At 38.8% G+C, this 56030-nt stretch overlaps 3 protein-coding genes across 11 annotated transcripts; 2 read left to right on the plus strand and 1 right to left on the minus strand.

Annotated features, from left to right (window-relative positions):
- The first annotated feature begins 967 nt into the window (after nt 1–967).
- E2F8 (E2F transcription factor 8) lies at nt 968–15340 on the plus strand. Of its 5 annotated transcripts, none has more exons than XM_068945369.1 (14): nt 968–986; nt 2411–2498; nt 3130–3405; nt 3696–3852; nt 5100–5405; nt 5754–5915; nt 7430–7567; nt 7911–8120; nt 9023–9107; nt 9389–9899; nt 11222–11440; nt 12289–12421; nt 12579–12895; nt 13596–15323. In XM_068945369.1, exons 2-14 carry the CDS (start codon nt 2466–2468, stop codon nt 13767–13769), a joined length of 2721 nt encoding a protein of 906 aa, XP_068801470.1. In that variant the 5' UTR covers nt 968–986; nt 2411–2465; the 3' UTR covers nt 13770–15323. The 5 variants fall into 5 exon arrangements, with proteins under 5 accessions (XP_068801470.1, XP_068801468.1, XP_068801472.1 ...); XM_068945367.1 differs by lacking the exon at nt 968–986 and adding an exon at nt 1958–2062; XM_068945371.1 differs by lacking the exon at nt 968–986 and adding an exon at nt 1963–2058 and having other exon boundaries at nt 13596–15340.
- A 3308-nt stretch (nt 15341–18648) lies between these two features.
- On the plus strand, nt 18649–35694 carry CSRP3 (cysteine and glycine rich protein 3). Of its 2 annotated transcripts, XM_068945376.1 has the most exons (7): nt 18773–18819; nt 22058–22236; nt 25469–25600; nt 31123–31291; nt 32671–32806; nt 33822–33915; nt 35012–35694. In XM_068945376.1, the coding sequence occupies exons 3-7, from the start codon at nt 25489–25491 to the stop codon at nt 35089–35091; spliced, it is 591 nt and encodes a 196-aa protein (XP_068801477.1). In that variant the 5' UTR covers nt 18773–18819; nt 22058–22236; nt 25469–25488; the 3' UTR covers nt 35092–35694. The 2 variants fall into 2 exon arrangements, with proteins under 2 accessions (XP_009686679.1, XP_068801477.1); XM_009688384.2 differs by lacking the exon at nt 22058–22236 and having other exon boundaries at nt 18649–18819.
- Nucleotides 30439–54335, minus strand: ZDHHC13 (zinc finger DHHC-type palmitoyltransferase 13). Of its 4 annotated transcripts, XR_011141425.1 has the most exons (18): nt 54213–54335; nt 53043–53185; nt 52502–52624; nt 51922–51999; nt 50582–50726; nt 49681–49745; nt 48959–49121; nt 47813–47938; nt 47392–47525; nt 46432–46532; nt 43569–43696; nt 42434–42496; nt 41889–41982; nt 40408–40491; nt 39083–39240; nt 37586–37683; nt 36166–36865; nt 30439–32777 (listed from the first exon to the last, which is right to left on the minus strand). XR_011141425.1 is itself a non-coding variant. In XM_068945373.1 (17 exons), the coding sequence occupies exons 1-17, from the start codon at nt 54237–54239 to the stop codon at nt 36730–36732; spliced, it is 1866 nt and encodes a 621-aa protein (XP_068801474.1). In that variant the 5' UTR covers nt 54240–54335; the 3' UTR covers nt 32553–36729. The 4 variants fall into 4 exon arrangements, 3 of the variants coding, with proteins under 3 accessions (XP_068801474.1, XP_068801476.1, XP_068801475.1); XM_068945373.1 differs by having other exon boundaries at nt 32553–36865; XM_068945375.1 differs by lacking the exon at nt 30439–32777 and having other exon boundaries at nt 33027–36865; nt 43569–43614; nt 46506–46532.
- Between the last annotated feature and the right edge of the window lie 1695 nt (nt 54336–56030).

The following is a 56030-nucleotide window of genomic DNA, read 5'->3' on the forward strand; positions in this document are numbered from 1 at the left end:
TAGTTAAGCAAGGAATACGTAGGGAAATGTGTAAGGAAAACCACAAAAGAGGCACACAAGTTACTGAAGCAGAATAATTATTTCAATAGCTGTTCTGTTAGGATTTTTTTAACTTTTACTTAAAAATACCTCATACAGTCAAAACGTACAGACCATAAGGCCAGCTTTGAGACTAATGCATAGATGTCCTCTGAACAAAGGGCATGAGAGATATTACCATATGTTTGAAAAGAGTTCATGGGTTCTTGATTAGGGGATAAGTATAATTTTCAAAGCTCAGCATAAATGAAAAAAAAATCAAGGATAGCTTTAGTGTAAAAGCCTTCCCCCCCCTAGTTTGTCTGACTTCTGAAACACAAGAACATGCTTATTATTCATCTAAGTAACTCCATATCCAGCAAAGATGGTGTTATGTGTCCTCATTTTCACAAAAAGCTCAGCATTTTTAAATATTTATAATTGCACTTGTTGTGAAGCATACACCCATTTTAGGTTACCAAAACATGTAAGAATTATACCTTCTAGTGCACCTTTAACAAAAGCAAACAAATATACCAGAAATGGATTACTATATACAATGGCTAAAGTACTTTTTAAAGTGAAGAAAATATGTATCATAAGATTTTGGCTCTTACATGGCTGGCAATACCAAAGGAGGACCATTACTTGGATAATTTTTCAAGCTGAATTTACCCTATTTCAAAGACTTACTTTGAGAAAATTACCAGGTTATGTTTAAAAGCTTTTCTCCTCACGGGATAGTCACCATCCTAGCTCTAGTAGAAAAGGGTGCCCCGTGTAGAGCATTTTATAAAGCTCAGATGCCTACTTGACAGATAAAAATGTTGCAATATCCATGTGATAAGTGGTATAGCTCATCTTAATACCAGACAGCTGCAGAACCTTATCTCCAGGGGCATTAAGAATGCCCTTTTCCTAGAGGGTAAACAGTCTGCGATCCCACCCCGCAATCAGCCATGCAATGAGTGAGTTATTAAGTTGTTTTTTTTTTTTGGGGGGGGGGGTGAAGGCAGCTAAGTGCTTTTTCTCGCAGTTAAGAAACCAGTCGCATAGGAGGGGTTTGAACCTCTTTTCAAGATCGGGCTCTGCCCGGGGTTATTGCGAGGCGCCTTCCCGGGCCGCGCAGGGTGCCCGGGAGCGTGACCCGGCGAGCAGCCGGCCGGGCGGCGGGGGACCGCCGCGGACGCGGGCCGGAGGGCGGTCGGAGGCAGGGATGCCGACGAGCAGGCTGCCGCTTTTCTGAAGGGAGCGCAAGGCAGAGGCCCCCTCCAAGCGGCCCCGAAACCGGCGCTGGGGGCGCAGCCGCACCGGCCAGGGCCCAGCTACCGGCCGCCCAGGGCAGCCGCTCCCCGGGGGGCTTCTCCCCCTTTCGGGGGCGGGGGGGGGGGGTGTCGCTCCCCCAAAGCGTGCGCGCGACGGGTTATGACCGGCCCGGGACGCTGCGGTGCCAAAAAGTGTCCCTAACGCTCGTTAACAACAACAACAAAAAAGGGCAGGAGATAATCGGCTTCACTAAACCAATTACGGCCTCTTCCCAGCCTTATCTCGCTAATCCCCTTCCACAGCCTCGTAACGCACCGCGATTTCACGTCGCTCTCCCGCAGGCGGCGGCGACGAGCGCGGCAAGCCCGGGGAGGCCCTTCCCGGCCGCGGCGGCCGTTGGGGCAGGGCTCCCTCCCCCCCCCCACCGTCCCGCCGGCGACCGTTGGGGCAGGAAGGCGCGCGCGGCGCTGCCCCCTCCCGCGCGCGCCCCGGTTCCCGCGCCGCGAGCCCGCCAACCCCCCCCGCCCCCGGCCCGGCCACAGCCCCACCTTCCCCCGTCCGGCGGCGGCGGGAGGGAGGGAGGGAACGCCGAGCTGACGCCGCTCGCCGATTGGCTGGGCCGCGGCGGGCACCGCGCGCCGATTGGCTGGGCGGCCCACGCCCTGCCGCGGCGGCTCAGCGGGTTAAATTCAAATCGGCACCGAGCGGCGCCGGGAGCGAGCGAGCGGGCGGGCGGTGGTGGCAGAGGCGCGCGCGCCAGCGGAGCCGCTGCCGGTCGGTCGGTCGGTCGTTGTCGGTGCCGCTGCCGGCCTCTCACGCGTATCGGCGGGGCGGCGAGCGGGCGAGGGCGGCAGGCCGCCGACCCCGACCCCGGCGGGCTGACCGGCCGACTAAGGCGTGGCGGTGGCGCCAAATGTTTAAACCGGATCCCGGAAGGGCCCCGCCCGGCGCTGGCGGCCAATGGGCGGCGCGGGGCGGGGCGGGGCCGTTGGGCGCGGGGCGCGCGGGCCGGGCCGGGCCGAGCCGAGCCGAGCCGGGCCGGGCCCAGAGGCGGCAGGCGGCCGAGGGGGCGACGAGGGGCTGCCGCGCCGCGCCGCTAACGCGCCTCTCTGCCATCCCCGCGCAGGGCCGGCGCGACCTGCGATGAGGAGCGCCGCCTGAGGCTCCCCGCCGGCGGCAGGATGCAGCGGGCGGAGATGGGCGCCGGCGATAAGGTATTCTCTGCGTTGGCCTGGCTGTTTTCGCCTGCCCTCAGGTGAAAGGCCGGGCCCGGCCGGCGCCTCCTGGCGCGTCCCGCCGGGCTTCGGCCGGGCAGGAGGCGCGGGCGGCCGCCGCCGCCCGGTGACCTCTGCGCGGGCAAAAGCGTTGAAAACGCCGGCTTTTGGTGAGCGAACGCGTCTTGGCGTCACTTTAATTCCTGTCCTCGATGGAGGTACCTAAAACTTTACCTGGTGACGTCTATCCACAAATTTTGTAATGTCTTTTTTCTTTTTTCTTTTTTCTTTTTTTAATAAAAGCTGTTTAGCTCGTTCTTTATAGCTTTTTGCTGCGGCTTAACATTCATTCTGACTTTTTTTCCCCTGGAGGGAAGTAAAAGGAAAAATATCTCCAAATACCATGTACTTCATGTAATAAGACAAAGGCGCAGTGTGCTAACTGGTTTCAGAGAAGGCTTCACTGGTTTAATGCAAGACTTAAGATCGCTGAAGACTGTAAACTGGCTTTGAGCTACTCAAAACATTAAACCGATCTTTATTCTGCTCAGACTATTATCGACCGATGGATTATGCCCAGTATTACCACTTTTGGTTTTTAACATCACAGTTTCCCTTTTTCTTGATGTAGGAAAATCACTCTTCTGAGCCATATAGAAGCATACTGAAAACCCCTCTGAAGCAATCAGCTACCTCACATTCGGTCTTGACAGAGATACAGCCTGACTGCCAGCCTCTAACAACACCCCCAAAACTTAAGGAAATCCCTCCTGCAGATCCATGGACACCCACTTCTAACCTTAAAATGCTGATTAGTGCAGCTAGTCCTGAGATTAGGAGCCGAGAACAGAGAAGGGGACTGTCAAACAACACGAGTGAGGTCCTACAGGCAAAACACTGTTTGCAGGTATGTTGTAAAGGTATCATCTTTCTTTACTTTTTACTTAGGTGAAGGCTATGTATTCAGTACACATTTACTTTAACGTAATGCAACTTTTTCTTCCAGTTGTGACTTTGAAGTTATTACCATAAAAATAAGGATGTTGTCTTGTTACATAGAGCAGGCAATGATTTGCTGGTTTTATTTCACAACTGTTGAGGACAAAGGCAGAGGGTAGGGCTGACAATACAGCTGTCAAATACATATAATTATGTATTTATTGTGTTAAAAAATATCTTTTTCTTATTTCTGTGTAGGAGCAGTTATCTGGAGATGAATATGAAAAATCTCAACCAAGCCGCAAAGAGAAAAGTCTAGGATTACTGTGTCATAAATTCTTAGCTCGATATCCTAATTATCCCAGCACTGCCGAGAATAATTACATTTGCCTTGATGAAGTAGCAGAAGAGCTTAGTAAGTCTGTATATATACTACTATATACTTATTCATACGAATATGCCAGTAAGCCTGACACTGGTGTTTAGGATGTTTTTGCTCAGTAAAATTTTGAATGTGTACTGCATACTCCCAAACTTTCATTTAAACCCAGCTCTAAGCTCTCCATTCTTACAGCAACTGTTTTAAAGAGCTGAAGTTTCTTCTGTGACCTGAGTTGAGAAGCTCTGGATTATGTTTAATATTAAACATTAAATTATTAGAGATACCACAAATAACCCATTGCAGTTTTTTGGACTTAGGAATGATGGCTAAGATTAGGGGTTGCATTTTGTGATAGGAGCTAGCGTTTCCCAAGCTGAACCCACAATTTCTGGTCCAATCATGACATCAGAGCAAGAAAACACTTTCTGCTGTCTATGATAATTTAACCAACTTTCTCATTTTATATCACTGTGTAATTACACCAATGATCTAATGAGAGTCTAACATGCCAACTTTAAGCTCAAGTTTATTTCATGTGTAAGAGCTATGAAATTACAGTAGTCTGCAGATTATGAAACTGTTAATAGTTATAAATCGTATTGCTATAAAATTTTTGCTGTCAGTATATCTTCAGATATTTTGGGGGACACAGAAGAGGAGTGAACTACAAATCAGAACAAAATGTCTATTCCATTTCATTGTCCATACAAGATAACATAGTCAAAAATGAGAATTTAACAGACACAAGAGAAAAGGCCATTGTGTGTTTATAGAATAATATAAAAACAGATTTTTACAAAACAGCTGTCTATGATGAGTTTCTAAAATATTCAGTGAAGCAATCTAGAATTAATGCAATGAATGATTAACACTAATTGTAAATAATTAATAATAAACTAATTGAAAATGAAGTTTTTTTAAAGCTATATTGCCATTTGAGACCTTTCTGTTGTCTCTACTGGCAGCAGTAAGTTTTCATTCTTAAGGTGTACTTTAAACAAGTATAACTGTGGAAAAGCAAGTCATTGCCATATCTAAAGCAAGGGTTGTTTACTTTTTCATGCTAGCAAGATCTATAAGAGCAATTTTCAGGAAAATTTTGTAACGAAGAATTGGTTAAAATGACTTAGAAGTATAGTAATGGGGGAAATACAAAAAACTGATCCCTTTTATACGTAAACCATTATTTCAGGTAATGAAATGCATAACAAAAGCTATTTTATGTAGTAGATGTCATGCTCATGTGGGTTTTTTTCTTTTTTTTTTTTTTTCTATTTCAGATGTTGAACGTAGACGCATATATGATATTGTGAACGTGCTAGAGAGCCTACACATGGTGAGCCGCCTTGCCAAAAACAGATATGCTTGGCATGGGCGACATAATCTCACCAAAACCCTGCAGACCTTGAAAAAAGTTGGAGAAGAGAACAAATATACACAACAAATACAGATGATCAAGAAAAGAGAGTATGAGCATGAATTTGATATAGATGGTGAAAGAAATGAAGAAATGGCAAGATCTTTTGGCTCAAATGAACATTCAGAAATGTGTTTTGTTGAGCTCCCAGGGATGGAATTTCGTGCTGGTAACATTTCTTTATAATATCAGGAGTAATATGTGCCTGTAGTTATCGCTATCTATGCACTTGGAAAGAACTCTTATTGGACTTTTTTCTTAAACACTACTGTCTGAAAAGTACTGTAACTATTCTTGGTGGGAGGGAGTCCCCTACTCTTTTTCAATTGTCTTAATCATTTTATTCTTATACGAGGTGCGTGAGGTTGTTTGTTTGTTTGTTTTTAAACAGTGCAAGAACAAGGGCGTTCAGGTGAAACTATCAAACAATAGCATTTTTAATATAACATACAATTAAATTGTGGGATTTGTTATTTGTATCGCCTAATGCTTCAGTCCTTTCCCCTGTGTGCTGCAGCATCAGTAAACAGCAGAAAAGACAAGTCTTTACGAGTGATGAGTCAGAAATTTGTGATGCTGTTTCTTGTATCAACGCCTCAAATAGTAAGCCTTGAAGTTGCTGCTAAAATCTTGATTGGAGAGGACCAGTTAGAAGACTTGGATAAAAGCAAGTTTAAAAGTAAGTAAAATGCTGCTGTTGCTGTCTGCTTTTTGATCTTCTTTTAAATAGATATGTCAGCTGTCAGTTAAATGCAGTATTCTAATACAAGATTATAGATTGTAAAATACAGTGATCTCTTTCCTCCCCTAAATGTTTGAGTTTCCAGAAACTCACTGAACTCCTTACACAGTTTTTAATCAGGACCAACTTGTGCATAGTCATTCATGCACGCCAAAGAGAAAGGAAAAGTCCTTTAAATCGTTTCACCATGAAGTCATGTCTAAAGGGTACATACTGGTAACAATTTCTATCTTTTTTTCCTCAAGTGATCTGTCAAAGATTTCAGCATCGTTTCAGCAAAGATGTCCCAGCATCATGCAAATCTATGTTCTGGTCATATAACTTACTGTTTGGAAATCTAAACATATTTTGTAGAAGTCCTGTTAATCACTTGCCCATGAGAGGAAGCGAAACCTAATGTTGTAACTGCCAATTATTTCTTCATTCTCTTACCCTGCTTTCAGTTCCCCGCACACTTCCTCCTCTCCATTCAAATGAAAAGGTACTTCTAGGTCTAGGTCTGTATACCCGTAATAATTTAAAAGGTGCCTGCTCTTGAGGGACTAAGAATGAATTTTGGGTTTCATTGCAAATTTCATCCTTCCTTGATTCTCAGACAGACTCTGTTTGTGTGTGTTTGTTTGTTTGTTTTGGTGAAACTATCTATGGAATAAGAAAACTGATCCTCAACGCTTTCAGTTCATAATTTCCTTTCCACTGCATCATGGCAACATAGAGTGGGTGGGTGGCAAGTCACTGGGGTTTTTATGTTCTTGTTCTTTCTTCTTTCTCTGTTAATGTCTGTGTCTCACAATAAAAGCATTTTCAGGGCATTCCTTCGCTGTGTTTGTATTTCAGCTATCATGTTTTTAATGTGTTTTTGGTTAACAAGTGTAGTCCCAAGTTCTTTGACTTTCTAGACATTAGATTTTTGGTAGCAAAAACATTGGGTTAAGCACATTCACTTTGTAGTCGAATAATTCAGTTGTAATTTGACTGCTGCCTAAAACTTGCCCCTAATAGCTCAGCCCGAACAGTTAAGAACATGCAGGGTGATTATCCTGTAGCGTGTTCCTTTCCCACAGCTCCGTATTTACCCTTGCATGTGTATACCTGCTTCTTAAGCTTCTTATTTTCACTATTGAACTTGTATAGGTTTGGTCACTGCACAGAGCCTAATTACCCAGAGACTTGTTTTGAAAATGTTTTTCTACGTCTAGAGTAATACCTTATCTTTTCTTATCAGTATATTCTTTTTAGATGTTTTCTGTGTAATTCCATTTAAAATAGTAAATTTACATTGTGATATATTATTTCATAGTATAAATACCTATTCCCCAAAAATTGTTAAAGAAACTTTACAGGTTTTTGCACTGCTGCTGAAAGAACATCATAATATTCTTAGTCTGATGGATGGTAACATGTTAAAGAAACATAAGTGCTATAGTTCACAGTTGTTTCTTCTATTTCAGCCAAAATTAGGAGACTTTATGACATAGCAAATGTTCTCAGTAGCCTTGAGCTTATCAAGAAAGTTCATGTTACAGAGGAGAGAGGTAGAAAACCGGCGTTCAAGTGGACAGGACCTGAGGTCTTGCCAAGTATTCGGGGTAGGTATATGTTTCATTTTCTGTCCTGCTGATAACCTTCATTGTTTCTTTCTTTTCGGCTCTAGAAAAAGTTTTTTGAGCAAAAGATAGGGTAAACTAATCAAAAGGTCTTTGATAGTCACATTGCTGCACTTGGTCCTTGATAGCATAGCATACTAGTATTTCAAGGAACATCAAATATGTATCTCCACACAGTGGATGTTCTCTTACTGAGACTTCCACGTTTCCGTTTTGCTGCTGCTAGTACTCCAGTGTTTATAAACCAGGTTCAAATAGCTCCTTTTAATTACTGATGCTTCACATTATAAATCTTTCTTTTTTTTTTTTTTGCTTCTGCTTTTAGATACAAAACTTGAAGCCACCGCTACAACCTGGGTCCCACATATTTCAGAATCCATCACTTCCAAAGAGCAGTGTTCAAAAAATCTTTTTCCTTCAAGAGTCAAGCAAAGCTTTACTCGGCATCCATCTCTAATAAAGTTAGTTAAAAGCATAGAAAATGACAGAAGGAAGATCCAGTCTGCTCCAACCAGCCCAGTTAAAATAAGCACAAGTATGTAGCAGAAAACTACATTTCTATATCATTTTCTGAATATGTTCTTAATTCAGATGTAGAGTCTTGCATTAAATAGTCGAGCTCACTATCCTCTCATGGGAGTTGCGGGTGTGTGGGTATGCATGCTTAAAACATAAGCGTGTTCTAAGAACTGTTAAAAATAAGACAAGATGGGGGAAACAGTGCCAGTAAATCTGGGGCCTGACAAGATTTATAATGAAAACAAATCTAAAATGATCCACGTTTAGTGAATAAGCTGTGCAATTAGTAGATGCTCTTTTCAGTTTGAGGGATCAAGCCCAGCCGCAGCTTGAACAGTTGCAACAATGTAAATACATTCATTTAGATCTGGCCCAAATTCAGCATACCGCAGGAAACTGCTGTCTCCTCTTTCACACTGAACAAACTGGGGGTGGCGTATTATTTATTTGCAGTTTAAGAAGAAAAACCCTTTTTTACATAGCACTATTCTGACTTTTTGAGATGTATTATTGGCTACAAACGTTCTGTTTGTGTAGCGTAGCTGATTCTCTGTGAACTGATCTGACCCTGGTTTCTTGTGGAAATTCTGCTTTTTCAGGTTTTCCTATCTAAACTGTTCTGTGTTCTGTAAAATTGTCAGAAAATTTCCTATCAGTGTTCATGTTCTTGTTGTTTATCCTATTTAAAACTAAACAAACAAACAAGAAAAAAACCTTTGACCTGGGGCTTTACAACTGTTTGATGTAAGTTACCATGTGATTGGTCAAATCAAGTTTGGGCTGCAGTTTGATAACACGGAGTCTTACTGTTTTCTCATTAAATGTGTGTGCTGCATTAAATAATGCAGTCTCAAGTCCAAATTTAACTTCCAAGTTTGATGTATTATGGGTTTTGTTTTATTTTCCCCCTCCAACCAGGTAGTGATCAAAATTTATCAGCTGTCCCAAGTGACATGGCTCAGCTTGCAGCGATCTCTAAACATCAGCTAGAAGGACAATCAAAGTAAGTTTACACAAGTGTTATGGTGAGAAGCTTTGTTTTGTCCCTGGCCATTAAGTTTAAGCTATGCTCAGCTTGAGTTGGGCAATAGTCTCAAAATCAGTAACCCCTGATACTACGTGGTTTTTTTATTTATTATTTTTTGTTTAGTGGATAGAGAAGTACAAATTCATGTTAAGTTCTGGTTTGGCAAAACAGAATTTGGCAGGGTATTTCTGCATGAAGATGTTAAAACGTGCGTTGGGGGGTTGGTTTATTTGTTATTTATTTGTATTTATATTTAGGAAAGCAAAAGAGATGAAAATGAAATTGGCTTTGGAATGTAATCAGTCCTCCCCGGAGGCAGTCCCCAAACCTGAACCTCGCACTGCACCACTCGCTCAGAAGTCAGCTCTCACTCAGCCACTAGGTGTCTTGCCTCCAAGCCACAGTTCAGTGTCACCAATAATGCTACCTCATACTCATTCGGGTGTTTCATATGCAATATATTTGCATCCTTCGCAAGCCCACACTGTGACAACATACAGCCCAAGTTTCATGTTGCAGCCTTTACCATGTGCTAATGTGACTGGAATTAAAAGTATGAATTCAAAAGTACTGAATAAAATAACCACTGAAGAAGGAAACAATCACATAGCTAAGGAAGATCCAAGAAAATCTTTGACAGCTAACGAAAAACAAACTGTAAAACCTGAATCTACATCACAGAAGTGCCTTAAAAGATCACAAGCATTACAAGAGAATAGTCTGATTAAAAGGTGTAGGAGTGATGACAAAAGCCTTGATACTTCTCCGGTAAGTTAAGTTATTTTTTTAAATCCCATTTTATAGCTTAATGATGGTGCCACCTACTCTTCAATGTCATTTAGGATCCTATCAGATGATCTAAAATTTGTAAATTCTTTGTAAAGCCTGACTAGGGAGTAATCTTGTAAACACTTAATACTTTAGTTGACTTTAAGAGCATTTGTGCTACAGACTTGCAGAAACTTTACAATATGAAACAACATTTCATGTTGGCATTTGAGAACACATGTTCTTGTACCTTGGAAGAACAATTTTGGATGGTATGAAAACAGATAAAAGACAAAACTGAACTGTCTGCTGTTGCTTGTTGATGCAAATGTTTTGGTATTTTGAATAACATTACACTTGAAGAGATGACTGATTTGTTGAGCTTGCTCATGCTTGTTGTTTTTGTTTATTTGGTTTTTTTATAGTGAACATCACATAATCTTTGCTGGTATTTGCAAAGCACCTGGCAGAATATACAGTATAATGCAAATCTTTGAAAGGCTAACCTAGAATCAGGCTGTATTTTTCTTCTTTCCCACTCCAAATTTTTATTTCAGAAAAGATGTCTCAGTGGGTTCTGAGGTTAGTCAAAACATAACAACCTCTCCCCAAAACATTATCACGAGACTTAGCTGGGTATCAGGATATTTATGCATTCATTCTGTGGTAGTTCAGGTACAGAGGGGCTAGCAGCCACTCTTAGCTTTAATGGTGTTCGGAGGGAAAGTGGACATATAGAAGTTGATGGATGCAACGTCCCAAAATTCTGGTACCTTCTGAATATTTTTATCCAGTGTTGTAGGCAGCCAGTGTTAGGCTGTCGTAGTCTTAATAATAAGGTGTAGGAAGAGAATAAGACTGGAGAAACTGGGCCTGGTTTACTTTCCACCCCTCCCTCTCAGCACTGGGCTCAGTTGCTGACTGTTTTGTTGTACCTGCAAATTATTAGGCCGCTTTAAATTGTGCGTGGCAAAACAACCATGACACGTTATCGGTGCGTGCTGTGACAATGTCAATGGCATTAAACATCCACTAGCTGCAAAGGAGCAAGAGGGGATAACATAGAAGCAGTTGTCTGTACTTGTAACTGCAAATCTTTATAGCACAAACTTGAGAATCAGGAGAAAAGAGAAAGTTTGTTTTCTAGATTGTGTGCACAGAGAATTGTCATAGAAATGTAGCTTTTCTGACAGCCAGAAGTATTTACCTTTGTAATCTTAACTTTTTAAATGTATAAATGTTATTGTAGACATGTAATTGAGGTTGTAAAGTCTGTCTTTTACAATATCTGCCTATGTTTTTATGTACTTTTTTTTTTAAAGGGAGAATCCATTAAAAAGGAAAAACCACCTTCTAGTGGTTTGCAGATGAATGATGAAATGGACAATTTCCAGGAAGAGAGACAAAACAAAGCTGAAAAATTAGATCAAAATGTAGCAAGTTGCTGTGACCAGTGTAAGAGAGAAGGTATTCCAGAAGATGAGGACAGAAGCAAAACTAAACAAGAAATACCTGTAGCATTTGCCATTCCTGCTCATGAGGTAAACTTTCTGTCAGCATATCCTACCATTGCCGGAAAAATGCCGCTTTTAAGAGAGCTCTTTGCCAAAGAAACAAAAGTATAAAAGCTACATGTCTATGGATTAATTTTGGTTGAATTATTTTTCAGTGTGCTTTTCAAATCTTACTTACTGGAGGACTCTTCTATTTTGCATTAAGTACACAAATAAGAGGAAATGAACTGACTGGAATGAAGACGGTAACCAAGACTCACTAGATAAAGGCAGTGTTGAGATTCCATACCTTCCCAGTCCTTTGTTTGCACATATATAGTTTCAAATACTTTCATTTTCAACAGAACCACATAAAGCTTTTTATATTTTAGTAAAATTTAGTATTCTGCAATTTGACTTACTGCTGTGAAGAACTTGATTAAAGAACATTTTTGCCGACAAATACAGAACTTGTAAATGCAAATGGGCTGTCTTCCAGGATTTCTCTCACGAAAACGCAATGCAAGATTGAGGTGACATGATGATTACTGGGTCCAGATGTTTCTTTTGTTAGAAAAAAGTATTCGGTATCGAGACTTCTCTTGTGTCTGGTCTAATTGTAACGTGTTAATCTGGGATGGATTTCCAGCCCCTTACTGAGGATGTCAGCTGGGAATAGAGCCAGCTGACTTCTGCAGTGTGTGGCAGTCTTATTTTAAGAAGTGCTGCTTTAAGTCATCTGTGTCTAACTTCAAGCAGAAGGTAGTACAGGGCATGGAATATAGGATCCTGCGGATACAGAGGATAAAGAATTAAGGGCAAGACAACAGAAATGCAACTCTGGGGAAGGTTGCTTATTACATCTTTGAGTACAAGTGGTTGTCTTTCTTTTCCAGACTTTTTTTCCATCTGGCTATCTTATTCCTCTTCCTCAATGCACCCACCATGGCAACAAGGCAGGCTTTTCTAACAAAGAGAAAGCTGGAATATGTTCATTACAGCACACCACCTACAGCTCACCCATTGCTGGTGAGTATTAAATGAAATATACATCTAATTCTCTGGCTTGAAGGACTGTGGGCTAGACTTACCCTACTGAGGTCAAGATATCACACTGCATTGGTTTGAGCCTGAATTTTTTAATTAAAAAAATAATTATTTTAATCTTTTAATTTTTCATCTTTAGGTGTGATTCCAGTGACAGCATCTGAACTGAAAGCAGTTAACATTCCTGCTTTTCATATAACACCCTTGAATATAATGGTATCACCAACTTCTATAGCTGCTGCGCCTGTACTGAGTAACTCCTGTCTCAATTCAAGCAACACAAATTCTGCCCAGAATCCAAGTTCTTCAGTTCTGAACTTTACACTGCAACATTTAGGACTAATACCTACTGGTGTGCAAGTTCCCACAAATCCTGTTCTTCAGCACACGCCCGTCTCTTCAAAACCAGAAAATGTTAGCCATAGCTCAGAAAACATGAATTTGAAAGAAGAGAAGGTAAGTAAAAATATATTGCAACTTCCTGACCATGAGTTAAGTGGGAAATACAGTGCGGTAACGCCTTCACAACAGGTAAAAACTCTCAAAATTGTTTCCATCTTACTTTTTATTTATAATTCAGCACTGCCCCCAAAAAGCTGGAGTAACAGGCAATGAAGGCTAGCTTATGTGGAAGTGGAGCCAGTTTGGAGGAGTTGAAGGATGATAGGATGTGAAGAGACAACTGTCTTAAAGGCAAAATTTTGTATAGATTTAAGATGACACTTATTTACAAATTCTCCATTTGTTACTTCATCTTTCTTTCTCGTTACTCTCCTAACTTATTCTCAAGGTCTTGCATTTCACGTTGTCTTTTTTAATAGAACAGACTTAGTAGAGGATTTAAAAAAAAATTCCACAGGAAATCTGCATATTTATGTGATATTATATATTGCCTCAGATATGTTTGTACTAAAAAAAGGAGACAGGAGGGGATTACAGAAACAGATTTTCATTTTTAACTTTTATATATATTTATAAAAATATATAAATACACACACATATGCACAAAATATACACATATGTATAAATAAAAATAGATCTACTCTTCTCAGTAAAGAACTGTTAGGTTTTTAAATTTCAAAAAAATATGGAAACTTAAAGCTAGAATTCACTTTTTTAAAATGAAAGTAACTTTCTCTCTTTCTCATGTTTTTAGCTAAGTGTTCCAAAGGAACCCCAAGAGCTCCAAACAGTGAAAGAAAACTTTTTCCGCACACCAGGAGGGCCAAACACAGTATCTTCATCTTCTGGAAATTCAGATGGTACTGATGGAATTTCTCAAGGAACCTTGTATATTCCTCAAAGGAAACTTGAAGTGTCAGAAGACTAATTTTGGGATATCGTGTTGCTGAATGTGTTAGCAGGCATAATTACTGATAACACGCTGCATGCATCTTGGATTGCATGATGGACAGTGTTTGTTTTGGACATGTATTGGCAAGACCTCAATACTGGAATAGCCTTAATTAATGCTTTAGAATTAAAAGCAGCTCTTAATGAGAAAGTTAATGTCTAATAATTTTTTGAAAAGGCTTACCTAAACTATCATAGCAACCAAGTTATGTATCTAATGTTTTCTGTGTTGCTTTTCTGCTATGCAAAGTAAGCTGAAATTAACTTTGTACAGAAAGGTACAGTCTATCACTCAGTACATATTTTGCACAAAAAAAGTACTGTGAGCATGTATATATTTTATGTCTTAACAAAAAGGCCATAGTTACAATTTCTTTTGTGCCTATGTTCAATAATGCTCTTTTGTAAAGTTAGTAAAAACAACAAAAAAATGAAATCTTAATCAAGTTTATGTAAGTTAAGAATTATTTATACTGTATTTTTAATCAATTTGTTCAGATTAAACTTACATCAAACTGTCAAATTTTGACAGTTTTTTGTTTAATCAAATTAAATTACCAGCGTTAAGTAATACATTGTACATTCACTGGAATCTCTTCAATTTTTTGGCCAGACAAGGATATCTCTATGTTCTGAAGAAAGAGAAAATAGTATTTCATCAGCAATAGATTTAAATTAAAGTAACTAGATTAGACTTTCTGACTTATCACTAGAGATTACATCTACTAATACCAATGAGTAGAGGAAGAGATTATTTATGAGGTTTGGAATTTAAAGTAACCTTGTCACCCTAGAGCCTTCTGCAAAATGCAGTCCAAATGTCACAAAACCAAGACTGCACATAGTTTATATAGTTACATACAGCTTGAAACTAATCGACCACTTCAGTAACAATTGAAGTTGAACGAGTTGTGAATCCCGCTTCCCAGCAAGCACAGGGCAGACCAAATAACAAACACAAAGACCCCCTGCCTTGCCTCTGTTCTCCTATTAAACACGGAATTTTTGAGCCAGATGCAAGCTCCAGCTGGCGCATCTACCAGATTATACCACTAAAAGTGTGGAGATTCTCTTGACGCTGCTCAGGCTTCAAGTCTACAGTAAAGTTGTCAAAATCTTTGTCCTAAGGTTTATAACACTGTTTGTGACCAAAATCACACATGCAGTTATTGAAGCAATGTCATTCAGTGTCCCAAACACTGTAAAGTCTTGCAGACGCAAGAAATGCCACAGCTGTCTTGGACATCGACATGCCCTTTCCTGGGGCTTCACTGATGCCCTTGTACAGGAGAAAGGTGTTGGAATAAATTGCAGCAGGCACGAAATTTCATTCAAATTCAAATTTGATCTCTGGAAAGTCAGAGAGTGACTACCAAGCATTTTTATTCTATTCTTTTATAGAGGTGAGTTAGGTAATTATGTGGAATTGACTAATGTTCTAGTTTGCCTCAAAAGTAACAAATAATCAGAGAAAAGGAACTTCTAGCATTATGAATACATTATTTTACAGAAAAAAACATAATTGTTTCATAAAGAAATACATAATTCAAAGCCTTCTCCCTCCCTTCTTTACTCAAATTCCTCTATTCATTAAATGATAATGTGATTTTTCTGCAGGAGAACGCCTGAGGCAAAACTTCAGTTAAAGCTGCACTTCTATTTTCAGTCCACTTTCTGTTTTAAACTCTATTACCTACCCTAATGGAAGGTCAAAGTGTAAGACTCTCATTTATCTGTCATAAGAGCCTGCTGCTGGAGAAGCCATAAGACTTCTGCTCCATGAAATGTCCGTACTCTGATTAACCATAGTCTACCTGGATCAGCTGTGAAGCAGGAGCTCATACCAGCTGTATGCGTGGCTTTGTACGTGGGTGTGTGGTGGTGGTGGTTTTGGGGGGGGGGGTTGCTGTTCTCTTTTACTGTGCTTTACAGGTGGAAGAGTGAACATTTTAACTTAAACCTTCAATGATGAGGGAAGGAAGAGGGGAGGAGGAAAGCCTCATAGAAACAAGGGTCTGGCTTCAGCTGAGAGGCAGTACTGGCAGTTTCTGCTTTCTAGCTGTAAGACCAATGTCGGCTTCCGAGTGTTGTTTCTCCCCTGTTGCAATTTCACATTAAACAGGTTAAAGTTAAACCAGCTGAATTTAAATTCAGATTACAGTCTCCTATGCTGAAGGAGCAATGATGAAGCCTCGTACAGCTCACGTTCAACTTAGATGACCGAGAGTAACCAATAAATTAAAGAAAAATCCTGAGTATGCACCTTCCCACGTGAAACGTGCCTGTCTATATCCAAATTAGGACTGGAGAAAGGCTTCATAGACTACTAAAGCAAAGCCCAAGATTCAGACTTGAACTGAGCGTGAAACAGTTTAGTCTTACTGTTAACTGTTTTAATTAACTGCCTTACTTTTCAGAAATACAAAATTATTTGTATAATACAAAATAGATCTGACAGAATTGGATAACTATTAAAATGCTGCTGCATGAGGGGAAAAAGAGTAAAAGCTGGGAAACGGAGAAATTCTCACTGCAGCAGTGAGTAGACTTTTTTTTCTTCTAAGTGATAATTACTCAGAGATTTACCTTCCTCACACCTTCTTCTGTGAATTTTACTCTAGTCAGACCAAAGGCAAAGATTTATAGAAACTTCTTGAATTATGCAGAGGAAACAAACTTCAGAACTTTCATTTCTGGACATTGCAGCAGGCAGAATAAGAAGCCATAATAATTAGATTTTTGAAAAAGGGTCTGGCCACAAATTCTATGCTCTGTTGTGAAAGGCTGAATGTATATCCCAACTTACTCTCGAGTGTCCCTTAGCTCCTGTCAAAATACAGTTGCTTTCTCATGCAGGCTTTATAATAACCAGCCCTTTACTTCATTCTTGTTCATGTTGCAGGCTGAAATGCTACCTTTTCTCTCCTCAAAGTATTGAATTCCTCAGAAGACTCAGCTTTCACTCTGATTTAGCTGAGGTTTCTGCTCTTCCCACCTGTCTAATCTATTCTTAAACGTGACCCGACTACTGGATTTACTCTGTTGCCAAACTCTAGGAAAGTTCCTCTGATCTTCAGGCTAGCTTCATTTTTGATATGCTGTGTTCCAGTTCTCCAAGCAGTACTTTTAATCCCTACCTTTGATTTACAGAAAACATTACACTCCTGCACCACAAGGAATGTGAAAATTAATGCATCTGTGCACTCCAATTGCATATTTCAAGTCTGCTTCTTCAATTTCAAGTCCTGATAACCACAGTGGACCGGGGATTATATGAAATTCACAGCACACAATAAGCATTCAACTGGTCCTTTCACCTATAAGGAACCTGTAAATAAGATTCACCTCCTTATAGCGGGGATACAGTATCCATGATAGCACAGTAGTACAGAAATGAAGCTACAACCAATACCAGGAATCTAAAGGCTCTACCCTGCCTTTATCTCTTAACTTCTCTGACAAAAGGAAAACAATTACTGAAGTTCTGGGGAAAAAAATCTTTCTCCACAGATTTCCCTGCCACTTCCATAACCAGTTGGTTATGGTACAGATCCATCCAAATATATGTTCTAACTAGCCTAATCATCATGTGCTAATCATCAGCTGATGATAAGAGCGAAGATCAATGAAGATTAAGCTCTCGAGAGCATCCAGGCTCCCAACTTCCAGCTGAGCAGGGGCACAAACAGAAAGTGGTTATCAACCTGCTAGTGCTTTCCTGTAGCCTAGTGGCAAGCTCAGTCATGCCCCAGTCCTTCCTCTCGACCATCTTATTGGAGATGTTCATACCATACACATCTGCAGCTGCCACCGCACCATTTAGCCTTATTTAACGTAAGCAAGAGAGTTCCATGAACCACCCAGGAAGAATGAATGAGAAGAAATGGGGTCCAAGACTCTTCTGCTCAATAAAAATTAGGCCTCTAACCTTACATTAGAAACCTTTGCTGGACTCCATAGTCAAGAGATGTTAGACTCTTAAGACTTAATTTTCAAATTAGCCTCAGTGAATGGGCCCCTAAAATCCTGAAATTTCACATACATTTGGCATCTAATTTCCTTACACTCCCATGAAAGTCCCAGAGTTGAGACCTTCACTATCAGTCTTCAGTTTGTAACCCCTAAGTTCTAGGTGATTGGCCCTTTCACTCCTCCCAAAATCCATGAAGAATGAAGTTTCTAAATTCAGAAGTCCCTCCAAAGATGAGAATTACCCTCAATCTTTAAAGCACTTAAAAATAAACAAACAATAATCTCTGTAAAGAAATGAACTTTAAGCGCTTTACACTTTAGCCCATCTCTAAAATGGTTGCAATATCACGCATTTGCAAGGGGCTCAGCAAGGTTTCGTAATTGCTTATAGATGCTATGATTAAACGTGCCAAACTCTACACGTATTAGCTACCTGTCTTAATGCTTAAAAAAAGTACAAAATTAAAAATTAGAGTGACAAGCATAAGTCGCCATAGTCTAAGACTTCTAGCAGATATCAACCATTTGTAGCTATCAAGTTATGAACTACTTAACTAAATAAAATTCTATTTGGTTTAAGACTGTTGAGTCCCAGAGGTTCTTACAATGAGTTATTGATTATTTTTATAATTATTTTGTTAGATTATTTTTGGCAATGATGTCATCATATATTACTAAATCCTCATTTCAGGAACCATTATTTTATGATTCATGCTTAAGCAATTTAATCGCAATTCTAAAATTTCACTCTTTATTTGATCTGTTGGAGGGCTTTTAAGAATGCCTTTAGGTGTAATCGGAGGGGCTGCATTGTTGTCCACCTACTCACGAGTGGACGTAAGGGAACAAAATGCCAGGCTTCTGTCAGATGTTATTTTCAGCTCAGTGATAGCAATGGCATTGCTCAGATCCCTGAAGCAACCTCTCCCAGCTCCCTCCCCTCCCAGCTCATAGGGCCAGCAGTGGTGGCCGCTGCATTTAAAGAGTGCAGGAAGGCTTCAAGTTAAACTCTGTCAGAGGCCAAAGAAAATAGGAAGAAACATCAGCCTGCTCTGGTAAGTGTAGTACATGGGGTTCTGCAAGACTGTTTGATATACGGATTTGGGTTTTTTTATTTTTTCCCCCCCAAAGCTAGTAGAAACAGCTTATTGCTTGACTAAGAAAAATGTGCAGGTATAGCACAGAAATGGGAGTCCTATAGAGCTGACAGCAGTATTTTAGGTTTGCAGTAGCTAACTGAAAAGAAAGATTCTTCTGGGCTTCTAGGCCTTTACGGTAGCTATTAGTGTTACAAGAACGGGGCTGTGGAGGGTCTCATCTCTGAGACAGGCATTTTTACCACATGCAAGACTGGATAGCATAGAAATTGTGGAAGTGTTTAGAAATTTTGTTACAAAGCTGAAGAATGACTTCTTCCACAGATACTCTATCTTAATATACGAGCTTGCTAAAGTATACAAAGTTATATGCTTTCAGAAGTTCTCAGTAAGAGAGTCAAAGCATTCTGAAACAAAAAAGTCACTAAATATTTAATGTCTAATTGGTTTTATATTAAACCAGAAGGACATTTCTACATAACCTCCACCTCCAACAGAAAAATCACAAATAAAAATGCAAGATGACAGAATTCACATGCTCATCACTCAAGCGTTAAAAGGTAGCATGACTGGCCAAGTCTTTAGGAAAAAAAATAGCTAAAAAAAAATAATTATCTGCTTCAAAAAGTTTTCTGTCTAAAGATAAAACTGTTTCAAAGAATGCAAAGAATGAAGCCTTGCACGTACTTAAAAGAATTCTGAGTCTGATCTCAATCATCCCGGCAATATTTCAAAGTCCATAAGAGTTTTGTTTGGGACTAGAGGACTTAAGACAAGGATAAGGGTGTAAAGAAAGATATTGTGGAAGGAAAAGCTGAAGTTGATAGCACAGGATAAGGTCTGAGGAAAGAAACAGATCATTTGGACAGCAGGATGTAGTTTCCCACAGCCTTGTGAAGAAAACTGAACTTTGTGTTTGAGGGAAGGGTGCTTTTTTAAAGTCAGAACTAAGTATCTGGTTCTAGTGTCAGCGTATCACATCTTTTGGAAACGTCATCTTAAATTTCTGCAAAGGTGTTCACCAAAGAAGTTTTAATAGAAATGCGTCATTACCATGCCAGAAAATAAGACAGTAGTGGGAAGGATACATAGTGACAAAAGCAAAAGATTCAGAGGCAGCACTGAGTTCTCCTGTCAGCTTTGCCCCTCACTTGCTTCTTATCAAGACACTTAAAATCTTCTGTTTCGAAAGGACTAGTGTAACTTAACATAACCAGTGTCAGTCAAAATCAGTATTTATTTTTCTGTGTCATTGTGGAAAATCCTGTCTCTTGACCCCTATGTGCTGGTTTACTGCAGAAATATAGAAAAAAATTGCTATGCGGCATGAGGATAAAAGTAATACACTGACTAATTCATAAACCCAAACTTGTATTTGTATCCATAGCCCACTAAATGTATATGACCATAAGAAATATCACTATAAATACATAACCATGTTGTATAAATGAGCTCACTCTTCAAATGCAATCATTTTCTCTATTGTATAACTATTCTGCTGAGAAATGATGCTTTCTGCAATGGATTAGATTTCGACCAAAACACCTTCAGGCTTTTTGAGATGCAGTGACAGGAACTATGCTTTGCACTGCAGAAACATCAAAATTAAACGTGACATAGTGAGAAAGAGAAAGAAACCATAGCAGTATTTAATTGATACTTTAAAACAGAATTGGAGTGTGTTAAAATTATTTTTAAGTCAAACACAGCTTTTGCCAATGAGGAATACCACACTTTACACTAAAACTGACAGGAAAAAAACATTAAATAACCTAGAAACATCTGGAAGTATTAATCTTCTTCAAAAGACACTATAGGCAAATATTCTAGGGCATCAAAAATAACAGCAAGGGCAATTGAATCTCAAGACACTTGCCTGGCACCACCAAATATAAGGCAAGACCTATGGGAGATCCAGGCTCTCTGGAGTGACAGCTGAGGATAAGGCAGGATACCTGACAATGTTGAATATGGTGCAAGATACCTATGTTTACACAGCCAGATACCACTCTATTTCTTCCATTAAAGCTATTGAAAGTTCTCTGTAAAGGAAGCTATGTAGTGTTATCCCTGGGGTGCTGGTGAAGGAGTAAGACTAAGGAAGGTTGAACGAGTCAGAGAGTCACATGACAGGTCAGCAGTAGAGCTGTGATTAGATATCAGGAATAAAATCCTGACTGCATTGACATCTCCCACAGACTTCAACTGGGGCCACAATTTCTAATTTCTAGTCTCAAAACTCCCATTTCAATAGTGACAGTCATTTAATTTGATACTATTGCTTATTACAAAAGGAAACAATCTTCTCATGCTTTTAACAGACTATAGACTGAACAGTCAGCTAGGACTAAAAATAGAGATGCAAAGCACATCTTATCCAAGTCCTTCTGGTTCAGCATTTCTACCATCACAGGATTCAGTGACCATAAAGACCTACATTTCCCATTCTGCTTATCCACTTGAAAGTCATCGTATACTACATTTGGTGCTCTGAGATACCCTTTCCAGCCAAACAATAAGTGATTTCTGCATTTTCTATACATACGACTTGAGTTCTAGACCATCAAACACATAAGCATTTAGAATGAAAAAACTAGTGTTTAGGAAAAAAAACACCAGCATTTTTTTAACAACTTTTTCACCAGCATTGCACTACCTAGCACTATGTTTATCTCTTTTAAAACCACTCTATGAAACCACATAAAGCCAGTACTGCACCCACTTCCCATTTAGATCAATGGATATATTTTTGGACTATATCCTTATCAATAGTACTCTAATTAGAATGACACAAACCTCTATGACAGTTATGTGAATATAGCAGCTTTATATCCCAATTTCTATAGTAAGACGAATAGCCCAGTAGAACACGCTTTCTTGCGGCTGTGCAGAGCACAAACACCTCAAAAGCTTCTTTACTCTGAAGCTAGGCTATCTAGCAGTGTTATGAGCGCTAAATAAAGCGAAGCACGTATCCCTGGCTGCACATCTGATGCCTATAAATTCTACTCCACTTAATAGCTGCATTTTGAAATGAAGCAATATGAGCTGCCGAATACTACTGAAGCAAGTCCAAGAATGCTTCTCCAGCTTAGCAGTACCATAAATGCACACCAGCATTTGGCATTGCTAATATTCAAAAGTTCCTCTATCATGTGTAATATACATAGAATGGTCTCACTCTACTTCCCACCAGATCACCAAATCTCTGGAGAGGTGACCAAGCAAGAACACAGACCACGGACTTGTCCTAGTACCTCAGCCAGCTGTTGAGCCAGCCAGCGCAGGCATCATGGCATACGTTGCCATTCTTAGGCCAGTATCCTCATGAGAACGTTTTTACTGTGACTTCTTTCTCCTACAGCTTCCCATCAGGTGATGGCAAAAAACATGGAAAATGTGTATGCATGCCCAGTCACGTTACTATAATTAGCCTCAGGAGCAATAGTTCTTTTAAGAGCTCTAACCACTGCCTGTAACAGCACAATGTTCACTATCAAACATTATCAGACTTTTTCAGAGCTAGTATTTTTTTCCTTCAGCTAATGATGTAATTAGAGCTAGTTTTAAACAAGTACCCTGTTGCCACACTTAAAGAGACTTTGCGCATCCTTAAGGGGACCTAAAACTGCGGAAGAAGTGCTGCACCCACTGCAGCTTGAAGCCAGCTGCTTGCCTGGCAGCCAGCTACGGGTGCTACTCCAGCTGGTGCAGGACTTCACTGGAAATCCACACCAGGCTCTCACAAGAAACACTCAGCACTTTCCCTGGGCAGATAGTTGTGACAGTTCAGGAGATGCTGTATTGAATTAAGGCTTAAGTTCCATACCAAAAATCAGTGAAAATACTGGCTTCAGAGGAATCACCCCGTTGAACTCCAAAGGCAGGAACATACTAAAAATGTTAATGAACCAATTTTGTTTCAGTTGAAGTTGGTCAGGCTTTCTCTCAATTTCAAGGGGAATACGGCGAGTGCAAACCTCTTCAGGAAAGCATCATAAAACTAACTTTTATCTCCCATTGCTCTTTCTTCTCTTAAAAGATTTGAAGCATTGCTTTAATTATTTTCAGAAGAGAAAAAATGGCACCAATACCGAAATATTTGAAAAAAGCACAGAGGAGAAAATATAAAATGGCAGAATAAGACATTAAGATTTTACCTAAATGAAAGATTTATTCCTGTGCCTTCATCTCTCTTCCAAAAGAAATTTAAGAAAGACTTTAACAGTGCTTTTCAATAAAGTGTTTACTGAGTAAGAGGGAGCAACTTTATAGCTTGCTCTTGCATGCAATCATTTTCATTTCTACTTATTTCAGCCACATCAGATTTTTGCTTTTCACTCATTACATTGCAGATAAATAGAGTTAGAGGCAAGCTGAGTCTTCTTCCATGTCTGCATCATTACACTTTCCTAAGTGTCAGAATAGCTTCTCCTCAACAGCCTCCCAAGAGAACCGTCAGCGTCAGAGAGATTAATGATACAGTTGCTTTATGACAGCGGAGGACTGGACTGAGCTAGGGAAGCTGGTTCAGCTAAGCATAAAGCTTCTCCACAAAGAGAAAGAGGTACTATCTTGTATTAGGATGACAGGTATACTGTCTAATGCAGGTAACACTCACAACAGTGAATATGTGTGTGATTAAATGGGCTTAAAGATAGACTCATCACCAGAGTACTAACGTGGATATGTTTGGATACACTAATAACTGGATTGTTATCAAACACCGATTGTTAAAACATGCCTGTGTTGCTGTATCTTCAGTACTATTGCTTCAGCATGAGCACACACTCCTAAGCTGCTGTCCCATTTTCCTTTTTATGAACAGATAAGGCTTTTATTTCAATTTTCAGCACTAGTGACCAGAAAGAACTCTGCTCAATTTCAGGTTAAGCTTGCAGAGCTGGCATGTAGAAAGTATTCACTTTCCTTCTGAAATTCTGCAGATTTGGTACAGAAGTCACTGAGATGATGACAAATAAGGGACATTACAGTGTCTAATGTATAGTCCTGGTAAACTTTAGGCTAAAGTTCAACCCATTTAAAATAAAAGCTGTATTACATCACTACCGTGATAAATTTCCCTCTCTCTCGCCTGACATTAGAAAAAAATTCTCAGGTAGTAAGCTTCATTCAGTGTTCAAAATCCTTTCCTTACTTCAGGATATCTCATGGTGAACTTAACCAAGTAAAAACAGAACAAGCTGGCTTCTAAAGAACTATAATAAGAAAGTGACTGACTTTCCAAGAAGGATAAGAAAGGTCTGAGCCAGGAGCTTGGAACAAGCTGATAATACGATGTGCAGATGACAAGATGACATTCCAGCCTTTCCAGAAATGATGACTCAAACAACAAGAAAACAGAAGGGCAAACTGCTGGCGCTGTGGTTGTTTCAGCTGCATGATAGCATGGTCATCAGGAAGGGCAATGAGCCTGCAGTCAGGTGACCCCAGTTCAGCTCCTGGCTCTTCCACTACCCTCTTATGTGACCTTGGGCAACTCACTTCAACTAATAGTAACTGAAATAGTAAGCACTATTCTTCACTTTTTCCTCAGATGTTTATATTTTAAGCACACCTGACAAACATGCCTTAAGCACCTTAGGAAATTATCTGTTATTACCTCATAATGGTTGTGTAGCACAGTGATCTTGCGGCTGTTTTACGAGGAATTCAGAAAAGCAACAACTTGCTTTTATTAAAGCGTCCTCTGAAAAAATATGGTACGTTTGTTTAAGAACAAGGTGAAATTCTTCAGGTGTGAATTGTATAATATGACATCATACTCATACAGAAAACTGTCTTTACACACGTCACTGAGGATGAACCAGCACTTCCTGTAGAGAGCTGTAAATAGTAGAATAGGGTGCCTCTTGACAGACAGTCTTAGAATATTGTACTGTAGAAAAATTAATGCCAAATTCTGCTCACAGTTTTGCTTTTAAAATTCCACTGAAGTTTCAAAGCATTTGAAAGCCTCCATTAGATTTTGCGTCACAACACAAAACCAAAAACTTCAAATGAAAGCAAAAAATCGAGGGGAAAAGGCTGGGATACAGGAGAGGGCAGGACTGAGAGTAAACGGTTATCACTGGAAAATATATCCTAGAGCTGCTTCTCCAGAAGAGGTCAGAATGACCCTGTCACCTTTTTATTGAAACACTCCACATTCATCTAATGCATTTACCATCACAGGACAATGAACACTAAGGAGTATCCTTATTTACAAAGGAAGGTCACACAGGCCACAGGATTGAAACCGGGGCCTGTTCAACACCAGGCTAGTACCCTCACTGCTAGATTAGTCTGCTGCGCTGCACAGTCCCAGCAACAGGGAAGACTCTAGCCCCCTTTCCTCAGGGCTGCCAGTCACACAGAGGAGAAGAGGTCTTGAAGTTACTGTTTCATCTCTCTGCTACCAGAGAGCCCACAAGTACTTTGGTGCAATTCACACAAGCAGATCCTGGCCTGGGGACACCCTGCAATAGCCATTGCAGGGTGCTATTGTTGCACCCTGTGTAGCAGCTGGCTAGAGGAAAATTAAGCTGTTCTGTTTAAAATAATTCACTTCTGCTATCAGATTAACTTCTGTAATTTGATATTCTAGGTTACACTTCATATATAAGGATGCCGAACTGGGGAGGTGGAGCCAAATGTGGTGCCTGTGAGAAGACAGTGTATCATGCTGAGGAAATTCAGTGCAATGGAAGGAGTTTCCACAAGACATGCTTCCTCTGCAGTAAGCTGGGCTACACTGTTTTAACTTCACAACATCTCCATAGCTTCATACAAATCTTATTTTAAAGCTAGTAAATTTACTTTTGTGCTACTTTGCTTCCAAGCAGAAAAACAATAAAGAAGCTTAATAGTTTCTTTAATTCAAAGTGTTTGCTCATCGTACATCTACAGTGGGTCCTAAAAGCCATTGAGGATCTAAGCAATATACAGCGGAAACACCTAGTATCATGCCAAGTTTGACACAGGGACAGTTTCATGAGATATATACATCTTACGTCCAGGAAAGCTCAAAAAGCAAAACAGTCCCACTTTAATCATCCTACTTAAGTACAACACAATAAGACTGATTGTGGTACAGGAGTCTCTAGAAACCTTAAGAGTCATAAGAGGCCGAAGAAAAGATTCTGAACATATGTGTGTCACATATACAGCTTTCAACCTGGGAGGAGGAAAAAAAAGCTTACCAAGCTAGTTTGCTGAACTGCAGTTTGTTTAAACTGAATTTCGTTAGAAAGTCAGTTTTGAGGGAATATGCTCTTCTGGAAAGCTGATTAGTTAACTCCCAGAGGCAACATCCACTAAAGATGAAACTTGTTTCCCAACCTTTCAGTAACTGAAGGAATGAAAATGACCATATCTGTTTTGAGAAGTAGCAGCCAGTTTTCTGAAAGGCCAGTTTGCTGCTTCGTAACAGCTCTTAATAATCAAGTCCTATTTTCTAACCCTTTACCCCCGAGTAATATGTCTCTCAGGCTCCTAGCTTCTCTCTTTTCAGACATATGTTCAATGGGCTTTGTTAGGGACACCAGAATGCCACAGAACCACAATATCCAGGTTGATCTCCAAGAAACTCTGCCATCTGTTCCACAATGTAGTGTAATACAGGTTTGTTTCAAATTAAAAAGTCCAGAAGAACTGAATAAACAATGCTCATAAGAGGAAAGTATGTCCTATTAAGATAATATGGGAGATTATTGATTTAAGATGAATTCTAACATTGATTTCACATAGGGAAGCTGAAAGACATTATCTGTGTATGTGTCATCAAAATCTCCCACCAATACCCTATGAGTACCTGAGTCTCCTCCTTCCCTATACTGCATGTATGCCCATTCACTTAACTCTCTCACTCCATGCACCCATATAACATTTGGCAGACAGCTTTCAGGAATTATTGCTTTCTCAATAAACGAGCTACCACTTGAGATATTAGAAAGAAAGATATCAGTTCAGTTCCATCTGCCCTTTGCAGAGAGAGTAAACAATGTGATAAGGACTGACAATGGTTAAATAGCTTATTTTGCATTGCAGACAATGCTCGAGATTCAGGAACTTTGCAGTAGGAATACCAGCATGAGAGCTTAGAAACCACTGAATCTAATTTTTCATGCTCCTTTCTTCATGGATGCTGTGAGAATTCTCCTTTGGAAGCATTTTGCACTGATTATAGTTGTTTAGATGACAACACAAGACTACGCGGAATCAGTACAAAGGATACACTTTGCCTTCTTCCTAGTCCCCTGCAAATGAGGCCTAAAAGACTGGGTAAGAAAGAATTCCCTCAAAAAGTTTTAACGTTATTGACAACCATCCTTCAATTCTTAGAGAAGGGTAAAAATCCGTTTGGCAAAAATTAGAGACTTATTATTTTACTTCTATGTCCCGCCTACAACAATTAATATTAGACATCAGAGAAACCACAGTGAGAAAGATATGAATGTGCTAATCATGACAAAAGTTTTAACTCATACTTGTGCTTTATCAAATGCCAGAAATTGACACAGAAGAAAGAGCAAAACAAGTAGCTTCTCCAGTGTCTAATAAAAATAGAAAGCTGCCCTGCTGGGGCATACTTAATGATATTTCTCTCCCATGTGGTTTCTCAGATACCTAATATTGCAGTAAGTTTAAGCCTCATTCTTAGCATTAATTTTATATATATATATATATATATAAATAATTAGGAATTACAATATACATCTATTTGCCCTGGGTTTTTTTGTTTTGTTTTGGTTTTTTTTGCCCCTTGTACTCATAAGTCTGAGCCAAATTATTTACCAGTTAGATCCCAAAGAAATACTTCAAATAGAAGCAAGCTTAGGGTAAGAAATTAAAGACGCATCTCAGCCTAGCTGGCACATGAGAGGCACGTTAATTGGCTTTACATTTCCCATCACACACACACAGATCATCAGCTCTGAACTGGATGGGTCAGTTTCACATGTTATGTTCATGGCTTCTCAATGAACCTGTTGTTGGAATTTATTTTTTCAACACAAGAAAAGCAATCCCTTCCCCCATACCCAATCTCAGTTACCAAAACAGATAACTAATTTAGTTGAGTTTTTATCATGTTTGACCAAACATACAAAAAGTGCCAGTATTTTTGGATGAAAATGTTCAGTTTGCACAAAATCATAAGTAATTCAAACCAAATCTTTAACGTGGTAAGAATCAGCCTAAACTATAAGTCATGGTATCCACACTCTACACCTGATGAGAGAGGTGTCCTCTCCAGCAAATCTTCCTTCCTGTGCAGACCGCCGTTTGCCTACTTTGTTTCCCTGTCAGGCTTTGCTTAAAACATAGCTGTGAGGGACATTTGGCAGGATCTCATGCCATAAACCTGAAACTTCTTAGTGCTGGCTTGTGAACAGTATCTGTTCACAGATGACAGGTCTCAAAGTTATTTCAACAATAGCACTTCAAGGGCTTTTGCTGCATCTGTTGTGGCAAATTGATACTCTATCCCTAAGGTGCCAGAAATAGAAACACTTTATCTACTTCTAGAGTTTCCATCATCCCTTAACTACCTTAGCAAATGTAGTTATCTCAAAGCACAAGAGAATGTAGCACAAAGTGATCAGGTTAACACATTTACAGAAGCCCCTAGTTTTATTTCTATTAACTAAAAAAAAAAAAAAAAAAACCTTGTAAATTATTTCCCCCCCCACCCACACACAGTACAGTGACAAACATAAAGCTGCACTGGTTCCAATGTCATCTTAAATTCTCTAACTTCAATGAATTTTTGATCAAGACTCACAGCAGGACAGTTAAAATAAACGTGGAAAAAGGACTAATCACATGCTCAGCTAGCTTTTCTAGAGCTTGACCTTCCAGTGATTTTCAATGTCTGCACATTCCACAGGTCTGTGTTGCTAACATGAACTAAGTGACTTCACTTTCCAAGCTACCAGCAACCCATGCATGACTAGAGAGCTCTGTGGGGTACACACATTTGTTCAAAGGAAATTGGAGAAAGAGCTAGTTCTTTTTGTTTTGTTTTGTTTTTTCTCCCAGCAGTCACCTTTGACACAGGGACTAATTTGTAAAAAGCATGGAAACGTAAAATTTTTTAAGCATACTGCAAAACCCTGATCTTCTTCTGGCACTCAGAGCATTCAAAATTTCATCCTCTCTGGAGGGTGTCCCACACTGAGCTCCCAAAGCCACGTGGCAGGTTCAGTCACCAGGCACATGAAGAGCATAACTACTCTTGGCTTTATTCTTTGTTTGAGTTTCCAGGCCCAAGCAGCAAGGAGATACACTGGACCAGTAACACATCAGTCTCTAAAAGCTGATAGGCTTTCAGATGGACAGAGTAACAGAAACCACCCCATTTTTACCTCAGAGAACTCGGAGGAGGGTGATCTACCTTCCACACCCACTTGATCAGAAAAATCAAGTATGAGATTGGCCTTACCAATACCCCTGTTAGCTCTAGGTGTGCCATGTCTTTCTGAAAACATGGATACTTGCTTACTGAGACCAGAAATAAGCAGCTATTAGCACTCATTAAGTTTGTTTAGGTTGAGGCTAGATTTAAACTAGTGACATAGAGGACATAATTTGTACTCCATTACGAATGTTTGGCACTCCTATGGTACCTTCTATCCAAAAACTCCAAGATTTTTACTAGTGAGCTAACCAATGTAATATTTCTCTGTAACAAACATGACTAAGAAGAGGTCTCTGTTTTTGGCACTGCTGAAATCATATTCTTTCCATCCTGGAGGAAATCTAATAGGGTTGAGACCATCAGGCATCAGTCCTCTCACACTAAACTCCAAACAAATTTGACTAGATTAAAAAAAAAAAAAAAGTACGTCCTGCTTAATATACTTACTATGTCCAGACAGAATCAAGTTCTCTTTTAGAAATATGCCCCGTTAAAGTAGCGTGGGTTGACATACGAAAGCCACTCCATACTCACAGTTACTGTTTTGAAAGGTGCAGATGCTTAGTAAAGCCAATGCCTCCCACCCCCACTCCCATTGTGTTCTTAAGGTTCGGAAGATTAGGATAAAGATCTCCAGTCCATTTTAGGCTTCACAAACCTAGACAAGTTGTCTGGACAAGCTCAAGATTTTTCTAGAGTTAGAAAATAACTTGAAGAGCAGCAAAAGAAGAGCTCTGGGTTTCATATTAAGTTTGTTAAGAGAGCTTTGCAGAAAAACAGTGTACTTAAGCCTCTGTGTGATATGAAAATTTCAAAGTCAACTAAATTCAAAGTCCACCAAAAAAAATAGCTATACTAAATTGTATGTTGTTATATTATATTATATGTTATAATATATAATATGTTAACCAGTGAATAGGCTGACATGAAGGGGAAGCGGGGGGCGGGGGGGGGGGGAGGGAAAAGAAGAGACAAGAAATTTGCTTATGAGCCAACATAGCAACACAGGCCCTAAAAAAGCTTGAGAGTGCTGGGGACCTTGTTTCTGATCAAATTCTTTTGAAAATAACCTCAATTTTCAATGTCAGAACTGCATCATCTCCCAGTTCAGAAGTAGGGTGAGTTTTGTTCCTTTCATACCATAATACCAAATATTTAGCATATGTTTATATTTTATACACTTTTAGCATTTATGTTACTACAGAGCATTTAACAGGCTTTTTGTCACTACCATATGGATTAAAACTTCAAGCAACGATCTTTATCTTTGATATTTCAATAATTATGTTTACTATACACACTTGAAAATGTTGCTCATGGCTTAACAGATGATCAACAATATAGTATATTGGCACTAAGAATAAGAACAAAGTATCAGACTGTTGGCAGGATACTGTTACTATTTGTACTTATTAAAAAGAGTGGAACAGCATAAGCCTGAGCATATTACAAACCAAAAGTGTATTACATAACAAGGTTACATTTATATGTAATTTTCCTGCTGCATTGGTCCTGTTTTGAGCAAATTCAGGACTTCTACTAGAAAAGGGATGTTTGCACAGAGAACAAGCATTACAAAAGCCATTAAGCTACCACCTATATCCTAAAAGAGGGCAAGTACAGAAAGTTATACTTCCGATGTGCTCTTACACAAACGCACACACGTAATTACCTTAGCAACAGCCCAGAAAAGTTTCATCTCATATACTATACTGACTACACACTAGCACACCTCTTTACCTATTTTTTAAAAACCAAAATAAACATTAATTGTAATTAATGTGAGCTATAATCAATACACAATACACACGTGCTTATATGTGCCTCTCTCTTCTTTTTAGTGGGTTGCAGAAAAGCTCTGGACAGTACCACAGTAGCAGCTCATGAATCTGAAATCTACTGCAAAACCTGTTACGGGAGAAAATATGGTCCCAAAGGTATTGGCTTTGGACAAGGGGCAGGATGTCTCAGCACTGATACTGGTGACCATCTAGGCTTGAATCTGCAACAGTGAGTTAAACCCCACTAACAGCATCTTTTGTTTTTCTAGTACTACTTGCTAATGTAGCAGGGCATTTTAGGTATTTCAGTTTCCATAACAACATCTAGCGTAAGAAGCAGAGCAGACTTTCCTGCAAGCTTTTCTTCAATGGACACAGTAATTTTACCAGTTTTTAATAACATTCAGTCTCTTTAAATCTTCTTTATAAATTGTTTCCTACTTCAATGGGCAATTATTCTGCAGAAGGAGCCTTTATATGTTACCACAGACCTACACATTCACTGCAATTGTAATTTGCTATTAGCAGCACAATGGTAAAATCACATTCACTGCAGTGCTATAGAGATTTTTTTTCCCTTTAAACCTGTCAGAGGCTGAAATACACTTAGGTTTTACTGTCAGAGAAACAATCACAATACCACATACTCTCCTTTTTATGGGAAAATAATGTTTTAAATCCTCCCTATGGTTTGAATACCATTTATAAAAACAGAGAATATGACTGAACAAACAAATTCTAATGGTATACCAGCTTCAAAGGACCTCAGCTGCACATAATTATCTCTGACAGTACATTTTTATAGGATTTTTTTAAATGATTCTCAGCACATTCCCAAATCAACAATCCTTTCTTCTGGCATTACCATAATGAAGCCAATTAACAAATACGCTATGTAGGAAACAAAAACTTAAGGAAATGTATTTAACTGTAACCTCTTACAAGATATGCATCCATAAGGGATAGAGAGTTCTGTATCAGAAACCATCATCTGCTGTAGACATACCGACTTGTTGCAGCCCAACAATCCAGTAATTCAAGTCATCCTGTGAACGGCTTCAGGCTAACACAAACGCTTCAGCTGATATTCCAGAAATAAAGTACAGTATTTTTCTGATTCTTTTGACCCCGGCACAGGGCAGGTCTTTTGTAGGCCAACTGAGAACCACAGTTACCTGTCAAAACTTTGAAGTGACCAGAGAAAGAACAGCATGCAAAATCTATCTTTCTTTTCAAAATCTGCTCACTACTGAGTACCAGCACCAAGCCACTTACAAAGAACATAGATCTTTTGCTTGCATTCTCCCTTTTGCCTCTCAATAACACAAAGGATTTTTTCACTTTTGCTTTTCATTAAATGGAATCTTCTATGCGTGTAGCCACTGCCAGCTCCAAGTAGATCTACAACCAGCCCAGTTCAGGAAATATAAGTATCAACTCTTCAACCATGCAACATGATTCCATATAATACTTTTTTTTTTTTTTCCTTTGGATGTCCAAGACTCAGTCCTTTTTTTTTTTTTTTTTGGTAAGAAATAAAAAAAAAATTAATTTGGAATAAAGATAATATTATAAGCAAATTTTAAAACATTGAAAACTTTGTTTTAGGGGATCACCAAAGCCTGCTCGTCCTTCTACACCAACTAATCCTTCAAAGTTTGCCAAAAAGATAGTAGATGTGGATAAGTGTCCCCGTTGTGGCAAATCAGTATATGCTGCAGAGAAGATAATGGGAGGAGGAAAAGTAAGTAGCAGTTACTATAGTTCTAGAAACAAAAACTTTTAAAATGGTGATGATGATTTAGCTATAATCATCTTTAAATTTTTACTCATGGTCTTGATGCCTCAGAACAGTAGCTGTGAATGTACAGAATCCTCATTTGGATCAGAACACCCCCCCACAAAACCCATCAAAAAAAAACCCCCACAAACATAAAAAAACCCTCCACATACTTCAGTCTTTACTGCTCCATTAGTCCCCGGCCTTGCCAAAAAGGCTAGGTAACTACTTCTCAAAGGATGCTTTATTGAACAGTAATAGCTTTTGGTCCCTACTAATCTAGGGCACAACTTTGCATCCAAAGAATGTACATATCTCCACTGAAGTTATTTTAATCAGGAAGCTGAAACAAAGATACATACATTTGTGTAAATGGAGAAACCTTACAGATACCATAGCTCAAAGCCTCTAGACATAAAACCGGCTCTACTTCAGAATTATTCAACAGTAGGATGGGAAGAAGTGGCAAAGAAAAAATGAGGATGGATTAGTAAATTGCTGGAGCCCAAAATATGGACTTTCAGGTTAAAAATCATGTGTTTTGGCATATGCATTCTTCAGCTTTTTGCATCTTAATGATATCTGAGGGACAACTCCTTCTTCTTGGCTACTGTACAGGCCACAACCTCTGCTGCTCTACAAACATCTCTGTGTATATTTATATTTTAAACACTTACTAGTAGTGGTAAATGCATATACATTAAAGGGATTCTGCATCTAGAAAGAGTAGTATCTATAGCGCTGTCATTTACTAGATCTCCATCAATAAGAAAGTCACTAGGTACGATCTTAGGATGGGACAATATAATAATTCAAAAACACCAGTAAACTAATCTTGCACGACTAAAAATGGAATAAGTTAAGACAAACAAAACAATTTTAACCTCCTGATACCATAAAAAGCAATAGTTCTTTATTTCTCCTATCTGTGACCTGTATATTTTCTGTAATATAAAATGAGCTGTCTCACTTTCCTCAGCCATGGCATAAGACATGCTTCCGCTGTGCTATTTGTGGAAAGAGTTTAGAATCTACAAATGTTACAGACAAAGATGGAGAGCTCTACTGTAAAGGTAAGAATTGTAATGAGCTGAACTGGGTTACTGAGTTAATCTTTCCAAGACTATTCTTTATAGATCTAGTATAGCCATCATGATTTATCTTGTTACATGCCTAACAATTTCATGAAACTTCATTTCACCTTTTTAAACAACTTTCTGAAAGCAAAGAAAGAGAAGAGCTATGGCAAAACTGCAGTTGCATCTTCTACTTTTAACATCTAAATTTTGAAGTTGCAACTCTTCTACAAATACGACATCCTCTGAAATTTGCCCTCTGACCTCCTAACAGAAACACTGGCCATACCTGTTGGGTAGATACTTGTACCTGTACAATCTCACTCACTCTAAAGAATTCCACAAAGACACAGACCTTTACACAAGTTTTCAGTTTAAGGTCATGGTCCTAACTGGAATTCTTGCAATTTAAAAATGCTTCACATGTATTAGTAGTACAGAACATATTGCTTTCATGCTAAATTATACACCCAGATATCCTTCTCATATCAAGAAAATCGATAGATTTGATTTGACTCTTAGAAACTGCTTAAAGGGAAAATATGCAAAATGTTGTTGTTCTAGACTGAACTTTAAGAGTTCTTTATGATTCTCTAAGTTCCATGCCATTGGGTGCAATAAGACAACTGCAAATGATCTAATTAGCATATCTTAGCCGGTCATTACTACTTCCGAGGCAGAGTGGTGATACCTAACTATGCATTCTTTTAGCAATATAGAGTAATAAGATGGCTTAAACTACCACCAATAGTGCTGGACTACACTCTAGTTCTTTTAATCACCGTTAAAATCTCACCCCTATTAGTCTATGCAAACAGGAAAGCAACTTTAATGAAACTGTAACCTAAATCTTAAAAATACAACCTTTCCGAAATTTATTTCAAGATCACCAGATGTGATATTTTTGTTTAATTCTACTGTGTGATTCCAGCTTCTCTGTTAGAATCTATTGATATTCCTGAGAAAGACACTATTTCAAATTTCCTTCTTACTATTCATTAACTTAAATTTGGAAGAAGAACTAAAAAGCAAAAATGATTTACCACTATAAAAAATATTCAGAACACTATTTTCCCCCCTCCTTCTTTTGCAGTTTGCTATGCAAAAAATTTTGGTCCCAAAGGAATTGGTTTTGGTGGTCTCACTCAAGTGGAAAAGAAAGAGGACAAATGAGAAGAAATGGACGCAACAGACTTCAACTGCTGTTGATGCCACCAAATAATAGTTGTCAAGTAAAACATTAAAACATGATATAATGCTAAGAACGTAGGGCATTTTTTTAAATGTTCCCCACCTTGCAAGAAAGATTTGTAAGCTTTTATCTTAAGAAATTCTTAGAATAGCTTAAAAGAGATATAGCAATAAAATTAGATTTATGCTTATTTTACAGTACATAAAGACAACACAACGCTAATGGAACATCATTGCTTTTTAAACTAGTATTTATCACACTTTAGACTAGAACGTAAAGACTCAGCATACTCTACCATTAAGACAGAGATAACCTTATGAGCACAAAGGTCAAAGTATTCTGACTTAGGCCATATTTTCCTTTGTTTAGAATATTATGCTATTTCTACCAATTTCCTAGAGATGTTCTCAACATTTTGACATTATTTGTATTATGGTAAAGTAGCTAACACAGTCTGAGATAACTGATGAGGATCTGAAATTCTCTCTAACAAGGAGCTATTTCTGAGAAAAGAAATTTTCTTAGAATACAGTGTTGTAAGTGCTATTTTATGTTTTCAAGCCACAATAAAGTACTGAGACAGCTTTCATGTTATTTTGTTTTGCTCACACTCTATGTTCTACAATGCCATAGATCAATGCATTTCACCGAGATGAATGAAATCCCTCCGCTTTCTTAGCTGCAGGAATTCTAGTTCATTACACTATTCCACCCTATGCTGTCAGTTCTACATTATATTTAAATAATCTTTTATTTTATGATCTTGATCTGTTTCTCTTTATTACTTCCATCATTATCTACTTTGACTTCTATTCAAACACACTGACCAGTAAGCCGCTCTGCACCAATGCTGCAGCCCTGACATCTTGGAAACATGACTCACAACATACTAAGAAACAGCTATTATATCTATGTCCATGTAACTGGAAATAATTCCTTTTTTCTTATATACACTGATAATTTCTGATCATCGGCTTATCCACCTTCATAAACTAACTGTGCATATACACGTGCAAAACAAAGAGTCAGACTTCTTCTGATGGTGTTCTGCTTACCTGTTGATAACTATTTCATGGGTCATATATTCCCTGAGTGTATTTCAAACAGTCTGTAAAATATACTTAAAAGCATAAAAATTCTATTACATGTAACCACTTCCAAATACAAAAAAGTCTTAGACATTTTCACAATATAAGGTAAGCAATAAAATTACAGCATAGTTGTAATATTAAGATTTTTAAAATAATTCAGTATCAGTGTTTCCCTTAACTGTCTTTGTTTAAACAATCTGCAAAACAAAGCAAAGGGTACCAATAATGTTTTGAAATTCAAACTTTAAAAAAAAAAAAACAAACCTTACCTTGTAAAAAAAAAAATACATTCTTAGTGTCATTTCAATCACATAAAATTTCTGTAGTTTCAGCTACAACTATATGCACAAACATACAGCAGTTGTTTCATATCCAAGCCTGCTGCAGTTTATGCCATGTAGGTTTACTATTTAAAACAATAACAAAAATTAAAACAAGCCACTTTGAGAAGAATTTGTAAAGATTTAAAGAATACCCAGTTTTATTTATTTCAACTCAGCTGTTTCAGAAATTCAGCAATACTTTTCTTCACACAGAATGAAGATTTTTCTCCTTTGACAGATGAAAGAGATTATACTGTTTGGTCCAATCAATTACATTGGGTTTGAACATACCAAGGCACCTGCACTGAAAAAAGTCTGAAAGATTCTGGAAGCATCCAAGACTGAAAATGAGAGAAATATCCATTAATGAACCTAACAAAATAAGAATGCAGGCAACAAAAAATACACATGCACCACGAGACAACATTTGAGATACAACGCTGACAAAGACAACAGTTCTTGGAGAAGACACATAATAGTTCTCCTCTAGTCAGCATTATTCTTTTTGTGGGTCTTTCAAACTCTATTTCATTTAATAAAGAAAATAAAGTTAACTCAAACATTTAAAAATAGTATTTACTAAAAGTCTCATCTACTAACACAAAGATGAGGAAACAAGTATTTCTAGTACAACAGAAAAACTCTAGTACCAATTTCTCCTCTGATTCGAGTTCTGCAAGAGAAGTCAGAAAGGGGTCAATTCATACCTTAATTCTTTCTGGACCCACAGAGCAGACACAGGGCTTAATTTACAAGTAAAAGGACCCCACCCCCACCCACTCTATCATCTGCTAGTTAGAACTATGGACTGATTCTGGCATGTTTTTCCTATGCATACAGCCATGCAGCAAGAACCACGCTAGCTGCTATGCTGAATGTTTTGTTTTCTACAGTCAAAGGCATCCTCAGCAAGGAAAATAAGGTCCCTTCCTCCTCTTCACATGACTGATAACAGGAGTGATTAGTACACCCATAGACTAATATTTCTTAGTACTTACAAAGTAGTAGAACAAATTAGTACTGAAGACACACATCCTTAAACAGTCTTCATTAATACTTACTTGTATGGAGTTCTCCTGAGTGAAACAGGGTGCTTAGATGACTTGTTCTGTATCAGGAGGTTCATTCTTTCATGCGAGGTCAATCCCAGAAATGTAATCTTACGGAAAGAGAAATGAGTAATGGTTGAAAGAAACATGAACATCTCAGAAATTAAAACTGTGGTGACACCAAAAAATACTATTTAGATGGGAGGGAAGGGAAGTGGTTTGTTACATCTAACAAACAAGTAACTGCTGCCATACTCAGAAACTGAAAAGTATGCTTTTAAATATGCCACTTAGACTGAAATAGAATCCAGCAAGCTGTAATATTAATGCTTCCACTGAGAAGGCAATGAAGATGATTGTGTCTAGATAGCTATAGAAATACAAAGAACTGTAGCAGTTAAGCACCTCTCTCCTCAGGTTTTGTCTATTTTCTACCACAGAAATTATTCCATACCCTAAAAAAGATTAAAAAGCTTGGCCAAAAAATCAAGTAGATGTTAGAAATGCAAGCATAACTTCAATGTTTTCTTGATGCCATATAATCTTTCATGGATTTTCACAATGAGATTTATGTTTTGCTTCAACATTTTCACTTATTTATCTATCGCCTTTCCCATTTTTGTATTTTTTGATCAATATGATCATACAAGCCTTTATAAATGGCTGCATGGTTGCTTTACTGAATGTTGGCTTGAGCCATAAAGCCATTTACAAATTATCATATGTACAAGACACAGTAGGTAATTGTCGATATCCTAACTAGTTCCTTCCCCCTCCCAAGATGTTTTCTCAATATATTCAACATTAAAAAAAAATCTAGCAGTATACCTTTAAAATTCACAGACAAATAGTGGATTTTTTTAAAAGAAAACTAAGATGTAAAATAACTCTTTAGCTCAATATGCTTAACATAGCCAAGTGATATCTTGTTTGCCTAGCCAAGCTCTCTTTGAGAGAAACAACAAAAGCAATCAACCCAAAATCTGACACTCCTTATCAGGATAAAACCTGGGTTACGCACCTTTATTGTAGCAATGGCACTTAATATGGGCTAATGATGCACTGCTGAGCTCTGCTACAGAATTTTCAGTTCAGAAGTAATTGTGCTATGGGTACAGCTTTTGTACCACATTTTTAGGCAGCAATATCAGCTTTATTAGTCAAGTAATTTTCTTCACTTTCAATATGTGCGTGCGTGTGTGTGTGTGTCTCTACACACACACACACACACACACACAGAGGTTTGGGATTTTTGATGAGCAGTAAAGACAGAATTCAGTTATAGGAATGATTTGCAGACTGTGATCCAACTTTTATGTAGAAATGGTGAGTGCAAAAATACCAATGAAATTCAGAGGACTGTCCTAGGATTTAAGATATGCACCTAGATGTGCCATTAATTTGATAAGGAAAGCAGGAACAAGATCCCCAAGGCAGCAGTTCATCTAGGGAAATATTTTAATTTGATTGCTCCTTAAGAGAGGAACACAAACTAAAGTAAAACACTACCTGATAAAGCTGAATAATTAGCAACAATGAAGCCCACAGAGTATGGAAGCAGGCTAGTGTGAATATGTAGAGAACCCATGGAGAACAATATACTATCTGTGTGAAGTAAGTCCATGCTCCATCTTGACGATAACTTGTTGCACAGTGGTTTGACCAATCTGATAATAAACACAAATAGCTAATTACATTTTTAATATAGATTATGTAAGAACAGAACAGGAATATCTGCACAGGAGATTATATGGCAACATGCTCTAAAAATACCACGTTTAATATATCATGTTACCACTTACGAACACCTACTTAGATATTTGACTGTTTGCTATTTTTGCTGCATAATCTTGACATTATGTGTTCGTAATCCACTTAATGAGCATTTAAGGTACTGGCTAGGCACTTTTATAAAGCTAATTAGTGACACTAAAGTCATCATCTTTCATTGTCAAGCTTCTGGAGATTTTGCTTCATGCTTACTTACGGTTTTAAGTACTCACAACTTATCTCAAACTTTATCAACAACACAAGAAGACAACATCACAACAAAGCGAAGAAGGCAATACTTCACCAGCATTAGGCAGATGTAAATGGGACTGTGCAAATTTTGTAAATGTCTTAAGAGACATTTAAAGGCTACCATGTACACTTTTGACCTATAAAAACCTGATAAACAGAGCAAGTCTTTTGCCTCCAAGTCAGGAGAACAATAAAGAACTTTTCCCCACATTCATTCACACACAGGAAACGGGTTTACATTGCAAGGGTGCTCCTCTCTTCTCCAGGAAACTTTTGAATTTTGCAAGGTGACATTTCGGATTTACTAATGAGTGTACAGATCTCCTCTTTTCAAAGTTTTCACTACGTTAACAACAAAAAATTTTTTGCAAGAGTTCCATATAGATATTTCCAAATAACAAAATAAGGCCTTTCCAATCATATATTTACAAATTTATTTTCTATTGCAGGAAAGAGCATTCAAACTAGAATTGGTATCTTGACTTTCTTCTACATGGCTACCCTATTTTATCGCCAACAAAAACCCTTTCTGATGTTGCATTTACCAAAAAAATGACATCCCTCTAGAGCAGCAGCTTTAAAGAATGCATTTTTAAAGTTTCTACTCTATACAGAACTAATCAGGTGTCTGATCAGACTCAGATATGCCGAGTTACGTTCATTTAAAAGAGCTATAAGACAACGTCACTGCTGAAATCTGGTATCATTTGTGCAGATATAGTTACATTTCATGGAAATGAAATATTGAAAAACAAAGAGTACATACAGTAGCTCCTTGAAAGCTAAATTAAAATAAATTCATGAATACATACACAGAAGAGTTCCACAAAGCAGCCAGACACCAGTCATAGTTAGGAAAAACAGGAACAGTATGTAATAATGATGGTTGCCAACACCTGTATCGGGGTAAAGAAAAGAAAATGGCTTAACGTTTTTTATTTTAACAGTATCTGAATTTCCCCTGCAGTTAGTAGGAATAGGAAGAATCAGAAACAGTTCCCATGATAACCTCTGCTACCCTCAAGAGAAGGGTGACAAAGCTGGTCTCTTTCTCAACTTCCTCCTGCTATCCATCCCAATTTCTATAATAGAATTAGTCTTTATAAAGCCAAAGAGAATTTGTCCCTTTTTCAGAACATGCCTTTGATTGTCTCAGTTAGGTAAGAACGGATTATGCAACCATAGCTCTCCTTAAGCACAGTACAGTTGCCTTGTATGACTGAAAAATGTGATCTATTCCAATGTTTGACCTCTGTTCTTCAGAACTGCAAACATACATAAGAAGACACAGACTTCTGCCAGAAAAGCTGTTAAATGAAGATGCACGGTTCTTTTTCTTTAAATTACAACCAGAATTGCTCAAAGTTTTGAAAACATGCAGAGGAATATGTCTCACCAATTTGCAAAAAATAAATACTGCAAAGAAAGCTGCTGAGTATTTAACATTGCAAAAATAATGACTTTACTGGCAAAAGAAAAGTTAGAAATATGTTACTATAAATTTAAAGCTCTAGCCTTTGAATCTTGAATGTTACCAGCAATGAGACACAAAGGAAAAAAGCAGGAGCTTCTCTAAGAACACAGGAACATTGTTAAAAACACACACACACCCCTACCAGCTCCATGGTCCATCTGCTCCTGTATACTGTCTCCAGCAGCAACAAAAGACAACATTAGGGGGTGCAAACAAGCCTGGTTGCTTTCTACAATTCATTCTCCTCATCCACAGCTGCTGCATTCAAGTAGCAGAGTGTGCTTACTTGTCCAATTTTTTTAGTATCTGCTTTTGGGCCCGTTGTCCAAAATTTTGCTTTCTCCCCTCCTGAACCTTCTGATACTGTCTGCTTCCACAAACCCTTACAGCAGCGAGTTCCAAAATTTCACCACCTGCCATGTAAAGATGTTCTTTCTTCACCTCTTCTAAAACCACTTTCTATTCCCACCGAGTCTCTCCTAGTTCTAGTATTACATGCATGGCAAATCACATTCACTTTAACTATCACCTTCAACGACGTTGGGAGTCTCAGTCATATCCCCTCCTCCTTCTTTGCGCAAAACACAAGAATCCTAGGCTTTTTAGTCTCTAACTTTAAAGCAACCATTCCATCTCATGCATTCATAGTTGCCTTTCTCTGTGCCACCTGACTAGTTGCTCTCCAAACTTATCAGTGAACCCTTAAATATCAACTATGTATTCTTATATCAGTTTTGCTCTCTCTCAGGTGATAAATGCTATTTCTGCAACTCTTTTAATATGTGGTATTTTCAAATTTGATAAAATAAATACTCTCACCTATGCACTGTCCAAACCACAGAGAATGCTGATCATATCTGGCTACACATGCATCACAAGCAAGGCAATGCATAGATCTCAAAGGCTTCTTTACCTAGTAGAGCATGAACAAAAAGAATTCAGTCATAGCAAAAACATTTATTTTGCTCATAGTTTAGGGTACCACCTGAAAAACCAAAAAAGAGGGGATTAAAGCGGTAGCCTTGTAGCACAACAATGCACAAGAACGTGCGTTGGACACCACATTTTGTGGGTTTCCATTATATAGTAATTGTTACAGTGCAGAACATTGATGATAACTGCACATCTTATTTTTACAATAACAAAAAGAGGAGTGAAATAACAAAGCTGTTTTATTAAGATTAGAGGCCAACAGTCTCAAGGCATTGTTCTTGTCACCTTTTCATAAAAAAATAAATCAACTAAAATAAAACAACCTATGCATATTACCTGCATGACAAGAAAAGAAAGAGAGTTTTTTAATTGTAGTATTGAGTAAAAGACAGGTTAAAAAACAAAACAAAACAAAACAAAGCCTCACTTACAAGACACGATGTGCAAAACGTTCTGGAGTCCAAGCAACCTGCTTCTGCAAGAGCAACAATGTTCTGAAAGACAAAGTAGTTTGTGCTTGCATTTAGAATATGGTTTCAGGGAGTCTACGAAGATTTCTTTTTAATGTTAGGCCTTGTGCACACATTAAGCGCCGTGAGTGCCAAGCACCAATAAGAAAAGTACTTGCTATTTATGGACAGAGAAAAGGTTCATGACAAACACACCATGGTATAGACTAATGCAACCTCACTCATGTAGCATTTCCAAAAAGTAGCTCTGTTGCCAAAATTAGTAACAACAACGTTAATGAAACGTCCTTAAAAATGAGATGGCATTAAGATACAAGGTACCTCTCATACACTCAACCACACTTCAAAGAGATGAGGAGAGCTGCTATATTTAGTGTTCCTTTATCAGTATTAGATAGCCAATATTTACTAGTCCTCTGGCAACAATATTGAACAAGTTAAAACTTCACTTTACTCTTCCTGGCAACCTGAAGAAATGCAACCCCACAGAGAGTAAGAAGAAACCACAGAATGTTGTTCGTTACACGGGTTGGGAATACCTACATTATACCAAACATTAAAACGTCTACTGACTGCTTGGCCATGGATTCTTTTTGCCACTTTAGAAAAGCAACTACGAAACACCTTGTTTCACAAAAATCAAACCACAGTACTTAACTTCAAAGCATCTGACAAAGTCCAAAACCTTTCTAGCATTTATTACAGCTTATGAGCATGAAGAATTATAGAAAGGCACTGTGAATACCTCTAAGTTTGGATACCAGAAGTGGAAAACATACAAATCAGTTATGTTTAAGTGAAGTTCTACCTAATTTAATTATCACAGACATCATCAGTGGTATCTGTATGAAGTTTAGCTGAGGCTCACATTTCAACAAGAAGATGCAGACAGGGAAATAAAAGCAGGATGAAGAAGGTAAGGAAACAAGCACCAATAGGAAAAATTATCTACAATCTAAGAACTCTTAAAAGAAAGTAGTATTTCACTGCTTGCAGATTTAAAAAAGATACACAGGACGACCAATCAACCAGCCAAAAGCACACACATGTTGTAACATGTTGTTAGCCCTTCCGTTTGTTATACGAAATTACCTACCTCTTTTCTTTCTTCTTCTGAAGTCTTAATGTATCCAGGATCAGTTCTCCAAGTTTTATAGAAATAATAAAAAAGACCCACTATGCTGAACACAACAGTAATTTGGAAAATTGTGTCAGCTACATGCAGTATTCAGATTAAGGAATATATTCTTATGTCACATATCACCATTATTTGGTAGAAAAATAATATATTCTAAAGTAGTTCATATTATTTTTCAAGCAACACACAAAAGGAAAAGAATTACTTTCACTCTTATAGCAATATTCTCTTCGTTCCTCAGAGGCCATCTATTAGAGAAGTTGAATATTCTGTCCAGTTAAGCTTTGCAGAGAGGCCTTTTACAACTGATATAAGCCTGTATCACAATACATCTTTCTGCCTCACTAAATAAATCTCACTAGCCAGGTGCAGACTTTTACCTTTGAATATAGAACAGCTATAAAATAAATATTATTTGTTTTTCCCCTCTAAGTTTTGCTATTTGAAACAATATCAATAGGATACACACAGTTATTAAGATTCCAGGAGCTGTGAGATTAGTTTGACTGCTGCACAGACACCAAAAAAAACTTCAAACAGGCTCTGTTATTCTGGTAGTTTTCTGAGTCTTGTACTCAACTGAAGGGTAAGGTTTATTTTTTCAACTAAAACAACTGAAAAAACTCCAGTAGAAAAATGTGACTTCTGTTATCCCGGAAACTTTTGTCACTCAAAAAAGCAAGCACACGCTGCTAAACACTTCTGAAGTGAATGGGACAGGTACTGGGAATCTTTCTTCCCTCAGAAATATGTTAGAAAATCCAAGACCTTGAAATGACAAATTTCTGGTCTAAATAGACTACTTTTTTTTTCCTTGTACTTCCCTATTCCTTTACCTAGTGGCTTACTGCTTTAACTACAGCATATAGCGGGAATTCATGTCATAAGCTTCAGAAAAGTAGATTTAAATCAAGCACTTTTAATATATAGTTATTTGATGCAACTTCTGTAGCCAACAAAATATTATTTATATACAACTGAGGATATGCAGTCATTAGAAACAGAACTTTCACGCTATGAAATAAAAACACTTGTAAATCCAGTGAAAGGGGGAGGAGACCATGTCAAAATTAATGTTCTCCATTCAGGAACAGAGGAATGTGGAGCGGGGCAAACTGCATACCACTTAACTTTAAGCTTCTAAGTTGAGAGCTCAGGCTCCTAAAAAACAAGCAACGAAGCCACTAGGGAGCAGTGAGGCCAAATATGGATCCCATCTCAGCTGACTAGCCACTATCTATAGAGCCATCATAGTGTGATATGGAGTGATTTAAGAGTTGCATACTCTTAAAATCAAGTATGCAACCTCAAGGTCGTTTTGTCTTACAAACTAAAAATATAGCAAAGTAGTTCTAATAAAAAAAAAATCAGAAGATAAACTGTGAAATATTGGCAATGTATGCTGTCCGTCTTACAGTTGTGTTCTGTTACGATGCAATTGCAGGGTGCACTTTTGTAAGCCAAGATGATGGTTCATTTCCTGTGGATATTGTTGGTCTATTTGCACTTTTATTGTTTTTCAGATCTGAGAGTAGCCCTGAATTAGAATAGATGGACTTTTTCAGTCAGTCTAGGGGAATAGTTTGACAGACAAATATGGGCAACTAAAATATTTAACGTTTGTTTGACATTCAGATCTGTGGGCAGTTCCAGAGGGAAAATACATGCATGAGAAAAAGGGTTAGACAACGAAAAGGAAAACTCTCTACTTGCCTGTCTTATCCAGCTATAGTTAGACTTTCAAGAGCATCATTATGCTCACTGTCTTCAGCAGAGCGTCTCACTCAAACCTGTTAGAAGGTAGGGAGGAAAACCTCTCCAGTCTAACTCAGATGATGCCGAGAAATTCTTAAAACTCCACAATGCAACACTGAATAACATGCTTTCCATTCAGACAAGCATATGTACGTATCCCCAACTGGATTATGAGTTCAGTGAAATTAATCCTGATAATTGTATTAAAGAGATCTAATTAGCAACAGTATGAACGATAATGCCACTTAAGGAATGAAGTAATTAAAGCGAAATGCTACTTAGTGTAACAAGATATTATAGCTGGTTTAATACAATATTATTTTAAGTATCTTCCTAAAGATCTTTTTTCACAAAACTAATCAATAAATAAATGGCCTGTGTGTGTTAAAAAAGCAGGGCATTGAAAAGTAAGTGTAGTCTATTGAATAAACATTGCTGTACTCATCAGTCTAAGCCTCTTCAAAGAACGTGCAAGGAGGATGCAGCATAACCTCTGAATTAATATGACAGGAGCCTAGAAAATCTATTTAGGCAGAGAAGGGAAGTACAGAAGCTTGCTTTTTTTTAAAAACCAGAAGCATGAATACCACCACCTGTTGAATTCTTGCCATTTTAGAACTAGAAATGCTTTTAAAATTGTTATTAATGCATGTGTGATCCAGAAGTGAGCTCTACTATGTGCCAAAGTACATTACTGGATCAGAGTCTCAACGAGGAAGATTAAGGAGTTACACGGAGACTGTGGCATATACAAAACACGTTTTGATTTCTGGGCCTCAGGTTTAAGCAAACTGTTAACACAATTTCACTTACAGAAGAAATAGTTTACAATTGTACACAAATGTATCCTAAAGATAAAAGAAAGCACATATAGTTAGTCCATCTATAACTATGGGTTATTAAAGTTATTTAACCTTTTTCCAACAGAGGTAAAAAAAAAAAAAATCTTATCAGATTTTAGTAGTCCCATAGAATTATCTGGGCTGCTCACTACTATTTGTATGACTGGGCTTAGGTTTATTAGGAACTGTAGAGTCCTACTGCATTCCCCAAGTATAAAGGATATCAGGCAGGAACCAGACAAACCAGGTCACAGACATCCAAAAAACTGAACTTAGCATAAATGTTGTAGGAAGATACCTTAGATTCCTGAGCCCCACACATCGCCTAAAAAATAAAATAAAATAAAAATAAATAATAATAATAATAATAATAATAATAATAATAATAAAATAACATAATTATCATAAAAAACATGCTATTTAAAACTTAGCTCCATAGGAAACAAGTTTATTGTCAGTTTTCTTTTTTTTTAAAAACTTTACTCAGGTTACCTTTAAGCAACTAAAAATTGCTGCTCAAATGGATTCTTTAGCCAAACAGGTACAGGGATAACAATGCAAAAATAAACTGAATAGTGCTCTGTTCCAGTCTAACATCAAATATCAGAATTTGTGTACTACTGTGTGAAAAATACAATCTCTGTTTATTTGCACATGAGATAGTATTGTCATTTCAATGGATACTGTTACGTTAACTGTTGAAGAAAGCAGGAAACCTGAAAAATAGCTTGGTATAATGCCGGGAGGTCTGGGGAACAGAAGGAGAGGGAATGGTTCATTACAAACTTATTCTTTGTCACAAATCAAGAGGAAAAAGTTGAGATAAAGTATACTTCTGAACATTGTGAATGGGTATCTCAATGTGTACCAGGTGCAAACCTTCACTAACACTCTCCTGAACACAAAAATTAGTTAACAGTCTGCTTAAAAATACTTTTGTTTTCCTCAAATTTTCAGTGGTGATAAACTACCGCTTTGCACACCTGAAGGCATTCAATTTCTATCGTCATTCTGAAAAAAAATATATATATATTTTTAAATCTTTCACAGAAGTCGCAACTATTTTTCAAGAAGTATTCTATAGACTAAGCGAAATTGCAAACTCTGAAAAGAATACTGCATCAGATACCATATATAGCATCTTTGGCAAATGCATGCACATATAGAGAGAAAAATCCACAAACCTCACAAACAGAGTCATTCCAAATAGTATGAAGAGAAGCAGACATCCTTTCAAAAGCCAAGAATCAGAACTTAAGTTCATCACATATCCTATGGCCCACATCAATGTCAAGGAAGATGCCAACAGTAGGAAAAGCTATTAAAATGACCATAGTTAAAAATGACAAAATATTCAAGTAAGATTTACTTCAAAAATACTCAGGTAATATAATAATGAACGCTACTGAGAGACTCAAGCTAGATAACACAAAGTAACAAACCATTACACACACACCCACACCCCCACTTAAGTGCTTACAGATGGTTAGATTACGTGCTCAATTTTGGAAGCCTTAGAAGACACGGCTGTTACATGAGTTATGTGTTATTCTAAACACACAATGCCGTAACTTTCTTTCTATTAGTTATTCCTCACAAAATTACCTCATATTTCTCTACTATTCTCAGTAACCTGCAATTTTTTCTGCTTCTCATTCTTTCTTCCTCAGTTAGCATATAAACAATGAAGTGATTTTGAGTTTCACGAGCAAGGTCAAGTGGTGTCTCTCCCTTTAACAAGAAAAATAAGTGTTTATTTCTTCATGTACTTATCACATAAATATTTACCTTTGCAACAGCAGCAAGAAATAAATACATTTAAAACAAGAACAACTGGGTCGTTGCCTTCCCCCATACCCTTCACCCCTCCTTTTTTTTAAAGCCATGTATAGGCTAAATTAAGAGTTTTAATATGCTTCATTCACTGTTTTGTAGTGCCAAAACCCAGATACACATAACGAGATTGCATTTCTCCAAATTATCTCTTGGTTTGCCTCCAAACACCCAAAATGCTGACCTGGCTGCTAGAACAAAACATAAACAAGAAGCCTTTCCTTTCAGTGGGTGGCTAAACTTTTTAAAAACGAATACCAACATTCTAAGTCACACCTGAATAAGTAGCAGACGGAGAAGCTGCACAGCTTAATCCACAAATCCTGAACAAATTACATTACACACACATATCTACACAGTCTTATCAATCAACAGAGTTTCAACACTTATACTGTTCACTATCATTTTTAACAAATATTATGATTATGACTTATATATGCTACTAGCACTTCTGAACGTACAAACAGGCACTGTCAAACACTTTGATTCTTACAGGAAGACATCCACATCTTTTTGAAATCTTTAATAGTCTCACTAGACATCCAGACATTCTTATTCTTGAAAATTCTGGCCTAAGTAATCACTCCTCTTGACAATATTTTAAGGAAACTGAAAGCTGACCTAAAGATGGAGAATCTGAGAAGCAAACACTAATTTTGTCCACAGTAATCAAAAGGCTTGCCTGTTCATTAAATGAACGTTGCAGAGAATGTCTGTATTCATCCTTTGTGCTACACACAAGAAAAGTTCTAACTCCTTTTGTTAAGGCGTTAAGAATACCAGTTTAGTCACCTCCCTTCCCCTCCATTCCAAAGAATATCAAGATGAAGTACTTGAAGGAGAAAATTAAGATTTTTTCTTCAAATCAACTTTTTGAATTCATATCACCTGTGATGAAGTACCATGGAAAAACTGTACCTTGACATTTTTCACGTCCATGCTAGCACCAGCTTCCAGCAATAGATCCACAGCACTTATATTTCCTGATGTAATTGCCCAGTGCAATGCAGTATTCTTTTGAATGTTGTCTACAGCATTGAGAGAAGGGTTAAACTTTAAAAGAAACCTCGTGGGTTCCAGTCTAGATGAAAATGAAGTATAGAAGTTAACAAACAGATGATAATCTGTACTGGAGATGACGTTTTTAAAAATCTTATAAGAAAAAAAAAAAAAGAATAGTTCAAATCTGAAATAACTGCAGATACAAAATGCCTCCTCTCAAAATAAACTTCTCAACAATATATCCAAGTTCCAAAATCCTGAGGGTTCCTTGCCTGAAGGTTTTTCTCTAGACAATGCTATTTCATTATTTTAACAGATAAGAGGTATTCCTGCAGTTTATAACTTTCCACAACACTGTGTGAGCACTTTACTGTGCATTTATTTTCATTTCTGGAAAAATGGAATTACACTGCAGGCATTCCAGTTGCAAATCTAAACTTTTATTTCCTTCATATTTTTTGTCTTTGTTATATCCAATTAGCTGCTTCATATTTTCTAATCTCTGAAATATCGCATGGTTTAGTATGACTAAAAGGGAAAGGAACGTCAGTTTAACAAAAAGTTTTCAGAAAAAAAATTAATCTCATTAATTCCTGGGTACAATTAGACAGTTTCTTTTTAAGTTATCCAGTACTTACCCAATTGCTTTTTGTGCTGATATCATTAGAGGTGTTTGTCCATTGAAGTCTGTTGTATCTACATTCTAAGTATTAAAAAACAAAACAAACAAAACAAGAAAACAAAAAGCAAGTGATTAGTAGTAATTTCAGGAAACAGAGATCTATGGTCAGACTCTCAGCAACATAATTGGCTTAGCTTCACTGAAGTACAGGAAATAAACCATATCACACCATCCAAGAAACCAGCACTCACTTAACTTTTTGCCTTTTCTGGATCTCGCATGTCATTCCCCTCAGAAAATACTGAGAGGCTTCACTAAGGATATTAAGGGAACCATGTTAACCAGATTTCTTTTCCTCTTCTGTTCAAAAGTGCTACCAGTAGAAGATACTTAAGTAAGCAGAACTAATGACAAGTATAACATTTGCTACAAAATGCTTTCTACAGATGTAACCTAAGCAGATATTAATTACAGTGGATGTAACATAAAATAAGCAAAACCAGAAGTTTCTCATTACAAAATATTCAGATCTAGTTTGATCATCAATTCTGCAAGCTTCAGCTGGTAGACAATTGCACAGATTTCTAGTTACAAACTTGTAATCAAACAGTAAATACTTCACGGTGCATATATTTCATATACCGCTATTTGTTATCAGGTTTAAAAGGCAGTTATTTATACTGCATAACAAGTCTGCAAAACATTAACAATCGTGCTCAGACATTCTGAATTGTACAGGGAAGACGAGAAGACTGGAAAGAATAAAGAAGATGAAGGATCTCTGAACTTATGGCATAGGGAAATGATTGCCAAATACCTGCTTCTCATCTAGAAAGCAAAACAAACTCTGTCTGTATCTGCAATACATAGGCAACTACTCTGAAGTAAAAACAACACTTGGGACATCAACAACATACCTGGCCTTTTGATATGAGGTAAGCTATAATAGGCATGTGTTGAAACAGCACTGCTAAATGAATGCTACTGAATCCTTCCCCATCAATAAGACTGGGATCTGCTCCACATTTCAGCAATAACATGACCATAGGTAGGTGTCCTTGCCTGTAAAGATATATGAAATGAAACTACAGAGATGACAAAAAAAGCTAGAAATCTTAATAAAAGCATTGCCTTAACAATTCTCTTAGATCTACTGAAAAAAAAAAATTATTTCAGAACCTTGTATTTTTATCCAGAACATTATTTCTCTAAAACTAAAGATTTACCCTAGGGCACAAATACATATGTCCATAATTCAATGTGAGGTAAGGTAGCAATTTTGAATACAGTGGTTAGTGGCAGTAACTTCTCCTGTGAGTATTCTTTCTTCGGAAAAAGTATCTAACTTTATTCTGCAGTAGACTAAGGTAGCCTAGGGAAACCACTGCTCTTCAACGTGAGAATGTGCACTCAAAAAAGTTATTGGAGAATCATCATTTTCAGCTAATATTTTTCCAGACAAACATTACTTTGTCATTCTGATCATTTTACTCAAGTTACGTCCTGGAAGCCAGAACTATAGGGTTTCAAGTTATAGCCTGCTGGACGGATAGTCTACACACACAGCGTAGAAGGGCGGATCAAGAGACTTGAGATACACTCAAGCCCCAGTAGCTACTATTGCTCAGGAAGAGATACTGCATGTTTGTGGTGGCAGCCATACAGAGTCCAAGAAGAAAAGCTAACATCACTGGGGCAGAAGGCCAAAAATACCTACACGCCACTGAGCAACAAAACACCTTACACTGAATCTGCTACCACATGCTAGCACTTTAAGGTTCAGGACTGGCGGTGCTGAGTCTTTCAACAGCACATCACCTCAATGTAGTAGAGAAGCATAAACATATTAAAGCATATTAGTTAGACACGCTGAAGTCTGAGAGGTACCTTGATCACAATATTTTCAGATTTAAACTATGCCTTAATAAGCATCAAAAGTATCAAATAAGTATCAAAAGTGAACTAACACACAATTCTTTTTCGCCCAGTAAGGCGAGACTTAAGAGACAAATGCTGAATAACATTGCTTAAAATGTGAGTCAAAGCAACCAAAATACATAGATTAGCTGTATAACACAACTTTGTGGCCTTAAAAGTTTTCAAGTATCAAAGAACAGATTTTAGCATTATTACAGACATGAAAACTAAGCAACACAAAACTGAATTTCATTTAAGATGACAACCACTGCGCTACACAAAATGATACTGTGACAGATCACACTAACAAATTTACAATTGACAATGGTAAGCAGCATACCTAATGGCCCAGTGAAGTGGAGTTGAATTCAAATCTCCACCTAGCTGATCCACTACTGCACCTTTGGAAATATAAAATCTATACAACAGCAACAAAACAAGATTATTAAGAGTCATAATAAAACATTATACTAATAATAACACAGCTCTAGTAGCAAACGGATTGTAATTAAGAAACTTTCACAGAGAAGCAAATCTGCAAGAAGATTGTGCAGTAAAGGATGGTGTTTTGAGAAAATGTTTAACTAAGAAAACAAAAAGTAGTAATTAGCATGGTACCTGTGACATCAGCTTTAATCTTTGTTAAACAAAAAAAAAAAAGAAAATCTAATTGTTTCATATGCTACATGACTGCACACACACAAAGAAAATAAATAGTGGTAACTTCACATTTCAGTGACATCTTCACCAACGTAACTGAGCTACAAGTTGAATTTTATGTTTTTCTTCTGAAAATTGAAGAACGTATTCCATTTGTTTTAAAACGTGATTAAAATAAAGTGACCATAATTAAGAGTGGCAGAATACTTGTGTTCTTTTTTCTAAAGATATAATTGTTTTCACAAGGACTCAGCACTTACCTAACCAGCTCCTTCCTGTTGTTTATTGCTGCCCAGTGAAGAAGAGTCACATTTTCTTTGTCTGGTTGCCGAACATCATATCCTGCTTCTACCAGTTCTTTGCACCGCTCCAGTAATCCGTACCTTAAATGAGAAAAAAATAAATTGATTTACTTATAATTAATTTGTTAAAAACATCCTCCAATATCATATACTTAAGAAAACCTCAGTAAGCCTCATCCAGAAGTTCCTACTTGAACAAATTCCACATTGTATCCAATGGAAGTCTTGCAAAAAGAGTTGGGCTAAGCCCTGTTACATAGAATTTTTACCTCACCCAACAAACTTGACTGAGATATACCTGACTCACACACTGTTTATGATTAAAAATATTTCCAATAGTATCTTACAGTGATTTTTCAACTTTTACTAGAGAGAGAACATGGAACACTAACATTTTTCTTCACAAAAATATCCAAAATGGCTTACATTTTAGGAAACACCTGTATATTTCAACACTCTGCACACAGACAACACATACCAACTACATACATGTACTTACTGAGTAGCCTTGACAATATCACAAGTACTGGGGTCCTCAATGAATGTATATGGTCCTGGTAGCGTTGACAGAACTTTATCATTGTGGATACGGTGACAGTTACACTTATGAGGTTGATGAGGCCCATGGCAATGGTTTTTACACTGTTGGTTACGGACAAACATTATTCAAATGAATAGACAACATGTCTTCCTCTTTATGAGAGGTACGCACTATACTTGTAAAGCTGTATTAATACAAATAAGGAAGTGAATTTAAAACACAGTTAAAACCCTAGAACCACCTGATGAGACTGATTTCTTTAGTAGAAGGTTACAGGACTGCACAAAGAAGATGGTTAAATTCTATTAGACCACATTAAAAAGGCACTGAACACCTTTACTGTAAACAAACTGCTTATCCAAAAAAATGTTTCTACAGGAAAAAAAAAAAAAAGGACAACTTCTATCCCTACACATGTTTTTAAACAGAACAGAACTTGAAAGTCACATCTAAAAACCCACTGCAAGGTACCAGCAAAGGAATACGCCACAAGCGACGTGACTTGTTTTGCTATCAGGCACCGCGGCTACAGACGGCCGCGCACCTGCCAGAGCCGAGGTCGGCGACCAGCGAGAGGCGCCAGCCCAGGCGGCTCTAGGGGGCGCCGCCGCCCGGGCGGGCCCGGCCGGCAGCGGCGGGCCACGGCGCTTCCCCGCCACTCAGACCACTGCCCTGACCGCCCAGGCCAACCAAGGGCGCAGTGAAGAGCGCGATCTTTAGCGAACTTGCAAGAGGAACATACCCCAGACCTCGCCACAGCACCGTCAGCTATAAACCCTGCGGGCACCGCGCTCCCGCTCAGCCCCGGCTCTCTCCCTGCCCCTCATGCTCGCTCCCATCGCCCTCAGTATCCTCCCGCACGGCATCGCCACCCGCCTGGCGCAGCCGGCCGCTCTCCGCACCCTCCGCCAGAGGGGGAGCGAGGCGGGAGCGGCCGCCGCCGAGGCAGCACCGCCATCGCCGCCGCCCCCTCACGGCGCCGCCCGCCCCGCGGCCCCGCCGCGCGACCCCAACGGCCCGCAGCGGCCGTTAACGGGCGGCAGCGACGGTTGCCGGCCCCGGCCCCGCCGCCGCCGCCTTCCCTGCCCCCTCCCTCTCCAGACTCTTCCTGCCGCCGGCCGCCCTCACCGCGGGGCCGCCGCCGCCGGCAGCCATCCTCGCGGCCCTCGCGCTTCCCGGTCAGGGGCAGGGGCGGCGGCGGCAGCGCCGTGACCGCGCCCCGCGGAGGGCGGGGCCGGGCCGGGGCCCGCGGCGCCTCCGCCACCACGGCCGAAGAAGGGCACGCGGGTGGGGGCGGCCTGCGGCCGAAAAACACCGCGGAGGGAGCAAATGGCCTTCGTTAGCCCCGTGGCTGGGGCAGCGAGTCGCCCCGCGCAGACGGCTCTGGCCTCTGCTGCCCCAGCCCTTGCCCCGCACAAGCGGGAGATGGTTCGCTTCCCTTTTTCTTCAGTTCTGGCTACAACTCCCTCTTTTTTTCATAGGCAATAGCCTGCAAACACTTTATTTGGTACGCGCTATGCATTTTACGTAAGCTCGGACCGCCGTCAGCAGCAGGGACGTGTTCCCGCCTGCATAACCCTTGGGGCCTGGAGGCTCAGCTGATAGGAAACAGGTTCCTCATGCAGCAAGGAGCAAGTCCCACGCCTTGCTTCACAGGTGTTTGCTTAGGTTATAATCCACTCCGCCCACTTTGCGCTTTACAACAGCAGGAGCTAAGAAAACACTTGGAACCAGTGCAGAGTTCAAGTGCTGACAAGTCAAGAAAAGAAAAATAGCAATGCCTGATTTATGACCGTCCACGCACTGGTTAAAGCATCTGTAGGTAAAGGATCTGTAGGTAGGAGAAGAAAAGTGAACGTTTCCGTGAAGCCTCTACCATAATGCACATACAGCAGGGGCAGAAGAGGTTATTCAAGCGTTCATAAATCCAGCCTCTCATTCATGAGGGTTTGATGTTGCAACCTTACCAGCATTCCTTTGGCATGTTTTTGCATGTACCTTCCCACATCTATTTTTAAGGAAAAAAACAAGATGTACTTTCTGTTCTGTATAGTCATGGCAAGCCTTTCACCATTTCTGGTTAGAATGATATATACTGCTTCAGTTTAGAAACTCAATACACAGCAGACGGCCCAAAAGAAGCTGCTATCAGCCATCCTGAAAGAGTCAAAATGCCTGTCATGCATGCACCCCTGCATTGCACAATCTGCCTCAGCAGCCCTGTAAAGGTGCAAGCTGAGTCACTTTGTTGTGAATCACAGAATGGCTGAGGTTGGAAGTGACCTCTGGAGATCATCTAGTCCAACCTCCCCTGCTCAAGCAGGGTCCTCTAGAGCACATTGCCCAGGATCGCATCCAAGCAGGTTTTGAATATCTCCAGCGAAAGAGACTCCACAACCTCTCTGGGCAACCTGTTCCAGTGCTCTGTCACCCTCACAGTGAAGAAGTTTTTCCTCAGGTTCAGATGGAACTTCCTGTGGTTCAGTTTGTGCCCATTGCCTCTTGTCCTGTTGCTGGGCACCACGGAGAAGAGACTGGCCCCATCCTCTTGACACCCTCCCTTCAGATACTTGTACACGTTGATGAGATCACCTCTCAGTCTTCTCTTCTCCAGGCTGAACAGGCCCAGCTCTCTCAGCCTTTCTTCATAGGAGAGATGCTCCAGTCCCCTCCTCATCTTTGTAGCCCTCCGCTGGGCTCTCTCCAGTAGCACCATGTCTCTCTTGTGCTGGGGAGCCAGTACTCAGGTGAGGCCTCACCAGGGCTGAGGATCACCTCCCTCGACCTGCTGGCAACTCTCTTCCTAATGCACCCCAGGAGACCATTGGCCTTCTTGGCCACAAGGGCACATTGCTGGCTCATGTTTAACTTGTTGTCCACCAGCACTCCCAGGTCCTGCTCGGCAGAGCTGCTTTCCAGCAGCTCAACCCCCAGCCTGTACTGCTG

This window comes from Struthio camelus, chromosome 5 (assembly GCF_040807025.1).
Source record: "Struthio camelus isolate bStrCam1 chromosome 5, bStrCam1.hap1, whole genome shotgun sequence".
Taxonomy (NCBI): Eukaryota; Metazoa; Chordata; class Aves; order Struthioniformes; family Struthionidae; genus Struthio; species Struthio camelus.

Excerpts from the sequence above, each read along its gene's own strand:
- E2F8 (XM_068945369.1), top strand. The coding sequence starts at position 2,466 with ATGCAGCGGGCGGAGATGGGCGCCGGCGATAAG. Across the intron at positions 2,499-3,129 it reads AGATGGGCGCCGGCGATAAG|GAAAATCACTCTTCTGAGCC; the intron begins GTATTCTCTGCG and ends TTCTTGATGTAG. Across the intron at positions 9,900-11,221 it reads AAAGCCTTGATACTTCTCCG|GGAGAATCCATTAAAAAGGA; the intron begins GTAAGTTAAGTT and ends TTTTTTTTAAAG.
- CSRP3 (XM_009688384.2), top strand. The coding sequence starts at position 25,489 with ATGCCGAACTGGGGAGGTGGAGCCAAATGTGGTGCCTGTGAGAAGACA. Across the intron at positions 31,292-32,670 it reads CTAGGCTTGAATCTGCAACA|GGGATCACCAAAGCCTGCTC; the intron begins GTGAGTTAAACC and ends ACTTTGTTTTAG. Across the intron at positions 33,916-35,011 it reads TGGAGAGCTCTACTGTAAAG|TTTGCTATGCAAAAAATTTT; the intron begins GTAAGAATTGTA and ends CTTCTTTTGCAG.
- ZDHHC13 (XM_068945373.1), bottom strand. The coding sequence starts at position 54,239 with ATGGCTGCCGGCGGCGGCGGCCCCGCG. Across the intron at positions 47,939-48,958 it reads TGGACGTGAAAAATGTCAAG|GGAGAGACACCACTTGACCT; the intron begins GTACAGTTTTTC and ends TTCTTGTTAAAG. Across the intron at positions 43,697-46,431 it reads GTTTGTCTGGTTCCTGCCTG|TGCATGTAGCTGACACAATT; the intron begins ATATCCTTTATA and ends TAATCTGAATAC.